Source organism: Phacochoerus africanus, chromosome 4, assembly GCF_016906955.1.
Source record: "Phacochoerus africanus isolate WHEZ1 chromosome 4, ROS_Pafr_v1, whole genome shotgun sequence".
Taxonomy (NCBI): Eukaryota; Metazoa; Chordata; class Mammalia; order Artiodactyla; family Suidae; genus Phacochoerus; species Phacochoerus africanus.
In genome coordinates, this window is record NC_062547.1 from 62,547,377 (window position 1) to 62,617,432 (window position 70,056).

The 70,056-nt window shown below is 49.4% G+C and overlaps 2 protein-coding genes across 3 annotated transcripts; both read right to left on the reverse strand.

Annotated features, from left to right (window-relative positions):
* Positions 1–30,121: 30,121 nt before the first annotated feature.
* AP1M1 (adaptor related protein complex 1 subunit mu 1) lies at positions 30,122–59,585 on the reverse strand. Of its 2 annotated transcripts, XM_047776714.1 has the most exons (13): positions 59,355–59,559; positions 53,677–53,833; positions 51,236–51,303; positions 49,441–49,571; positions 47,906–48,053; positions 46,954–46,989; positions 40,471–40,597; positions 39,378–39,520; positions 38,837–38,908; positions 38,082–38,240; positions 32,095–32,220; positions 31,143–31,218; positions 30,122–30,968 (listed from the first exon to the last, which is right to left on the reverse strand). In XM_047776714.1, exons 1-13 carry the CDS (start codon positions 59,394–59,396, stop codon positions 30,946–30,948), a joined length of 1,308 nt encoding a protein of 435 aa, XP_047632670.1. In that variant the 5' UTR covers positions 59,397–59,559; the 3' UTR covers positions 30,122–30,945. The 2 variants fall into 2 exon arrangements, with proteins under 2 accessions (XP_047632670.1, XP_047632671.1); XM_047776715.1 differs by lacking the exon at positions 46,954–46,989 and having other exon boundaries at positions 59,355–59,585.
* Positions 59,586–62,029: 2,444 nt separating this feature from the next.
* On the reverse strand, positions 62,030–67,668 carry FAM32A (family with sequence similarity 32 member A). The gene is made up of 4 exons (XM_047776716.1): positions 67,526–67,668; positions 67,269–67,410; positions 63,662–63,715; positions 62,030–63,363 (listed from the first exon to the last, which is right to left on the reverse strand). Exons 1-4 carry the CDS (start codon positions 67,597–67,599, stop codon positions 63,295–63,297), a joined length of 339 nt encoding a protein of 112 aa, XP_047632672.1. The 5' UTR covers positions 67,600–67,668; the 3' UTR covers positions 62,030–63,294.
* Positions 67,669–70,056: the final 2,388 nt, after the last annotated feature.

A 70,056-nucleotide genomic window follows, 5' to 3' on the forward strand; every position in this document is an offset into this window, starting at 1 on the left:
TTCTGTTGCAACATGAGTATCTAGACAAAGTTCTCAATGCTACTCAGCAGGATCTCCTTGTAAATCTATTCTAAATTCTGTGTGATAATCCCAAACTCCCGGTCCCTCCCACTCCCTCCCCCTCCCATCAGGCAGCCACAAGTCTCTTCTCCAAGTCCATGATTTTCTTTTCTGAGGAGATGTTCATTTGTGCTGGATATTAGATTCCAGTTATAACTGATATCACATGGTATTTGTCTTTGTCTTTCTGACTCATTTCACTCAGTATCAGAGTCTCTAGTTCCATCCATGTTGCTGCAAATGGCATTATGTCATTCTTTTTCATGGCTGAGTAGTATTCCATTGTGTATATATACCACATCTTCTGAATCCAATCATCTGTTGATGGACATTTGAGTTGTTTCCATGTCCTGGCTATTGTGAATAGTGCTGCAATGAACATGCGTGTGCATGTGTCTCTTTTAAGTAGAGTTTTGTCCGGATATACGCCAAGAGTGTGATTGTGGGGTCATATGGAAGTTCTATATATAGATTTCTAAGGTATCTCCAAACTGTTCTCCATACTTCAATACAACTTTAAAAAATGAAAAAGATTAAAAAAAAAAAAAAGATTGGCCTGGTGACAAGGGACTGGATTCGAATCCCACTCTGTTGCTGTCGCTGTGTGAGCCCAGGCAGGGAAGCCACCACCCTGACCTCCCCTTTCCTCTTCTGCAGAGGATTTATTGAAGGTCTTCTGCATGTGGAGCTCATAGTTATAATCACGACATTTGGCCCCATCAAGTAAAATTCTAAGAGTTAAGACCAAGGAGGAGGGGCAAGCTGGGATACGAGTAGGGTTCATTTATCTCTATCTTGTTTTTTTGAGGGCCTTGCCTATGGCATGCAGAAGTTCCCAGGCCAGGGATGGAACTCAAGCCACAGCATTAACCAGAGCCACAGCAGTGACAATGCCAGATCCTCAATCCACAGAGCCACCACGGAACTCTTTTTTTAAAACTAGCTAATATCTAGTATACCTGGTTTTCTTAAACATGTAATTACCTAAATAAATATTTATGAGTAAATAAATATTTATATCAATACATGTATAAAGAGATATATTTATATAAATATATTTATGTACCAATATATTATGTTTATTTTTTAATGTAATTTAATATATGACATACAAATATATGCAGTCAATTCCTCATTATTTACAGATTCTGTATTTGTAAATTCTCCAACTTGCTAAAATTTATTTGTAACACCCAAATCAATTTGCAAACATATGCAGTATGGGAACAGATTTGAGTCACCGAGTGTAGGGTCCCATCTGAGGTGCGACAAGGTGATGCTTGACTGTCCTGTTCCACCTCTCAGACTGTAAACAAGCATCTTTTCCACGGTCTTTCTAGGGCCACATTTCCCCTACTTTTGTGCTTTTTGTTGGTAATCTTGCTGTTTTAAAAGGTCCCCAGGAGTTCCCCGGTGACCTAGCAATTAAGGATCCAGCATTATCGCTGCTGTGGTGAGGCTTCAACCCCTAGTCCAGGATTTTCTGCATGCCAAGGGCGTGGCCAAAAAATAAAAGCGTTCTCAAGTGTAGTGAAGTTCTGTCTGGTGTTCCTAAGAGCAAGAAGGCTGGGATGCGGTGTGGGGAAAAAATACATTAACTTAATTCAGGTATGAGTTCTGTTGGCTTCGAGTTGAATGAGAACGAATCATTGATATATATTAAAGTGTCTTGGGAGTTCCCATCGTGGCTCAGTGGTTAACGAACCCAACTAGCATCCATGAGGACACAGGTTTGATCCCTTGCCTCATTCAGTGAGTTAAAGATCTGGCGTTGGTGTGGCTGTGGTGTAGGCTTGCAGCTTTAGCTCCAATTGTGTAGCCCTACAAAAAGACACCTCCCAAAAAGTGTCTTTAAACAGAAACACACAGAAAACAAGGCTAGGTATTGATAGGTTAATGAAGATGTGACTAGAAGCTCGAAGGAAACTATATTTCATTTAGGGGTCATGGTCCAGTATACACTAATTCAGTGTTTTTTGGTGAATGGTTAGAATAGACTACCCACACATTGTATGCAGCTATATGTAAATATATGCAAATATATGATAATATGCAAGTGTGCAGTGTATAAAGATATTATATGTAAATACATACTTGTCTCTATGCACATTTCAACCATATATTTAAAGCACATATAGGAGTTCCCATCGTGGCACAGTGGTTAACGAATCCAACTAGGAACCATGGGGTTGTGGGTTCGATCCCTGGTCTTGCTCAGTGGGTCAGGGATCCAGCCTTGACGTGAGCTGTGGTGTAGGTTGCAGACATGGCTCGGATCCTGTGTTGCTGTGGCTCTGGCATAGGCTGGCGGCTACAGCTCTGACTGGACCCCTAGCCTGGGAATCTCCATATGCCGCGGGAGCGGCCCTAGAAAAGGCAAAAAGACAAAAAAAATTAATAAAGCACATATACACACACACACACACACATTATGTCTGCTTCCTATGTAAACATATGCAAATATACAGTAATATGCAAGTGTGGAATATATGTAAATATATGCAAATATACACTTATATTTATATACATGTTTAAAACATGCATATATACACATATGTGTGTACACATATATGCATATATATGTGTGTATATTTATACATATATATAGATACATACACACACACATTTTACAGGTGGTTTGTTTAAATCCCATTCCAAGCCAATGTGCATTTGGTTGAAATGTTTCTTTCATCTCTTTAACTTGACAGCTTCTCTCTCCTTTTCTTTTCCCCTTTGCTTTTTATTTGTGGTGGAACTGGGGTCTCATGCCCTGTAGTTTCCCAAAGTCTGGATTTTGCTGCTGCCATCCCGATGTGTCCCTCACTTTGTTCCAATTCAGGGTTGACTTTCCAGCACGTGGCCATGTGGGTCGACCTCCCTGAGACACACAGCAGGTGTGCAATGGGAGGAACGCTGCACTGTCACGTTCTGTCCTCGCAGCTCCCAACGTTCTCCACCTGGAGCCATGACCTCCCTGGGGCTGAGTTTGGGGCTGCTCAGCCATCCCTCTGAAGCCAAGTTTCCCTCTGGGTCTTGGGTGAGGACAGTGAGGTAGACTCCTGACCCACTGGGTTGGACCTGTCGGTATTTAGAAGGTGGATTCTTTATCCATGTGGATGTTTTTGCACTCATTTTGATTCTCAAAACAGACTGTGTTATATATTATTTATCTTAAAGATGGAGGTTTTAGGAACCCCCCTGGGCCCCCACCTTCCTACTCTGGGTCCCCTGACTTTGTTCCTCATCTACACTGGAGAATAACGTCATATCTCCTCCCCCACTGGGTTAAAGGAACACATGTACAGGACAGTGTTTTTGCCCCCTCCCCCCAGGACGAGGTGGCCCTGGAAGGGAAGTGGTTCATGGGGGAAATTGAGAAAGAAGAGGGTCAGCAGGTCATTGGGGCAATGGGGGTGGGGGACAGGGGATCTGAGAACATTTCTGTGGTCCCTGGCTCTGCTGCTGCAGCCCCATTCTTCTGCCTCCCTCTGTCTATAGTCTTCTGGCTTTTCCCAAACTGACATGCCTTGGTTCTCTGAGCACCTACTATGTGTCGAGTTTACTGAGCACCTACTATGTGTCAAGCTCAGTCCCCTACCCTGGGGACACAACAGTGAACAGGACAGGTCCAGTCCTGCCTGATGGAGCTGACATTTCAGGGGGCGTGAGCCTGATGATTTGGTGATAGGTTATGATAGAGATGGGGAATTGCCTAGATAGGGTGGTGGTTGTGGGGGCCTCTGAGGGCTACTTTAGTCACTAGAGGGGCCCAAGGGGCCCTTTCTGAAGTGACATTTAAGCTGAGGCTTGAAGGAGGTAAGGGAACACACTGTGTGAGGATCTGGGGGAAGGATGCTTTGGACAGAGGGAATAGCAGGTGCAAAGGTCATGGGGTAGGGAACAAGCCGGGCTTTGTGGAGCCAGGAAGCTGCGGAGCTTGTGGCCCAGGCAGGGAGGAGTTGGGGGTTCAGAAGTGGGTGGAGGTTTGCCATAAATTTTGGGGAACTAGGAAATATGTCAGGGGAAAACACACGGAACAGGCATTCAGATGTAATTTCTCATAGCATCTGCCATTCTGGGGTCCTTCCGCTGTCAGAGTGCCCATGACACACTCCCCGCCTCTGACCTCCACCTGCGTGTCTCTCATCTTGGAGCTGAGGACTGGGAAACAGAATTGCCTCCACTGGCTTTGGAATCAGCTATAAATGCTCAGGGGTGGGGGTAGGGGGCAGTAAGTGCTATGCCACCAGGCCCCTCCCTCCAGGTTTCAGGTATGTGTGTGAGTGTGTGTGTGTGTGTGTTTGTGTGTGTGTGTGTGTGTGTAGGTAGGGGGATGGGGGTGCACTCTGAGAACCATTGGGTGAGACCTAGGAGCTCCTGGCCTGGCCCAGGGTGGGCAAGGTATCCTGGAGGCCTTCTCAGAGGCAGTGTCCAAACTGAGGCCTCTTTCCAAGGAGCTGTATGGTGCAGAGTCTTGCTAAATGCTGTATGCAGGGCCCCTGCTTGGAGCCCTACTGTTTTTTTTTTTTTAATTTTCTTTTAAAATTATTTTTCTTTATAGGGCCACACTTGCGGCATATGGGAGTTCCCAGGCTGGGAGTCGAATTTGAGCTGCAGCTGCCGGCCTACATCACAGCTACAGCAACGCAGGATACAGGCTGCCTCTGCAACCTATGCTGCAGCCTGTGGCAACACTGGATCCTTAACCAGCTGAGTGAGGCCAGGGATCAAACGCATATCCTCATGGATACTAATCAGATTCTTAACCTGCCGAACCACAATGGGAACTCCTTGGAGCTCTGGCTAGCCTTGAATGGCCCACTGTTTTTACATTGCCTGCCCCCTTTCCCTCTTTGCAGTGACTTCTCTGATCAGGCCCCAGGCTCAGGACAGTCCCTGAACCACCAGGAACAGAACTCCTGGTGGCAACACACAGAGGCCTGGAAGGAAGTGTCCTTTTCCATTTTTTTCCCCCTTCCCATGTTGAGACTAACTGAAGGCAGGGGAGGGGCCAGGGCAGACCTTAGGAAGTCCTGAGGGTTCCGCTGCTCAAACTTTGACTCTTGGGGGTCGGGGGTAGGGTAGGACTGGACTCAACCTGACCTCCCCCAAGCAGAGAATTTCTGTGAGGTTACAGAGTGTATTTTGACAACTTCTCTGAAATTTTCACTCAACTCTTTGACATTTTCTTATTAAATTTGCTGTAAAACCACCTTCAATTTTCTATTGCATCTGTGGGTACACTTCCCCCAGGCTCAATTCTCTCATTATTTAACGAATAGTCACTGAGCCCATGCTCGGCCCTGGGGCTGGTCAAAACTCCTTCCCTTATGGGACTCTCTGGCCAATGGAAGATGAGTGATACCCTGGAAAATAGACACAAAATACAATTCCAGGTGCTAAGGTGCTCAGAAGAATGAAGTAGGGGAAGGGGGAGAGAGGGTACGTCTGTACATGTGCTTTGGAGGAGCGAGGAGGGCCTCTCCCAGGAGGTGAGAGAGGCCAGAGGGAACAGTACACTAGGCAGAGGGAACAGCACACTAGGCAGAGGGAACAGCCAGTGCAAAGGCCCTGTAGCTCACAGCCCTTCTGCGTAGCTGGTGATTTTGACCCTATTGCTCAAGTGAAGAGACTGAGGCCCAGCTATCCTGGAGGGTGCCTGGAGGCTCAGTGACAAAGCCAGCCTCTGACTTTGGGCCTTTCTTTCTTTCTTTCTAACTGGGCCTCCCTCCTGACCTGTCCCAGATTCATCCTGTGAGGTCCTCCATAGAATACATGCAAGGATGCTAGACAGGGGGATGCAGCCAGAGGGCAGGTGCAGGAGGGCCAGGCTGCAGCAGGAGCCAGGGGAAGCCAGGCACCTGTGAGCAGACAGAGAGGCAGGCAGGCAGCAGCCTACAGAGGAAGTGGCTTAGCAGGTAGACAGGTAGCAAATGCGTGGAAACCCCAGGCTGGCCTGGCGTCATGGGTGGGTGAGGGGCACAGTGCTTGATGCCACATCTGAGTGGCGGCCCCTGGCACCTGTCTAGCCTGCGGAGGAAGGAGGTGGGGAACTGCTGGGGCCATTGGGGTTCCCGGGGGAGGCTCACCTGGTCCTGGCTTGGGTGACGGGGAGCTCACTACCTCCCTCTTTGACCATCCCTCCAAATATTGGGAGGTTTGACTCTGCCTCCTGATTTGCCAGCTCTAAGGAGGAAACAGCCTCCTTAGTTTTAAGTTTATTGAGATATAAATGCACATACCATATAATTCACCCATTGAAAGTATCCGATTCAATGGTTTTTACTAAATTCACGGAGATGGGCAACCATCACCATAGTCCATTTTAGAGCAGGAAGCAGCCCCAAACCCTTTAGCTTTCACCTCTGTTTTTCTCCCTCTCCCCTCCCCACCCAGGCCCCCATCCCTAAGTAACTACTAATCTGCTTTCCATCCCTGTGGATATTCCGTTTCTTGACGGTTTCGCTGGTCCAGCTCCCTCTGGCCTGTTCCTGCTCAGGCTTCTTCCTCAGGCGCATCCTTTGTGGTCTCAATTTATCCTCACACCACCCCCATGGGGTGCGGGCTACCACTATGCCCATTTCACAGATGAGAAAAACTGAGGATCATAGAGTGCAAGCTGTGTGTCCCATCACAGAGCCGGGGCCAGGATTTGAAACTTAATCTCTCCTCTCCCTGGCTCAAGATGTGCAAAGTCCCCATTGCCCTCGAGGTAAGGCCCAGTTTATCAACTTCAACTTGCCAGGTGGTCCTCACCGCCAAGCCTTCGACCATACAGGTCCTTCTGCCTGAAGCACCCTCCGCACTTGCTGCAACGAACCCTCACTCACTGCCCCAAGACCTACCCTCCATCCCGTGTCCCTTCCTCCAGGAAGCCTTCCAGTCCTCCCCTTCTCCCCAGCCCTGACCCTCTTGGCTCGGCTGTGAGCCCAGGAGGCATCCGGCTGAAAAATCTTAAAAATAAGTCCTGTAAACAAGTCATCCGGGCATTAAAGGCTCTAATCGGCCAGGATCGCGATGAGGGGGACTGATAACCCAGCTGTTTTGTGCTTGCTGCCCTGTGATGACATGGGCCAACTCTTCTGAGAAGCGGACGCCTGCAGGGGCCCCCAAACCACCCTCCCCCCTGCCGCTGATAGCTGATAACAGCCCCTGAGCTGTGGTTTTCACAGCGATCAGACTTGTGGTGCCAGGTCGACCGAGCAGAGTGAGATCAAAACAGTACCTGGGCCCGGCCGCGGTCAGGAGCAAAGGGCAGCGCGTGGGGTGCTTGGGGATGCGGAGTGAGAGGGGGAGGGAAGGCAGGGGCCTGATGAAAGCAGGGGGTTTAGTATTCTGCGCAGCGAGGCTTCTTCCATCCATTTCACACTGGAGAACCTGAGGTCTAGTTGGTTCAGGAGCAGGGGAATGAGCTGCTGTTAGGTCTGGGGCTATCCAGGGTAGATGTGTGGATCATCTTAGGGGTTGGCAGGAAGTGCCAGCAGCTCAGACTCCTTTGTCCAGGACAGTGGCCTCTTTTCTGTCACACAATCAAGTCTCTGCAAAAGGGCAGGATGCAGGAGGCAGTTCAGTCTTCCCAGGTTTAGCTTTGAAGCTGGCAACTGTTGGCTAAGGACTTAGGTCCCAGATCTCAGCTGGGTTCTGCTGGAACCAGAGCTTTGGTTCCATAATGCACCTATGTGTGTTTCACCCAGTCTCACACTGTTCCAGTTTTCTCAGGAAGGCACACACAGGCTCTAATTCCTTGCACCCTAGGCTTCCGAGGGCCAATATGAAGGACCCAAAACTCCAAAGGCAGCACTGGGTCTGTGATATGTTCGTCCACTTTCAGCAAACATTTTCAGAACTGCTGCAGCATACAAGGTCCTGTCCTAGGTATTTCCACAGGCATGTTTGGTATAAAATCTAAATCCTTTGCTGAGAAGACCCTATGTACTGGCCCCAACAACCCTCTGACCCCATCTTCTCCCATTCTCAACACACCAGCCACCCTCCATGGTCACACCAAGCATAGTCTGCCTCAGGGCCTTTGCACTGGCTGTTCCTTCTGGCAAGAATGCTGTTCCCTTAACTCACTCCCTCACCTCCTGCAGGTCTGAGCTCAAATGAGGAGGCCTTCCTTGACCTTTCCAAATGAAACAATCTTCCTAATCCCACCCACCTCCTTATCCTGATTCAGTTTTCTGTATCACAAAGATTTTCCCTGATGTTATGTTGCACATTTACACATTTATTGTATCTTTCTCTATTAGCAAGAATCTTGTCTGTACCCTAGCTGGGCATGCTGCAGCGGCATAATAAATAGCTGTGAACAGATATATAGAGTAAAGTGGGGCTATAGGGGTGGGGGCTGATTTGGATTGGGGGAGGTTGGGGTGGGGGCTCTCTGAGACAATATTTTTTTTTAATTTTTTTGTCTTTTTGCCATTTTTTGGGGCACTCCCACAGCACATGGAGGTTCCAAGGCTAGGGGTTGAATCGGAGCTATAGCCACCAGCCTACGCCAGAGCCACAGCAACGCGAGATTCAAGTCGTGTCTGCGACCTACACCACAGCTCACAGCAACACTGGATCCCTAACCCAGTGGGCAAGGCCAGGGATCGAACCTGCAACCTCATGGTTTGTAGTCGGATTTGTTAATCACTGAGCCACGACGGGAACTCCTCTCTGAGCCAATATTGAAAATGAGGCTTAGGAGTTCCCATCATGGCTCAGTGGTTAACGAATCTGACTAGGAACCATGAGGTTGCAGGTTCGATCCCTGGCCTTGCTCACTGGGTTAGGGATCCGGCGTTGCCATGCCATGCTGTAGGTCCCAGACACGACTTGGATCTCGTGTTGCTGTGGCTCTGGCGTAGGCTGGTGGCTATAGCTCCGATTCGACCCCTAGCCTTGGAACCTCCATGTGCTGCGGGAGTGCCCCCCAAAATGGCAAAAAGACCAAAAAAAAAAAAAAAAAAAGGAAAATGAGGCTTAAAGAGTTAGCTCCTGGGGAAGTCAGCCCAGGAGTGGCCCAGGCCAGGGATAGAGCCCTCAGGACCTGCAAGGTGAGGGGGTCACTGGAGTCCTTAGGCTTTTTTTGTCCCATGGGTTCTGAGATTATTCTTTTTCTGTTCTGCCATGGGATTTGGGGGGTGATGTGTGTTCATGTCCAGCTAACTCTTTAAATAAACTTTTTATTTTGGGATAATTTTAGGCTTCCTGACAAGTCACATAGGCGGTACTGGGAGCCCCGTAACCCTCCCCGAAACCTCCCCCATCAACATTTGACATTTTCATGGTACCTTGGCCAAATTGAAGGAACCAATGCTGGTGCATTTACGTTACTATTAACCAAAGGCCAGACTTTATTTGAACACCACCAGCTTTTCCACTGGTGTCTTTTTCTGCTCCAGAATCCATCTTTGCTTTTGATCTTTCAGCTGTTTTATAAATGAGGATTCTATGTATTGGAAACCTGGCTGTCAAGCTGGAGAAGCCTTGACGGGGGTGCTGCGTGGTGTCTGTGGACCTCTGTGAGGCTTCCCCCGAGCAGAAGTTCCCCAAAGTCAAGGGCAGGCTGAAGGGGAGCCAGCGGAAAATTGAGACTCCTTCTAGGAAAGAAACTGCTAGCCCTGGAAGCTATCAGAGGTGAGGGTCCTTCCAGGCTGCCCTGTGGGTAGTGAGTGCCCCATTAAGGGGGGGCATATAAGGAGGTTCTATTTGGATTCCTGGAGATTTTTGGGAGACTTTTGGCCTGCATAGGCAAGTTGGATAGGAAGACCAACTCTGATCCCACTTGAGAATTCCCTGGGGCACACCTGTTCTGTTCTTGTGATCTACCCATGTACCTGTTTGCCTTCAAGTCTGAGGAGCTGAGTTTTCATGCTAGGCAAGCAGGCGCCCCCCTCCCCCTGCTCCCCCACCCCCGTGTCTGTAAAACAGGGGCTTCTGCTTCTCATGCACTGGAATGACCCTCTTCAAAAAGATAAAAATGGGGAGTTCCAGCTGTGGCTCAGAGGAGACAAATCCGACTAGTGTCCATGAGAGTGTGGGTTTGATCCCTGGCCTCATTCAGTGGATTGGGGATCCAGTGCTGTCATGAGCTGCAGTGTAGGTCACAGACAAGACTTGGATCCTGCATTGCTGTGGCTGTGGTGTTGGCTGGCAGCTGCAGCTCCAATTCAACCCCTAGCCTGGGAACCTCCATATGCTGCAGGTATGACCCTAAAAAGCAAAAAAAAAAAAAAAAAAGACAAAAATGACCAAGTGTTGGTGAGGATGCGGGGAAGTTTGAACCCTCCTACACTATGGGTAAGAATATAAACTGGTGAGTTCCCTGATGGCTCAGAGGGTTAGGGATCTGGCATTGTCACTGCTGTGATTCAGGTCTCTGCCGTGGTGTGGGTTCCATCCCTGGCCTGGGAACTTCCACATACTGTGGGTGTGGCCAAAAACAAAAAAGGAAAAAGCAAAACAAAACCAAAATCAAACAGGCAAATCCATAGAGGTTGCCAGGGACTGGGGGAGGGAAGATAGGGAGTGATTGCTAATTGGGGAGATTCCTTTTGGGGGTATTGAGAATGTTTTAGAAGTAGATAAGGGTGATAGTTGCACAAAATTGTAAGTGTGCTAAAAACTACTAAATTATACACTTTAAAATGGTGAATTTTATGTACGTTTTATCTCAAGTAAAAAAAATCAGGAGTTCCCATCATGGCGCAGTGGTTAACGAATCTGACTAGGAACCATGAGTTTGTGGGTTCAATCCCTGGCCTTGCTCAGTGGGTTAGGGATCTGGTGTTGCTGTGAGCTGTGGTGTAGGTTGCAGACGTGGCTTGGATTCCACGTTGCTGTGGCTCTGGCATAGGCCTGTGGCTACAGCTCCGATTAGACCCCTAGCCTGGGAACTTCCATATGCCGCGGGAGTGGCTTAAGAAATGGCAAAAAAACAAACAAAAAAAATAAATAAAATAAGTAAAAATTAAAAAATCCGAGCTAGCCTCTGTGATCACCCCTAAAGCAGGGGGCTGGGCCGTCGAGGGCGGGGGAATATGTACTATCCCCTCCCCCTCCCTCTTCCAGTGACTAGGGCAGATTTGGGGTCCTGGACCCTCAGGGCAGTTCAGAGCAGGATAGGCACTGGCAGCCAGCCTGATGGGGGTGCCCCGGTGTCCACTGACCCTCCCCTCCCGCCACGCCCAGGTGGCAGCCACTCAGGCTAGGATAGTAAAGGGGGAAGTGGGGCTTTTCGTGGTTCCAGGGCCCCTGGATTTGCATCGGCCACTTTTACATAAAAATCTTTCCAGGCTCTGCCCAGCGGGCCCTGAAGCCAACCATGGGGTCCCACTGTGCCTGGGGGGGCAATCTTGAGGGAGGCTTCTGCAATACCCAGCCCAAGCTGCTGGTTCCTGTTTTGGGGGAATGTTATCAATGCTGGCTTCTTAGAAAGAGCTGAGATGAGGGAGTCTGCCAGCCCCCAGCGAGTCCTGGCACCATCTTTGCCCTTTCTTTCCTGAGGGCAGGGGGAGGGGGTGGATAGGGGGTCTGCCTTTCAACAGGATGAAAGGCCAGGAGTTGGGGAGAGATGACAGTGGCCGTTTACTGAGCCCTTCCTATGTCCAGGCTTTCCACGTGCTGTGGGTCGTCTCCTGGGACCCCCACAAGATGTGTGACCCCTGGACCCATAGTTCAGATGAGAACATGGGGGCTCATAGAAGTGCAATGGCTCAGCCATACAAAAGAATGAAATGATGCCCTTTGCAGCAACGTGGATGGACCTAGAGATTCGCATACTGAGTAAAGTAAGTCAGCGAAAGACAAATACCATATGATATCACTAATGAGTGGACAAAACAAAAATGATACATGAGAGTTCTTGTTGTGGCTCAGCAGGTTAAGAACCTGACTAGTATCCATGAGGATGTGAGTTCAATCCCTGGCCTCACTCACTGGGTTAAGGACCCAGTGTTGCTGTGAGCTGCAGTGTAGGTCCCAGATGTGGCTTGGATCTGGTGTTGCCATGGCTATGGCTTAGGCCAGCAGCTGCAATATCAATTGGACCCCTAGTCTGGGAACTTCCATATGCCATAGGTGTGGCCCTCAAAAAAAATAAATAAATAAATAAAAAGAAAGAAAGAAAGAAAGAAAGAAAGAAAAAGAAAAAAAGAAAAGGAAAAAAAAATGATATAAAAGAACTTACAGGGAGCTCCCAATGTGGCTCAGTGGAAGTGAATCCAATAGTATCCATAAGGACATGGGTTCAATTCCTGGCCTCGCTCAGTGGGTCGGGGATCTGGTGCTGCCATGAACTATGGTGTAGGTCGCAGATGCAGCTCGGATCCGCATTGCTCTATGGCTGTGGTATAGGCTGGCAGCTGCAGCTCCCATTCGACCCCTAGCCTGGGAACCTCCATATGCTGAGGGTGCGGCCCTAAAAAGCCAAAAAAAAAGAAGTTACAAAATAGAAACAGATAACAGACTCAAAGATTTTGAAACCTAATTTATGATTACCAAAGGGGAAACGTGGTGGGGGGAGGGATAAGTTAGGGGATTGGGATTGACAGAAACATACTACTGTATATATAATCGATAGGGAACAAGGACCTACTGTATAGCTTAGGGTAATCTACTCAATACTGTATTAACCTATATGGGAAAAGAATCCGAGAAGGAACAGATACATGTATATGTATAACTGATTTAATCCACTCAACTCTGTGTAATGACCTAAATGAGAAAAGAATCATAAGAAAAAAAGGGATATATGTATAACATTTACTTTGTTGTACACCTGAAATGAACACAACTTTCTAAGTCAACTATACTCCAATACAATTTATTAAAAAAAAAAAAAAGTGTGACAACCAGACTGAAGCCAAGCTGGGGTTTGATCTGCTGGCCTGGTGCCAAGCCCAGGCTGATAAAACCCCTATTGAGATAAGCTAGAGAGACGACCTGCCACCGTTTATTCAGGTAACAAATATTTACTGAGCTCCTCCTGGTGCCAGGGCCTGGGTTGGGTGCCGGAAATTTGATGGGGAGTAAGCTGACCAGGTTTGAACCTCCTGCTGGCCAATGGCTGATGGCCAGGGGACAGATGAGAGAAAGCTGAAAGAGCAAGGTGATTCTAGAGAGCATGGAGGGGTGGCAGGGGATCCCAGAGCCGTGATGAGGGGCAAAGTGAGGGAGGTGGGGTGATGGGGGCCTTCGTGGTGACCAGCCTCCTGCTCTGCACGAGGTGGGTGTCCCCTGACCAATGTCTCTTCCGTTGCTCTCTTTCCTGCTTTAGTTTCAACCCCACGAGCCTGAATTTGCATTATTGGGACATTTCTTCTTTTTAGAACTCCTACTTTCTGCCTTCTCTGCAAAGACTCTTGGGTGCAGGCCTGAGAGGTGTTACCCCTGCCCCATGGCCCTCCACAGGCAAAGGATTTCCTCCTCGGCTTCAGGCTTCTCAGAAAAGCCACTTCTGCGGTGCCCGGGTTATGAAACACACCCTGGGCTAGTCAGGAAGACCCTGCCAAATTCACTGCCTACCGAGCGCCCCCTGAAGCAGGGCTGGGAAGGACCCCCTCCTAGCCCTCCTGGGCCCCCATTTTACAGATAAGGATCCCAAGGCCAGCAAGCTCATACAGAGACTCAAGTCCAGGGTGCCTGGACGCCTCTTGGGTGCAATGATCCTTCCTACATTGGACTGGGAAGAAAGAGACCCTGGGAGAGTCTGGCGAGGCTCACACTGCACCTCTGTCATTAATGTGCGGCCAAGCAGCCTGGCCTTGCTGGGCCTCAATTTCCCCCTCCGGCAAATGGACTGAGCACCCCTCACTAGCTCCAGCATAGACACTCCTGCTGGTGGTTTTGGTGGCCTCTGCATGTGTCCACCCCACATCATCAGCCTCCACTTAAACCTCTTGATAGCATTGCACTGGTTTCAGGGTGACCTCCATCTTGGTAGTGGCTTTGGGGGTTCTCCGTAGCCAGTCCCTGCCCCCACCACAGTCTTGGTTTCTGCCAGGTCCTCAAACACATCAGGCACCCCAAGGACCCCAGGTTTTTTCACTTGCTCTTTCTGCATCCATCCATGCCTCAAATCTCATCTAGTTATTGCCTGCTTACTTGTCAGTCTCAGCCTGATGTCAAACTGCCTTCTTTCCTTTCTTTCCTGTCCTTCTTTTTAAACTTTTTTTTTCAAATGTAACCTACAGGCAGAAAAGTGTCTAAATCCTAAGTCTACAGCTCTATAATGTTTCACAAACTGAACACATCGATGTAACCAGCACCCAGATGAAGAAACAGAACATTCCCAGGCCTCCCCCCTCCTACCAAACTCCCTGGTGGGCTCAAAAAATTTTGAATTGATGATTAATGATTACCCAAGGGGCCTTCTGTCTGTGATGTAGCTGCACATAAGCTGCTAGGTCCGTGGGATGCATCAATAGAAGTATAGACTCCAGAACAGGGGAGGTGATTTTTCTTAAAATTGTGGGTTGATCAGAGCAGGCAGGCAGCTACCTCTGCCACTTTGGAAATGGGGCAGAAAAAGGCAGGTTCAGTGACCAACATGGTGTGTGTGCGTGTGTGTGCATGCACACACTTCAGAGTGGTGCTCTGGGAGAAGGCACTGGAGATTTTAGGGCATTTAACCTGGAGGGCAGACCTAGGTCCCTGTCACCTGCTAGAGATGGTTCTGTGGCAGAGCAGGGTAGGGTGGTTGTCCCTGAGGGAGCCGGTTTCTAGGCTACTTTGATGGTAGCGAGCATCCCATCAGGAGATATCCCCAGGTATCTCCCCCTGGGTATCAGGTGTCAGCCTGATACCCCCGGGCATAAGCTAAGCAGGAACTCAGGACTGCAGGTGGGCCAAGATGAGGGTCATCTAACCCCTTACTTCACACAATGCCTTGCAGGGAAGAGGGTGAGGAGGAGGACTTCCGGGGACATGTGACCACACTGGGACTTTTCTCAGCGGGGAGATAGAAGCCCAGAAACTGAAGGTGACCTGCCCAAGCTCATTCGGCTAAAACTGGCTTTCCAGGCACAGGCTGGCCTTGGAGCCCTGGCTATGGGTGGAGTTCAGGTCTGGTTATATCTGGCATGGCCGTTCCCTCTCGCCGGCTGCAGCTGCCCGGGGTGGGGGCCACTGGGCACGCTCCACCACCCGTTCTGACAAGCGGCCGCAGGTGCTGGGCCGGCCACTTTACATAGCCACGCTTGGTCTCCCCCGCCTGGCTTGCTGTCCTGCCCCCTCGCCTCTCACCAGGAAAGGGCCGGGGGTCTGAGAGCAGGAGCCAACTCCGAGCCCCAGTGAGCTCTTGAGTATTTTTATTTCACTTCTGCGTTTCACTTTTACTGGTCTTGGGTGAAATGTGCAGGTTAGTTAGGCCCCAAGCAGTAGCTATTGGGCCTGGGATGGCTCTGTACTGTGTGGACCAGGGCTGGGGGTGGGGGATCACACAGACCAGGGTTTGCATCCGTCCCCTGCCACTGGCTGGCCCTGTGGCCTCTGGAGCTACACTCAGCCCTGCTGAGCCTTCTGAGAGCTGCATGGGCTGCAGGAGGAGACCTGGGGCCTGGGTTCTGACACAACCCTGCCTCTGGCCTGCTGTGTAGCCTCAGGCAACTGCCTTCCCCTCTCTGGGCCTCAGTTTTCTCCTCTGTAAGATGGGAATAACTACAGCCACATCCTTGTCATGTTGTCTCTCTGATCCCGCACTTGTTCAAGGTCTGGCCAGGTGCTTGTCTGGGGGAGATGAGGCATTCTGGAGAGGCCGGACCAACGATTTGCCCTTAATCTTAAGAAACCTGAGCTTGTACAAAGCTCTCCTCAGGAGGCTAGTTTAAAATGTGGGTACTTCCCAGAGTGGGGAGGGGGCGGGTTGGCCCTCAGGTGTCAGCAGGTGCCACAGCATGCCAGGAAACTTCAGGGAAGGCTCTGGGACCCGTGGGTCTGTTTAGAGTTGAGTCTGTGTTTCCTGGGACAGGACCGGGGAGAGCTGTGGGGAAAACCAAGGCCCAGAGAGTTGAAGTCATTTGCCCCGGGTCACTCAGCCAGCAAGTGGCTACACTTGGATTGAAAGGGGGTCACACGCACAGGTGCTGACACCTCCAGCGAGTCTGGCTCTCGGACGCATCCTGCTCTGAGCACCCATGTGCTTGTGTCCCAGCAGTGGCGGAGCTGGCAGGGGCTGCCCGAGGAACGTGAAGCTTCAAGCTTCCCCCCGGGAACAACTCGCAGACCAGTCGGGGTTTATATAGTGCCTCCCAAAATATCTGGCCGCGGATAGGCTGAGGCGGGTGAGGGCGCGGCTGGCCAATTCCGTGGCTTCCTGTCCTGCCAAGATGTTTCCTGCCGATAGCCAGGCTCAGTGGCCTTATCTGTGACCCTGGGGCTGCCTGGAGGACAGCCCCCACCCCCACCAGGGGACAGGCTGTTCTGGCCCCAAGAAGGGGCTGCAGGCACCCAGGAGGGGTCAGGGCAAGCAACCCACTTGGTGGGTTGTTGGGTCAACTCACTAGTTTTGGGAAGGAGCACTGTACTTGGAGCCCAGCTTCCCCAGAATTGAGTTGTGGCTCTAGTGATAAATGGCTGTGTGATTCTCGGGAGCTGGGCCCCTCTCAAAGTTACCCTCATCCATCAAGTGGCGATAGTGGCATCTCTATTTTCATTTAACATACCCTACCCAGCCTAGCCCTCAAGGAGCCCCAAATCTCGGGGAGACAGAGCTGAACACAGATTTCCCCCCAGCCCTGCAGCATCAGGGCTTGGCTAGAGGGAGGGTGGAGATTGGAGGAATCCAAGTGTCCGTCTGGGGGGACTGCCTGGAGGAGGGATGTCACAGCTGGGGTTTAGTGGATATGTAGGAGTTCACCAGGCGGAAGGGATGAACAGCCTGAGGGAACAGTGTATGTGAATGCTTGGAGTCAAAGTGACACTCTCCCCCTTTTGCAGAGAAGGAAGCTGAGATTCTAAGAGGAGGTCATTCTATGGCTCTGAAACCTGGCTCTTCCTCCTATACCTGCTGCCCAAGACCCAAGTTGCTAGGATGGGATATGTTCCCTCTCAGTTGGGACCCTGGGACTTGGGTTTTTTTTTTTTTAATTCCAAAATGGATTTTATTGGAGTTCCCATTGTGGCTCAGCAGGTTAAGAACCCAACTAGTATCCACGAGGATGTGGGTTTGATCCCTGGCCTCGCTCAGTTGGTTAAGGATCTGGCATTGCCATAAGCTGTGGTATATGTTGCAGATGCAGCTTGGATCCCAAGGTGTTGTGGCCATGGCTTGGCCAGCAGCTGTGGCTCCGATTTGACCCCTAGCCTGGGAACTTCCATAGGCTGCAGGTGGAAATAAATTAATTAATTAAAATAAAAAACAAAACAAAGTAAAATGGATTTTATTACAGCTCAAATGGTGGAATTAACTACACATCATAAACTATATATGTGTGTATCTATGCGTATGTATGCATGTATAGCACACATATTTTAAGTTACAGGAAATAACTAAAGAGAATAAAATTTTCTAGGAAATAAAGTTTATTTTGACAGATGGTATTAAAGTTGTCTACAGTCGTAACTCAACATCCTTAATTTGGTATAAATGTGACACATTTTCTTGTCTTCCTGGGTCCTTGCTAGGTCAACATACCTACTGCTTTATCAAACTGATATGCTGAAATTAAACATTACTCACTTTACGTACATGCTGATTCTATTCTTTTTTTATTTTATTTTTTTTAGTTTTGTCTTTTCTAGGGCCGCACCCACGGCATACGGACGTTCCCAGGCTAGCGGTCTAATTGGAGCTGTAGCTGCTGACCTACGCCAGAGCCACAGCAATGCAGGATCTGAGCTGCACCTTCGACCTATACCACAGCTCATGACAATGCAGGATCCTTAACCCACTGAGCAAGGCCAGGGATTGAACCCGCAACCTCACTTACATGCTGACTCTAAAAGGGGGTTCTCACTGACTCTTTCCAGCTCCATCGTGGAAAGAGTCAGGCTCTGGTGGCTGAGACTCGATGGCAGAGGGTCTGATGGGAGCTGCAGGGAAGGACTGGGGTCAAAGATGAGTCTCAAGATTCCAGCTAGGGTCTCGGGGTGGCTGGACTTGCCTCTGTTTGCCCTGTGGCTTCAGGGTGGTTGTCCACACCCTCCTGGCCTGAGAGAGGCCAAGATGCCTGAGGACACCAGTATCTCAAGACTGTTCACCTGGAGGGACCCAGCCTCTGCCTCACTGGCTTAGGTTTTGGGCTTTGGTGCACAACACAGGAAGGACCAGTGGGGCGATAGATCAGGAAACTGTTGGTTTAGATCTCCTCTTTCATGTTTTTTCAATAAATGTGAGCCAAATATGGAACTCTGTTTAATAAATCAGTGCTGCCTCTGTGGGGCCTGAGTCACTTCGGTCTCCTGGTTGGAGGATTCAAAAATATGTGGCCAAGGGACTCAAACAAATATATGCACATGAATATTCACAACTGCATTTTCACAGTAGCCAGAAAGTGGAAACAAACCAAATGCCCATTGATGGGTGAAAAATAAACAAAATGTGGTCCGTTGGGTTCAAGGAAATATTACTCAGCCATAAAAAGGAATGAAGCCTGACACACACTACAATGTGGATGAACCTCAAATCTGTCACACTGAGTGAAAGCAGCCAGACACCAAAGGCCACATAGTGCACGATCCCATTTACATGAAATGTTCAGAACAGACAAATCTATTGAGACGAAAGCCGACTGGGGGTTGCAGGAGCTGGGGGCGGGGAGGAGGGGGGAGGGGGGGGAGGGGGGAGGGGGGATGGGAAGGGACTGCTTGTGGGAGCAGAGTTTCCTTTTGAGGTGATGAAAATGATCTACAATTAGATGCTGCTGCTGGTGGCACAACTTTGTAAAAGCCCCAAATACTCCTGAATTGTTCACTTTAAAATTGTTCATTTTATGTCTTGTGCATTTCACTTCCATTAGAAAAAAAAGATTTTTAAACTGCATGGCAGTGTCCTGGGGCTGGTTTCTGGGTGGTTTTAAATTTTTAAATGGTGACCCTTGGGCTATCTGTCTTCTGATTTTCTTGGCTGAAGGTGGAACTGACTCCCCTGTTACGCAGTCAGTGCCCTCAGTAGAAAAACCTGCTGCTGGAGCCAGGGTGGCAGTGGTCCTGCCCCTGCTGTACTGATGTCCGTGCCTTCACTGATGCCTGAGTGATTTCACTCTGCCAGCCTGCTGGACCCATGCTCCCCAGCCCCGAGTCCCCTCACAGAAGCCTCCCCGAGAGGCAAAGGCCATTGCAAGCCCATTTCCCAGATGATAGATTAAGGCTCAGAGGCGCTTGGTCACCCAGCCAGCAAGCAGCCAAGCTCTGGTCGCACTCAGGTCCGGCTGGCTCCAGCACTGTGCACTCAGTGCCTCCCAGGTCCTCTCTGTTGGGTCTAGGATCCTCCCTCCCCTAGCAATTGTCTGATGGGGGGCTGCCATGTGACCACACGCCTCCACACACACCCACTCACGTGGCTGGGCCTCTGCCTCCCTCCCCCGGGGCCTTCTGGGAAGCCGTGCCAGGTGCAACCTGTTTCTCTTGGAAGGGAGCAGAGCCAGGAGTGGGATGGGAAATGCTCTCAGCATCCGAGAGCAGGCAGGGTGGGGGACGGGTTGTGCAGGAACTGCTGAGGGGCTAGGAACATTCTGGGCTTTGCAGGGAGGGGAACAGCCCGTGGTTTGGGAGCTGGGACCAGCCAGCCCCTGCTGGGTGACACCAAGCACATCACTCCTGCTCTCCAACCTCAGTTTTCTTGTATAAAATGGGTTTTATAACAGTCACTGCCTCTCAGGGCAGATCTGAGAGATGGACAAGACAGTCAAGGGGTTCAGCTGAGGAGGGAACCCTGCTTGGCAGGCAGAAGTTGGGAGAGGATGGGCTATTTGTGTCCTGGATGGGATGACTGAGAAACACTCTGTGTTTAAAAACAAACAGCCAAGAGGACGGCAGTTCCGCAAAAAATTGAAAATAGAATTGCGACAGATGAATGGAGAAAAAATGTGGTACATATGTACGATGGAATATTATCGAGCCTTTAAAAGGAAAGGAATTCTGACACCTGCCACGGCAGGGATAAACCTGGAGGACGTTACGCTGAGTGAAAGAAGTTGGCCACAAAAGGACATTAGACTGTATGATCCTATTTATGTGAGGTCTTTAGGTCAAATTCATAGAGACGGGAAGTAGAATGGGGGTGGCTGGGGAAGGAGGGAAATGGGGAGTTAGTGTTCAATGGGGACAGAGTTTCAATTTTGCAAGATGAAAAAGTCCTGAGTATGGATGGTAGTGATGGTTGCACAACAGTGTGAAAATGCACTTAAGGCCACTGAGCTATATATATATATATATATATATATATATATATATATATATATGTATGTATATATATGTATATATATGTGTGTGTGTGTATATATATGTATATATGTGTATATATATATATATTTTAAAATTTTGTGACCACACCCACAGCAAGTTCCCAGGCCAGGGATTGAATCTGAGCCACAGTCTTGACCTACAATGCTGCTGTGGCAATACTGGCTCCTTTAACCCAATGCACCAGGCTGGGGATTGAACCAGCACCGCCACAGAGACAAACCAGATTATTAACCCACTGTGCCACAGTGGGTACCCCTGAACTATATTCTTTATAATGGCTAAGATGGTGAATTTTAAGTTATGCGTATTTTGCCACAATTAAAAAAAAAAAAAAAACACCGAGAGGCCAACAGCCCAGTGAGCCCTCCTGTTGGAGCTGCTCTGGGCTCAGATTGTACTAGGGGAATTTAGAAAGTCTGTCCCTCTGACTAGAGGAACCCCCACTTGTCTGCCTGCCAAGCTCCAGTTCATTCTACAAAACCCAGGTCTAATGTCCCCTCCTCCAAGCAGCCCTCCCAGATTTCCCGGGTAGATCCTAGCTCTGCCATTAGGTCCCCCAGCCTTTCTCTGGCTCATTCTTGATCCATCTGAGATGAGGTATCTGTGTCCGGCTCAGTCAAGGGGTGAGGCTGAGCAGAGAATTTGGGGAATGGGGAGCCCGGCTCTGACGGTGGGAGAGTGTGGGGGCAGCAGCTTAGGGGACCAACACCGGGGGACCAACACCGGTTGCTCAGTAGGCATTGTTGACTGCTCCTCCCACGCTTGCTGTGTGCCCGGAGGATCTCCTCAGTGTGGACACACAGTATGTGGTTGGGACTAGACAGGGCTGAGAGGCAGAGAGGGACTTTTGACTCTGGTTTAGCGACACTGGAGCTTGACCTGGCCCTGTGGGGCAGGGGTGGGGGGGTCCCTGGGGCAGAGGGAAGGGCAGAAAGGATTGTCCCTCAAGGCTGGGCGGCAGAGGGTGCCAGTGTGTCTGTGCACTGCAGGCGTGAGTTGTATGTGTGTGTTTTTCTGTGTTGTAAGTGTGCCTTTCTGTGTGTCTGTGTTGTAGGTGTGTCTGTATGGCTGTTGTGTGCTTTATGTGTGTATCTGACGTTGGATGTATCTCTGTGTGTGATGCACCCGTGTGTGTGTATGTGTGTGTGTGTGTTTGTGTACGTGTGTATGTGGCATTTTTTGAGGAACTGAATCCCTTACTTGGATGTGTCTGCTGCCTGCCAGAGGGTGTGCAAGGTCTTCCAGGCTGTCTGCACCCCCATTACCTCCCTACCCTACAGTCCTGGGTCCCTAAGCCTTCTCTGCTCTCTGGCTACCAAGGGAAGATGTGAAAACCTAAGCCTCTCTGGGGCTCCCCATTCCCTTCTGGGGTGGCAGGTGTGATTTGCTCCTCATCTTTGTTCTCCCCACCTCACTGGGCTGGCTGCGCCCTGCCTATCCCAGGCCTTGGCCTCTATATTGAGTTCCCCAGGACATCTCCCCACCCTTTGCCAGGCTGGGGCCTCCCTGCCCTCATGCAGCTCCCTCCTGCCGCGAGCGTGGAGACATCTGTACCCTACCCCATGCGCTCCAGGGGAGGGGTTGCTTTTGTCGGGCTCAGTTGCCAGGGCCTGGTACACAGCAGGCACCCATTAAATACTTGAATGAATAAATGAATGAATGAGGGTGGGAGGAGGGGTTAGAAGGTCAGAGGAGCCAGGCCTGGCAGGGACTTGCCAGAGGACCTGGTTGTTCAAACGCCCAAGCCGGGCTATGCATGCTCTCGGAAGCATCACTCTGGTGTGAACTGGACAAGAGGCAAGTGCCAGGGGTGCTGGCACCTGTCAGGAGCTGAGCCCGGCCAGTGGAGACGCAGTGGCTTAGGTTAGGTGGGGGCTGGAGATGAGACTCAGGAGGTGGAATGGGCAGGATCATCGTGATACTTGCGGGGGTGGGGCAAGCCCCCATTTCCTTCTGTGCCCTGGAATAGCTGGGCTGAAGCTGAGGCTGGACACACCCCCCAGGGTGAGGAGGAGTAGAGTGTTGGGACCTTTTGGGGGCACTTTGGCTTTGTGGTCATTTCCTGGGAGGTAGGAGGACCTGGAAACATCTCTGTTTCAAGATCAAGCTAAGGAGTTCCTGCCGTGGCTCAGTGGTAAGGACCCCAACTATTATCCATGAAGGGGTGGGTTCAATCCCTGGCCTCACTCAGTGGGTTAAGGATCGGGTGTTGCCAGGAGCTGTGGTGTAGGTCGCAGATGTGGCTTGGATCCCGCATCGCTCTGGCTTGGTGCAGGCCGGCAGCAACAGCTCCGATTTGACCCCTAGCTTGGGAACTTCCATATACCGCAGGTGTGGTCCTAAAAAGACAAAGGAAAAAAAAAAGATCAAGCCAAGAAAGAGGGGATGAAGACGAAACAGTGGTAGGGAAACAGAGAGAGATGGTGGCCCAGAAACCAAGGGCAGAGGGGGTGGCTCAAAAAAGTGGGTGTGGTCAGTACCCCACTGGTTCCCTGGCAGGGAGCTTGGCAGTGGACCCAGAAGGCATGAGCCACAGCCCCACCAGCAGGGCTGAAGTGGAAAAGTCTGGTGACACTAAGTGCTGGTGAGGACGTGGAGCAAAGGGAATTCCTGCTTACTGCTGTGGAAAGTAAAACAGTACAGCCACCTTGGAAGACTGTTTGGCAATGTCCACTGAAGCCGAACAGAGGTCTTCCCCTCCCCTATAACCCAGACATCCCACCCCAGGGTATTGACCCATGAGAGATGAAAACAGCTACAAGACCTCAGCATACATGCTTGGACCTACTCTGCAGACAACCCAAATGCTTCTCAACAGAATGGAGTGAACAAATTGCAGTACAGTTGTGCTGAGGAATAGTACACAGAAAGGAAAAAGGATGGGGATATGGGTGAATATTGCAGGTATGATGATGAGCAAAAGCAGTCAGACCCCAAACACAACAATGCTGTGTGAGTCTGTGTATCTGAAATTTAAGATCAGACAAAGTGAACCAATGGTGTTAGCCAACAGGATTCTGGTTCCCTTTGGAACAGGGAGCCAGAGGGAGTCCACCCTAGAGATGGAGGGGTGTTATATCAATCTGAGCCTACACAGAGGCAAAAATGCATCAGGCTACACACCTCAGATCCAAGTATTTGGCCCATTTTGCTGTGTCTTATGTCTCAATCCAAAGGTGAATATATAGAATCCTGAAAATAATTTGGGCAGCACTTTAAATACATGAAATTTGGTGGGGTGGGGGGCTGGGCAGTGATCATTGGGAAAAACTTGCCAGAAATATCTAGGCATAGTATCCCCAGTTTGGCCAAGAGCCATGCCCTTTTTAGCCTTATAAAAACTAGTGAAATTCTTTAAAAAATTAAACATAGAATTACTGTATGATCCAGAAATTCCACTCCTAGGTAAATACCCAAGAGAACTGAAGGCAGGGATTCAAATAGATATTTTTACACTCAGGTTTATAAGAGCACTATTCACATTAGCCCAAAGGTGGAAACAACTCAGTGTCCATTGACAGATGAGTAGATAAACAAAATCTGGTAAGTCCAGGCAATGGAATATTGCTCAGCCATGAAAAGGAATGAAACACTGACACACACTACAATGTGGATGAATCTTGAAAACATGATTAGACACAAAAGGTCACATAGTGTATGATCCTATCTACAGGAAATGTCCAGAACTGGCAAATCCACAGAGATGGAAAGCAGATTAGTAGTTGCCAGGGACCGAGGGAGGGGGATAGGGAGTGACTGCTTATGGGGACAGGTTTCCCCTTGAGGTGATGGAAAGTTCTGGAATTAAGAGGTGATGGTTGCACCCTACTGTGAATGCACTTAATGCCACAGAACTGCCCACTTTAAAACGGTTAATTATGTGCTATGTGAATTTCAACTCAATGAAAATCACAGTGAATTGGAGACACCAGAGTCTTGCACCTTCTGAAAGGACCGTGGCCCCTAGAGAGGGAAATTGTGTAGGTTCTACTCGGTTGAGAACAGCCTAAAACTTTCTTCTAACAAAATGGCACGTAGAAGTCCTATGTAGACATGGAAACAGGCCCAGAGAAGGTAAGGAAATGGCTCGAGGACACACAGCAAGGGGAGCCAGTCTGTGGGGCTCAGCTTTAGAGCAGGGCTCCCAGGTGAGCTTGGGTCAGGGACAGACCCAGTTCCCCATCTGTTGAATAGCTGGAAGTGGGTGAGGGGTACCCTGCCTGTTTTCCCCAAGTAGGGCCCCCACCCTGGGGGCAGCTGGAGAGGCTTGGGTGGGCAGCATTGGGTGGAGGGGACCTGCCCAGTCCTGGAGCTCCAAAGAATGTTCTAGCCTGTCTGTGTGCCTCAGTTTCCCCATATGTTCAGAGGGGCTGTGGGGCTCAGGCAGGGAATGGACCACCTGCTGTGAACTGAGTTTCCCTGAGTTTGGGAAGGTCAACCTGACCCTCCAGTGGCCCTGACTTGGTCCCTCTAGCCAGGACAGGCTGGTCAGTGGGGACCACAGGCACCCCCCAGTACCCCTGCCCATCCTCCATCCTTAGTTTCCCTTAGCTTCTTCTGGTGGGGCTAAGAGGGTACAACTGGGTGATCTGGGAGCATTCAGAACCCAAGAACTTTCTATGACGTTTCTGAGCCTCGGTTTCTACATCTGTCATGGTAAGGCTGAAGTGGGAACCCCCAGAAAGGGTAGCAGGAGTCTCGGGCACTCCTGTACTCAGAGAGGCCCTGAGCACCCCATCCCCAGGCCTCTCCCACCCTCCTTTCTCTGGCCTTGGACCTGGCCTAGTCTAGGTCCCCAAGCATTTATTTCTGACCTGTGGGCGCCCTCTGGTGGCCATGACCAGAAGAGTCTTGTGAGCCTGTCCACAGGTCCCAGTGCCAGTCCAGCACTGCTCTGGACTTTGGGGACACAGCAATGACAAACCAGACAGGGGTCTGTTCCCTTGGGGGACTTATAGGTATATAGGGGACACAGGAAAATGTAGAACAAAGAACAATCATATGTAGGGACAAGCTGGTGTGGTTGGGGAAGTTGAGCTGAGTAAGAAAGGATGTTGCCCATAGTGCGGAGGGACGTGAAAGTGCAAACGCTCTGAGGTGGGAACAAGCCTGGGGCAGAAAGGAAGGGGTGGCAGGAGCAGAGGAAGGGAGGGCGAGAGAGGAGGCCAGAGAGGGGATGGGGCCAGACCCCCAGGCGAGGAGGGAGTTTTCCTCTGAGGGCACTGGGGAGGCATGATGGGATTTTTTTTTTTTTTTTTTAGGGCCACACCCATGGTATACGGAGGTTCTCAGGCTAGGGATTAAATGAGCTGTAGCTGCTGGACTACACCACAGCCACAGCAATGCAGGATCCAAGCTGCGTCTGCGAGCTTTACCACAGCTCATGGCAACACCAGATCCTTAACTCACTGAGCAAGGCCAGGGACCAAACGCGCAACCTCGTGGTTCCTAGTTGGATTCGTTTCTGCTGAGCCACCATGGGAACTCCTGGCATAGTGGATTTTGAGCGGGGGTGGGACATGATCTCAAGTAGAATCTTTATTAGGAGTGATCTTAGGCTGTTACAAAAACGTGTGATAATTTAACATGTGTGTACCACTGACCAGAGAATTAAAACTTGACAGATGCAGTTGAGGCCCATAACCCCCAGCTCAGCCTCCAGTGTTCCTCTCCCTGCCCCAGAGGGAACTACTCTCTAAAATCTGGAGTTTATCTTTCCCTTACACTTTTTTTTTTTGGTCTATACCCAAAGCATATGGAAGTCCCTGGGCCAGGGATTGAATCCAAGCCTTAGTTGTGACTTCGGCCACAGCTGAGGTAACGCCAGATACTTAACCGGCTGTGCCACAGTAGGAACTCCCCGTTATATGATTTCATATTTTATTACCTACTATGTGGCCATAAACATCAAAGTGCTGTCTTAACGAGATTTTAAACTTCGTATAAATAAGGGGGAAAACACCCTCCTGTGATTTGTTCATTTCATTAATGAGGTTTATGTATTTTTAGCTATTACCATTTTTATTTTTTTATTTTTTGTCTTTTTTAGGGCTGCACCCATGGCATATAGAAGTTCCTGAGCTAGGGGTCAAATTGGAGCCATAGCCTCCAGCCTATGCTACAGCCACAGCATGGCCAGATCCAAGCCGCACCTGCGACCTAGGCCACAGCTTGTGGCAACACCGGATCCTTAACCCAAAGAGTGAGGCCAGGGATCGAACCTGCATCCTAACAGATATTAGTCGGGTTCTTAATCTGCTGAGCCACAGCAGGAACTCCCGGTATTTTTATTTTTAAGCTTTGAAAAACTGAGGTATAACATGCCCATAAAGTGCTTAAAGTGCGTGCCTTTGGTGCATGTGAACGACACCTATGTTAGTGGCACCCAAGTCACAATGTAGAAAATGATGGGAAACATCATTCCAGAAAGTTCCTTTCAGTCAGTTGCCTCGTGGCCAGCTTTCCCTCCTGGCTGGGATCTGTTCTGCGGTGTCATGGGGCAGGCCTTTGGTACTTCTTCATTGCTGTGTGCTATTTTGTTGTGTGGCTCCTCCACGCCTCATGTTTCTTGTCTGGGGCTATTGCTCCTTGAGTATCCCGTGTCAGGCTGCTGTGAATATTTGAGTCCCTGTCTTTTCATGACACGCATGTTTCATTCTCTTGGACAGATGCGCAGTGCTGGAATTGCAGGGTCATGAACTGGGCGAACGGTCAACTTTGGTTTAGTAGGATTAATATGGAGCGTAAAACGTATTTGCTAAGGACAGAATCAGCTGGAAACCTGGCCAAGTATGCTTTCCTTATTCTTCAGTGGAGTCTCCCTTTAATAAGACTGGCATTTTACTATTTTATTAATAGGATTCCTGCTGTGGCGCAGTGGGTTAAGAAATCTGACTGCAGTGGCTCTGGTCGCTGGGGAGGTGCAGGTGGGTTCCATCCCACCCTCCCCACAGTGGGTTAAAGGATCTGGCATTGTTGCAGCTATGGCTCAGATTCAATCCCTGGCCTGGAACTTCCATAGCCCACAGATACGGCTGTTAAAAAGAAAAAAAAAAAAAAAAAGAATAATGGGCATTATAGAACATTACCTAAGAATATTCCCACAGATTTCAATTTTGTCTGTAATTTTTATATTGTGTAGCACTTTTTTCCCCCAATGAATTCAAGGGAATGTACTCTTAGAATGAAAAAAAAAAACAAACGTGGCCAGGTAAGCACACTCAGCCCTGGACCATTCACTGAGTGAACACAATACTCACTTGGATAAATTTACAACTCTTCTGCCATCATCCTACTGGCTACCATTTGGCTGTTTTTCCGTGGTTGGCTCTTACAGAGCTACAGTGTGTTCTTGGACCACTTTGCTTGTGTGAGGGGTGTACAAGGGGCCTGTGATGGAATCTGGGGCAGGGCCATAGGAAACCAATAACACTGTTAGTTTAACTAGGCTTTAATTAAAATTCAGCATTTTTTTTTCTTTTCTTTTTTGGCCACTGAATGTAGCAGCTTGATGTGGGTTCTTAGTTCCCAGACAAGGGATCAAACCCTGGCTGTGGCTGTGAAAGCACCAAGTCCTAACCACTAGACCACCAGAGAACTTCCAAAATTCAGCGTTTCTGAGGTTGGACTGTGAAATCACAAGGGGATTTGGGGGGGCAGGCTTTGATTCCTGGCCTTTCCTGCCTGCTGTGTGCTGGTGCCAGAGAAAGCCACTGACACAACTTTCCTTCTGTGCTTGTCTACAAGGACCGCTAAGAGGGGTGCTTTCTGATGCTTGTTGATAAATGGGGGTTGTGTGTGATGGGGAAGTAGCTTCCTTCTATTACTACATCTATCAGACGTGTCACTCCTTTCCTGAATTTACTGATATGCTTCAGTTTGGTGGTGGGATGAGTTACATAGATTGAGTGGCCTCTGTGGAACTTAATATCCTTCCTGGAATACACCCTGCTTAGTCATGGCATATGGTAGTATTTATTGACCTGCTGCTCAATCGTGGTTGCTAATATTTTGTTTGGAAATTCTACTTCTAAAGTATGTCTACAGTTTCTTTCTTTCTTTTTTTTTTTTTTTTTTTTTGCCATTTCTTGGGCCTCTCCCTCGGCATATGGAGGTTCCCAGGCTAGGGGTCCAATCAGAGCTGTAGCCGCCGGCCTACGCCAGAGCCACAGCAACGCAGGATCCGAGCCGCGTCTGCAACCTACACCACAGCTCACGGCCATGCCAGATCCTTCGCCCACTGAGCAAGGTCAGGGATCGAACCCGCAACCTCATGGTTCCTAGTCAGATTTGCTAACCACTGAGCCACAACAGGAACGCCCATAAAGTTTCTTTAACTGGTTTTGGTATTCAAGTGCTGGCTACTTCAAAGAATGACTTGGGGAACTTTCTGCTATTTGGATTGCCTCGAATTAGAGTTATATGATTTTTAATACATTACATTTGAGGGAATTATAACAACATACTGTGAAGCACATGAAATAGAAATGTACAATTTAACAGAATTATGAGGATAACACCTGTGTCGCCACCACTCAAGAAATCGAGTACAGCCAGCATCTCAACACTGCACCGCCCCCCCACCCGCCTTCTCCTCTCCCCCAGACAGTTCTGTTCTTACTTAGTTTTCATCTTACTCATTAGTTTTCCCCTTACTCTAGATGCATCTCTAAAGACTACAGTTCAGTTTAAGCCTGCATTTAACCTTCATCCTGAAGGAATCTCACTGTGTTACTGTATGTCTGAGTCACTGTCTATAGGTCTTAATGCCCAGCTGAGAATGACAACCGATCTTCTTCTTCAAGATTCTAAATTTTTCTTAGCTTTTTGACCTTCCATACACATTTTATTTCTTTTTCCATGTACATTTTAGAATTAGCCTGTCAAGGTCCACAAAAACCTGACTGGGATTTTGATGGGGTGCATTTAAATCTCTAAATCAATTTGAGGAGTGTATTAGTTTCTTAACTGCTGCTGTAACAGACTACAGCTGAGTGGAAGGCCAAGAGTCCACCCAGGCTGATGCCTACTTGACCTCCAAGGGGGATCTGGGTGATATGGGAGAGGGAGCAGGGAACTTGAAGGCCAGGCTGGGCTGTCAGCATTGGAGGGGCAGGGAGGGCCGGTGCCTGCAGAGGGAAGGTAGGCTGCCTCCTGCCCATAGGCCTGCCGTGACCCCATGTGGACTAGGCAGTGGTTCTGACTCCAGTGTGCATATGGATCACATGCAGAGCCTGTTAACCCGTCGCTTGGGCCCCATCCCGAGACTCTGCCTTGGCAGGTCAGGGTGGGCCTGTGAACTGCTTTTCTTGTGGGCTCGAAGGGGATGTTGATGTTGCTGGTATGAGAGCACTCTCTGAGAAAGACCACGTGGTTGGGGAGGGATGGGGGCTAGCTGTTGGTGATTTGAGGGTTGGGGGTTGCAACGGTCACCTCAAATGAGATGGACCCTCCTCTGCCCCAAAGGGGCAGCCCTGGTGGCCCAATGCAATGGCTCTGCCATCCCACTGCTTGTTCCTGTCTTCCCTGGGGGAGGTGGGGCACCAGGAGCTGATGACACCACACAGAGTCACACACGGGTTGGTATGAGCCCGCCCCTCCCCCCAGAGTGGCGGTCACCCAGGAGTCAGCACCACTCTGCATTGGACGGAAGGCAGGCAGGGTGTTTAATTGATGGACTTTAATGTAATTGTGACACAGACACAGTCAGGGTTGAAGGGGGCAGTGTCCAAGCACGGATGTGGATGACCCATGCCCTCCACCCTCTGAGGCCGGGGGCCCTTGCTAGACCCCACCTCCCCTGGTGGGACAAACACTGATGTAGCTGAGTGACAGTATTGTGTGGCAAAGGTTGGTCCTGGGAAAGTGCCTGTGGTGAAACCTGTGGGTCCAGACCAGGAGCCTCCAATGCAAGTGGGAGGGTGGCCCAGCGGCAGCCTCGCTGGGGAGTGGGGGCAGGAAGGGGGCAGTCCTGTCCTCCCTAAGTGCTGCCTGAGCAGCGCTTCAGGACGAGGGGCGGGAGGCGTGGACAGAGAGGTTCACATCAACAGCGATGGACCAGGACAAAAATCCAGGAACACTCAAACTGACACATTCAACAGAATGGCAACAAAACAGTGGTCCTGCCGGTCCGGCCAGATGCTGCGTGCAGCCAGTGGTATGGCCAGCATTTCCCAGTCTTTTGGTGACTGGGAGCTAAACAGCACAGAAGGCTGTATTTGACCTCTGGAGGGAAAGAGTTCATTCCTTCCCCTCAAACTGACTTGGGGGCAGAGATGAGACTTCTTGAAGATGAGCCTCTTCTGGGAGAAGGGACTGGGGAGACGAGAGTGGCAGCGGCAGAGCGGGTGCACCCGGAGGAGGAGGGGCCCCTGGGTGGAGCCGGGAGGGTGGCTGGTGTCCAGGGGAGCCCCTCCCTCCTGCAGGCTTGGCTGGCCCTTCCACCAGGAGCCCCATTGTCGGGGCAGGAGTGTTGGCCACCGCAGCGCCTCACTGGGTCCGGAGCTGGTAATCTATGAGGGGGAAGGGAGGAGTCCATTGTCTGCTCTGCACCCAGAGAAGGGGCCACCCCTGCCTGCCGGGACTCCGGGGACAGCACTATCCTAGGGACAGTGGCACAGCCACCAGGGACCTTTTCAGCTCCATCAGCCACCCACCCACCTGCCCCACCAGTGGGCTGCACATACCTCCGTTCTGAGTGATGTAACGGACCCATGGCAGGGCCTGGTAGCCGCTCTTCTCGATGATCTTCAGGTAGCGCACCTGGGGCACAGGTACCAGGGCCCTAAGCAAGCACTTGGCCCCCACCTTCCTAGTCCCCCCACTAATCATTCCTCCCAGGGCCAGGCTGTGACCTGGAGGGCTGGGGAGGGGGCGAAGGGCCTTGATATGTTTGCACCACACAGAGGCCAAAGAAGGAAGAGGTGCTTCTAGAAGACAACGGCAAAGAGTCAGATGTGCACTCGCAGTTTAGCAGATTCCTGGAGAAGGAGGCCACCCCACACAGGTTTTCTGTGGAGGTGTCCAGGAATACAGGCCCCAGGGTGGCAAGTGTATGGACGCTAGAGGCTCTAACTCTAGTTCTGGGGGCTGAGTGGGTCTCTCAGCTTGAAGCAAGGTCAGGTCTGAGCAGACAACTATGGGCCTCTTTCCATCAGGGCCGGGTCACCCGTGGGGACAGGCAGAGCCAGGGACCACTGTGCTGCCCTGGATTAAGCCAACTAGCACCCTTCTTTACTTTTTTTTTTTTAAATTTATCTTTTTATGGCTGTTCCCATGGCAAATGGAGGTTCCCTGGCTAGGGGCTCAATCAGAGCTGTAGCTGCTGGCCTACAGCACAGCCACAGGAACACGGGATCTGAGCCGTATCTGCAACTTATACCACACCTCATGGCAATGCTGGATCCTTAACCCACTGAATGAGGCCAGGGATCGAACCTGTGTCCCGTCCTCATGGATGCTAGTCAGATTCGTTTCCACTGAGACATGATGGGAAGTCCTGGTACCCTTTTCAAACTCGCTGTGCTGATGTCTGTCGCTTGCAACCTTCTGAGCCTGGACTGACCCCTGGTCCCTTTGAGGCCCCACTGCGCCGGCCCATGGCTGCTCTGGGGCCCCAGCAGCCCTGGTTGCATGTACCTGGATGCCAGAGGTAGTGAAGTAGGGGATCTCGAACTTGACGCTGATTGGGGGCTTGCCCTCCTTGTCCTCTGCCTCCACGCTGGGCAGGCCGAAGTGGGCTCGCATCAGGTATTCCTTGCCGCCCTGGGGGAGTAGACCAGGGTGGAGATGGTCAGGCTGAGGCCCTGGCCCAGCTTGGCCGACAGCTGCCCCTGGAGAACCCCAGGCTGCTAGCCTGGCCACCGAGCCCCTTTCTGCATGGCCTGCAGTCACTCAGTGCCTCAACTCCTCCAACACATACACACGCTTGTCCTCCAAGCCTCACCGACTGCCCCCACCAGCCCCACTGGGGAAAACCGGTGAACTCCAAAATAAAGAGAAAGTTTCACAAGTTCCCAGGGACAGACGACTAGTTGTTTCAAGGAAAATAAGACCAACAGGGAGTTCTCACTGTGGCTCAGTGGGGTAAGAACCCAATGTAGTCTCTGTGAGGATGTGGGTTCGATCCCTGGCCTCACTCAGTGGGTTAAGGATCCAGTGTTGCCGCAAACTGTGGTGTAGGTCACAGATGTGGCTTGGATCTAGCATTGCTGTGGCTGTGGCTGTGGCTGTGGCTGGCAGCTGCAGCTCTGATTTGACCCCTAGCCTGGGAACTTCCACATGCCACAGATGAGGCTGTAAAAACAAACGAACAAAAAAGACTCAATGGGCCTTGGGAAGGCAGAAGAGAGATGGAGAGAGGGCACAGAGCATGGGGAGCATGCTGTTTACTTGGGCTCTGGCACAAGGCCCTACCTGCCAGAGCCCAAGTAAACACCCTGACACCCAGTGTCGGGAAGGTATGTGAAAGCAAGTGGGAGAGGCAACAAAAGTTAGAGACCAAGGTTGGGGGCTGACGGCGAGCTGGTCCTGGGGCTTGCTCCCAGTGGGGGCAGCTCTGGCCCTGGAATTTGAGCAATGACTCCAGAGATGGTTCCCAGGGCAGGGCCAGGAATGAGTACAACCCTTCTCTCAGCCATGAGAAGTAAGGAGTCTTGGCCTGGTTGTCCAAGTGCCTGGTGAGTCTTGTCTAGAACAGCAGAGAGCAATGGGGAGTACAGCTCTCATCACACCTGGGACACGGAGATTTAGGTAACAGAAGTCACTAGCAAGCAGGGTAGAGCCATGTCTCCCCAGTGTTGCTTCACACCCGCCTCCCTGGGATGAAGTGAGTGGTCGATCTCTGCTCACAAGTGCAGAAGTGTGGAGTCAGATCCTGCCTGACTCAGTGCTGTGTGCTGAGTGAAGATTCTGGGACAATAAGCAGAGAATAATGTGGTCTCGGCAATAGACAATGCAGGCAGCAAAGGGATAAAATCAGCTCCATCAGCCTGTATATTAAACAATAACCAGACCAAAAATCTGAGCTTTATAAAGACAAAGTACAGAATGAAAGTAAAAGAATAGGCAGAGAAGCAGGCCCTTCCTGGGGGATGGTGGATGTCTGCAGGCCTACCTTGTGTCAGTCATGTCCATGTAAATGAGTTTACTTCTATTAATGAGAAAGACTTAGAGACTGGCCCACAGACCAAAACCTAAGACTATGCTGGAAAAGCAGAGTAAGAAAGGCTAAACCAGTAGGAAAAAATGGGTGAAAGTATGCCAGCCAAAGTCAAAAAAGACAGAGTAGGGCTGCTGTCACAGGGGGAATTCAGGGCAAAGCATTATAGGTGCAAAGGAGACAGACCACAATCCTAGAGGCTAGAATCCTATGATCCACAGCAAAGATACAATACTTATGAGTCTCTATGTATCAAATAACATGGCCACAACTTTTTAAGCAGATGCTACAAGAGACGTGAAGGGAACTCAGAAGATGCAGAGCTAACCTAGCTTCTCTGTCTGTCAGATATTGTCATGGCATCATGGTGGACCTTGTGGCGCATGTGTCAAATTCCCTACCCCAATAACAGAGGCCTTATCTTCTCAAGTGCATATGGGATATTCACAAACTTCGACCATATATCAGCACACAATAAATCAATAAAATTTAAAAGTAGAAACAGCATGAATAACATTCTCTGGCCTCATATATTAGATTCCAGATATGATAATGTGAGAAAAAAGAACGTATACATGTATGTATAACTGGGTCACCATGCTGTACAGTAGTAAAAAAATAATGTACTGAGGAAACAAACAAAAACAAAAATGAAACATTCTCTGGCCTTAATGCATTAAACCTACAGTAAAGAGAAAATGGAAAAGGCCTTTTGACCAGGAAATTTAAAAAACAAAAAGACACTTGCTATTAATTACAGAAGTTCTAGATAATATCAAATATTACATGTCAGATCTAAGGGTTATATATGGCTAAGGCAGCGTTCAGAGGAACAGTGTGGCTTAAATACTTATATCAATACAAATTTTAAAATAATCAAATTAAATTATCTAATTTGAAAAATCAGAACAATGAAAGGATGAAAAAATTACCATTGAAGACTTATAACTTGGAATATTACAATAAACTAAAAAGTGGGTCTGGGAAAAAACCAGGCAAACTACTAGGTAGCCTTATCAAGGAAAAAAGAAGGCACAAATACACAAAATGGGAAACAACGAGGGAGAAGTAAATGTCAGAAGGGAAAAAAATAAAAGACCACCTTATACAATTCTGTGCAGACGAATGTGAAAAACTGGTTAGGATGAATAATTTTGTAGGAAAATACAATTTATACAATATGACTCCAACAGAAATAGGAACTCTAAATGGCTTAATTTCCACAGAAGAGGCAGAGAAAGTAGCAGAAATATAGATGGTCAAATAGCTGACTTCTATCGATCCTCTCAAGGCCAGACAATCTCAAGGTTACTTAAACTGTTCTGCAGCATGGAAAAGGGAGACAAAAAAATTATGAAATGGGTATAACACTGATACCTGATAGAGACTGTACCAAGAAAAAAAAAAAATCAATCTCAGTTATGAAATCCAACGTAAAAATCCTGCAAACAATGTTAACCAACAGAATGAATGGGACATTAAAAAGAAAATATAATCAGTGGAACAGGATAGAAAGCCCAGAATTAAAGCCACACACCTACAGCCAACTAATCTATGACAAATGAGGCAAGAATATACAATGGAGAAAGGACAGCTTGTTCAATAAGTGGTGCTAGGAAAACTGGACAGCCACATGGAAAAGAATGAAATTTGAACACTCCCTAACAACATACACAAAAACAAACTCAAAATGGATTAAAGACCTAGATATAAGACCAGCACTATAAAACTCTTAGAGGAAAACATAGGCCTAACACTCTCTGACATAAATGACAGCAACATATTCTCAGATCCACCTCTCAGAGTATTAACGACAAAAACAAAAATAAACAAATGGGACCTAATAAAACTTCAAAGTTTCTGCACAACAAAGGAAACCCTAAACAACACAAAAAGACAATCCACAGAATGGGAGAAAATCTTTACAAATGAATCAACTGACAAGGGATTCATCCCCAAAATTTATAAACACCTTCTGCAGCTCCATACCAAAAAAACAAACAACCCCATCCAAAAATGGGCAGAAGATCTAAACAGACAGTTCTCCAAAGAAGACATACAGATGGCTGAGAAACACATGAAAAGATGTTCAACATCACTCATGATTAGAGAGACACAAATCAAAACCACTCTGAGGTACCACCTTACACCAGCCAGAATGGCCATCATCCAAAAGTCTACAAACAATAAGTCCTGGAGAGGGTGTGGAGAAAAAGGAACACTAGTACACTGTTGGTGGGATTGTAAATTGGTGCAACCACTGTGGAAAGCAGTATGGAGATTCCTCAGAAAACTAAACATAGAACTACCATTTGATCCAGCAATCCCACTCCTGGGCATCTACCCAGAAAAAACCACTACTCGCAAAGACACATGTACTCCAATGTTCATTGCAGCACTATTTACAATAGCCAAGACATGGAAATAAACTAAATGTCCATCGACAGAGGAGTGGATCAAGAAGCTGTGGTACATATACACAATAGAATATTACTCAGCCATCAAAAAGAACGAAATACCAGCTTATTTTGCAACATGGATGGACCTAGAAACTATCATGCTAAGTGAAGTCAGCCATACAATGAGACACCAACATCAAATGCTTTCACTGACATGGGGAATCTGAAAAAAGGACAGACTGAACTTACTTGCAGAACAGATGCTGACTCACAGACATTGAAAAACTTATGGTCTCTGGAGGAGACAGTTTGGGGGGTGGGGGGATGTGCTTGGGCTGTGGGGATGTGCTTGGAAATCCTGTGAAATTAGATTGTTATGATCATTATACAACTACAGATGTGCTAAATTCATTTGAGTAATAAAAAAAAAAAAAAGAAAATATACCATGAAGCTCGCCAGAACGCATGGATAGTTCAAGATCTATCCCATTAATATATCTGAGTGAATAGACAATGAAGAGGCATTTGGCTAAATTCATTGCCCATTTGTGCTACAAACACAGTAAAGTAGGACTGGAGTGAGTTGCAGCATCAATACACTTGGAAGGGAAGCCTGGCAGCTCCAGTTGAGGCAAAGCCAGGAGGCTGCTCTCTCCACAGCTACTTACAGGTGCTGGAGATGGCAACCCCAGCAGTGAGATGCCAGAAGCCACAAGATGCCCAAGAATAGAAGAGGAAAAGGGGAAACTGCACCTGGCTGTGAACAATATGAAAGAATAATTATGAAAGTTGAAAGAAAAACTACAGCAAATAAGAAATTCAGTAGGATACCAGGACATAAAATTACCATATGAATGCTGGCAACCTATACTGGAAGATATAATGGAAAAGGAGGCTCCATTTACTAAAACATTGATTTAAAAATCATCTTAATGAGAAATGTGCAAAAGCAGAAGAGATCCTTGGGGTGTCCTGGGGATAAAGAGTGTTTGGTGGCTTTTATCTGGCACCAGATACACAGATGTATTCTCTTGGAGAAAATTCTTGATCACATATCATATGTTACTATTCTGCATGTTACAGTTAAATAAAAGTACCTTTAAAGACACTGAGGGAGTTCCTGCTATGGCACAGCAGATTAAGAACCCAGTGTTGTATCTGCAGTGGCTCAGGTTGCTGGGTTAAGGTTCTAGCATTGCTACAGCTGTGGGGTAGGTCACAGTTGCAGCTTGGATTCAATCTCTGGCCCAAGAACTTCCATATACCGTGGGTGTGGCCATGGGGAGGAAAAAAAAAAAAGACCATCGGCAAACAGGAAAACTATTTGCAAGTCATGTCAAAGAAAAGGTACTAATCTTGCCCATGTATAAGAGCTTTTGGAAACCAAGAAGAAAACGACCAAATGGGACAAAAAAGTGAGCCAGAGACAGCTACTACAGTTTCCAGAGAAACGCAAACAGCGCTCTGAAACGTAAAAATGGTGTTTCAGCATGTTTATCATCAGAACAGTGATGGCCTGGTGTGATGGCCTCACACTTGTCTTCCATTCTCTCCTTCCTGTCTCTCCAGACACTCTTCCCACAAACCCAGGCTCAAGTGCTCAGACTGAATACAAGCCAATGGGCCATGCCAGCATGTGGAGCTGGCCCAGGCAGGAGGTGCTCTCTGTGTCTGGAGCTGGTGGTGGATTTCCTAAACCATGTGGTCTGGCCCCAGAGCAGTCTGTTCCCCTGGAGGGGAGCTGAGCACTGAACAGCAGTGCCAGAGGGAAAGGAGGAGGGAGGGCTGGGCACTGCCCTGATGCTGAGGATAGGCCGGTTCACAAACAAGAGGAAGGTGGGGTGGCCTGGAGCCAGCGCCACCCCCTGCCTCTGCCTGCTCGCCTTTCAGCACTCCATCCACTCTCCCTCCTGAACCTTCCTAAAGCCCCAGGTGGGGATCCTGCCCTGTGCCGTTAGAGCTGCAAGGCTCCCCAACAGTCAGGTTGCCATGCTGTGCTGGGCACAGGGAGCAGGTGAGTGTGGGTGGAAGGCTGGAGGGGGCGCCCCATTGAGAAGGGTGCTCACCGGGAAGGACTTGATGGACCACACGATCTCACTGTTCTCGGGGACCCACTTGACGCTTCCCACTGTTGTCTTGAACTTGGGTGAGTCGGCATCGTTGGGCACGGGTATGTGGATTTCCACGTTGTTGGCTGTTGACCGTCGCTTGAATTGGCTCTTTGCCTGGAGATGAGGGTGGAGGGTGAAGGTGAGACAGTCCAGCTCCCCCGACTGCCTACTCCCTCGAGGGCCACATGTCCCTTGGCCTGACCTGTGGGATGCCCACCTCTGACACGGAGCTGACCCCCACGCCACCCCTTGAGATCTTCCTTAAGCTCAACTTCAGAAGTTTGGTCTCTGCCTTCCTGTCCCCTTGGCCTTTGGGACTCCTCATCCCTTCCTCTGGCCCAGCCCTGGCCTCCTGGGACAATGTCTGTGTCACCATGGCTTGCCTGGGCTTGATGAGATCACTGAGTGGCAAGATTGCACACCTAGATGCTTGGTCACAGGCCACTGCCATGGTGGCCGCACCTAGGATCTGGGTGGTGTGACCCCTCTCTGCCCCAGACCTGCTCTCTGTGTGAGGTCAGAGAGGGGCAACACAGATGACAGCCACAGGCCTGACACCTGGGGGCAGGGGTCACAGAGCCCCGGTATGCCTCCAGTCCTGGGTTAGGGCCTGTGCCAAAGGCCAAAGGCCTGCACCAGGAGGGGCCACCCATACCCCCCTCAACAACCCTGCACTCCCAGCTGATGCTGCATGCAGGACACACACATACCTTGATCATGTACTCAATGCGGCTGTGGGAATGCTTTTCAATCACAGACTCAATCCAGATCAAGGGCTTGACCTGTTGGGGAGAGTGAAGACGGTACTCAGACCTGGTGATTTTACAAAGCCCCGCTTCACAGAGGGGAAACTGAGCCCCAGGGCAAGGGACCACTTGGCCAGGTGTGAGCCTGGGGCACTGCTGCCCGGGGTGCTTGGAGGAATCCAGAGCTGGTGCCAGGATGGGTCAGAGCATAGAGAATAAGGCATCCAGCAGCTGCCAAGCCTTGGTGAAAATGCAGAAAACATCACCAGAGATGTTCTGCTGGGGCTGCCTGGAAACAGAGCAGAGCAAAGGGGCCTGACCCCTCAGAACGTCGGAACCTTGCCTTGTCAATCAGGCTCCTAGGAGCCCAGGCTGCCCGTGGGGAGCTGTGTTCATCCTGGGCATCACCTTGCAGTGAGACTCACCCTGGATGGGGATAGCTCCCATCCAGCCAGGCAGACAGGAGAGGCTGCCCTCAGGGAGGAGCAGGGGTGGGAGCACTCACGTGGGTGTTGAGGCGGTAAGACATGAGCTCGAATTCGCCATCGGGTGGGATGAAGGAGATGGTGCGGTCATTCTCAAAGCGTGAGAGCCGTACGCACTGGTGGAACTTCACATCCTCCAGCTCCACGGACTTGCTTTTGCCGCCTGAAGGGAGGTAGGAGTGAGGGCCTAACAGGCCACTCTCAGCAATGCTCCCACTGCCCGGGGCCCACCCCTGACAGAGCAGAGCTGCCCCTCAAATCAGCGAGAGTATCTTGGGCCCTGAACACCAAGGGGGAACCGGCTTCTGAGACAGCCATCCCTCCATCTCTCTTCATCACATTGGAGGTCCCATTATGTCCCAACGTGGGATGAGGGCAGGCCCGGTAGGCCTGGCTTACAATGAGTCCCCAGGCAGGGTTGCTGCCTGGAATATGTTTGCTGAATGACAAACAGACCCCCCCTGGGGGTAGGTGGTGATGACTCAGGGCTCCCTGAGGGCTCTGGCCTGGTCATCTCTTGAGATCTGGGCCCTGTCTTGGTTTCCCAGCCCAGAGAGGCTGTGTAGGTCGGGCCCAGCCTGGGGAGGGGAGCTGCTCTGATAGGTTAACATCTGAGAGGCTCTCACTAGTGCAGCTACAGACTTAACTAAGACAACCTGGGCCACTGCTCTGGCTGCCAGTGGGCCTGTGGTTGGCGAGGAGGCTGGTGGTCCAGTCTGCAAACCAGTGGCACTGTGTGTGGCTTTCAAAGAGCCCAGAGCCAATGTCAGAGGTGAGAGCAGAAACAGCCTGAGAGGAGAGCGTGAGCCTTGCAGTCCCTTCCAGGAGGGCGGGGCTGAGGACTTGCCATACCATCCTCCATGTGTTGGGCACCTAAGATGCTCCCAGTGCCCTCTGAACTGCCAGGTGATGAGGGGACTTGGCTTTTGGATTTTTACTCTCCTGTGTCCTCTATGTGCAGGTATTAATTTATTAGTTTTCACAATTGTAAACAATGGGAAAATGTCTCTAAATCAAATGCTTGTGAGGGACTCGGTCACCCTGTGGAACACTCTCTCAGCAGCCCCAGGGGTGAGACTTGCTCTGTCCACAGGGCCCAGATGGGGTACTTACGGCCTGTGTTGTCGAAGAGGACCTTGTCATTGAGGCCCAGGCGCAGTTCCGGCATACCCGACAGGAAGACCCGCATCTTGATGGAGCCCACGATCTCACTGCGCAGGACATTACCGTTGGCACTGACCTGGGGGGGGGGGTGTGGGTGGAAGAGGTGAGGGGAGGCCCCACGTACCAGCCACTGTCCCTCACCATGTGGCGTGACCCTCCTGGCCACCCTATTCTGGAGCCCTTCTTTCTTCTGAGGGCTGCAGTTATAGCATATGGAAGTTTCTGGGCTAGGGGCTGAACTAGAGCTGCAGCTGGAGCCTGAGCCACAGCCACAGCAACACCGGATCCTAGTCGCATTTTACGACCTAAACTGCAGCTTGCAGCAACTCTGGATTCTTAACCCACAGAGTGAGGCCAGGGATCAGACCCACATCCTCAAGGAGCCAGATTCTTAACACCACTGAGCCACAACGGGAACTCCTCAAGTCCTTCTCACTGTGCCCTCAGCTGGGGAGGCAGACACTTGTTGGCCCTGCCCTCTAGGCCTCAGGCCACACCGGGCTCCTCCCTCTCAGATGGGCCTGGTGATGCAGAACCCAGAACCCTGTCTGAGGGCTCTTTCATGCACTACTCCCTCTGAGGAGCACCCAGGATGCCTGGGGCAGACCTGGTGGCTCAAGGCCATGTGCTTGGCTAGCCTGGATGCAGACTCTACCAGTGTCCGCTCATCTGCTCAGTCCTGTGGGGCTCTCTCGGAGCAGGCAGGAATCACTTTTCTGGAAATCTCTGTTTTTCCACGTGAGGCCTGGTGAGGCTACTGGCCCCACCCTCTAGGGCTTGATGAAGATGGAGCTTCCTGGGCCCTGCTCCCAGACATGCCCCAAAGTCTGATAACCATTGATCCAAAATAACAATACACTGGAGTTCCCTGGTGGCTCAGCAGGTTAAGGCTCTGGCATCACTGCTGTGGCTCTGGTTACTGCTGTGGTGCAGGTCAGCTCTCTGGCTTGGGGGACTTTCCCATGCCGCTGGCATGGAAGCAACAAAACAACAACAAAAAAACCCAATACACTTAAGCAAATATAGTTACAGCTTTCATACTACTGAGCAGTTTCTCCTCAACAGGGTGGGGCTCTTGACTTTGGCGACTGGAGTAACTCATGTGAAAACCAGAAGGCATCTGAGAATGCAACTGAAAAATCACAGCAGGATGATGGGCAAACTTGGGGACTGTCCTGAGGGAGGCAGGCTGCTGTAGCACCTCTCCTCCAGTCCATTTTAGAGATGAGGACACTGAGGCACCGAGGGGGGACCATGTGCCGAGGGCACAGAGTGGCTGGCAGAGGTGCTGGGGCTGCAGCCTGGACTGACCACCATGTGCTCTTCTACATGACACCACATCCACACCAGTGAGAGAAACAGAGGGCTACAAACTCAGAGGCCCGGGGCCACCTGGGCTGTTCCTCAGAGGGTCTGAGTTTCCAATTTCTGCAGAGAAGCAGGAAAACCTGTCCAATCTTTAACTCAAGTGTGTAGAAAGTACCACGTGCACACATGGAAGCTCTTTGCCTCTGAGGGAAATGGAGAACTGAGGTACCAAGTGGATGATGACCCCAAGAAAGACACAAAACAAGACAGAAGGCCCTGGGGGTATGGCTCCATCATCTCCCATTGCTCACTGTACTCTGACCACAGTGGCCTCTCACTGTGCTTGCCTCAGCAGGAATCTGTCTGCCCCACCATGCACAGCAGCTGCCTCCTCCTTTACCTCCCTACCAGCCCTGTCTGCCTGTCTGTCCATCTCTGTCCATGCTCTGGGGAAGGGGACATGTCAGGCTGCTCACTGCTGGGTTGGGCATGGGAACAGTGCCTGGGGCAGCGGGCATTCAGCGAGCCCATGCAGACACGGCCCCTCACCCCTGGGCTCTGAGCTGACACCAACTGACCCTCCCACCTGTCCTTACGCTGCGGGTCCTCTGTGCTCCCCTACTCCAGCTGTCTGCCCTTAGATCCCCTTCTCTCGGGGGCTATCTCTGCTTGGGGAATTGGTACTACACAGTCCTCTACAGCTGAAAGATGGGAAAGAGGGTTCAGGAAGTGGGGAAAGAGGGCTCAGGAAGTGGAGACAGAAGCCATGCAGTGGCTAAGGCTAATCCAAGCCCTGTGGGCAGCAACTAAGAAGGGGCTGGCCTTCTTAGCTAGGGTGTGACTGGCAGCCCCAAGCCAGTGCCTTCCTCAGGGTGGGCATGGAGAATTGTTTGCCGGGGGATCGGCTACCTAGGTATACCAGTACAACCAGATTTCCGGGCTCTGGAGGCCAATGTTGACTCTGGAGGCTGCTGGCTCTGCAGTCAAGACTTAGGAAGGTGTGTTCTAACATGCCTGGGATGTCCACATCTGCCTTGTGCTGCCTCCTGTATAGAAGAACAGGGGTCGTCCTTGGGCGGTGCCACATGCGAGGACACATTGTAGCTGGGACCCCCTTGAACTCCTGGTGCTCTCCCACACGGCTGTTTATAAGTTGCTCCCTGGGATTTACTTCTCAGCCTTGGGACACCCTAGAGCCATGTTCTGGGCTTAGTAAACAATTTAGACCAAGGTCCTTAGGCAGGAGGGTAACGCAGTGAGTGAGGCTACTGTCTTGCCTCACAGCTTAGAAAGTAAGATGGCAAATATGCTGACGTTCAGAACCTTTTTGGAAAGTGCTGTCACTTAGCAACTGCATGTCTGGGAACTCAGCCCTCCAGAAATTCCTCCCAGTATGAGAGATGCCCAAGCACACGCCTGAGGATGAGCAATCCCGCTCATTTCTACACTGGCTGTAAAAGTCAGAAACGGGCATACCTAAGTGGCCCACAGGACGGGACTGGCCCAGTCAGTCCTGGTCTTCCCAGGCAGGGAGGCGAGGTCCTCTCCTGTGTGGAGTCAGGTGGGCTGCAGGGCAGTTGGAATTGGCTAGCATCGCCCTTTCCCTGCCACCGGCCACAGCTATAAAACCTGGGCAGGATGCATGGACAACTACTGGAAGACTGAAAATCTTCCAGCAGCTCTGGGAAGAGTTGGGGGAATGAGCAGTCCACAACACCCCCGGCCCTTGAGAAAGTGCAGCAGAAAGCTGGAAGTGGAAATGAGCATTGGGGTGAAGACAGAACTTGCGGAAGCCTCTAGCTCTGGCTCCAGGGCCAGAAGGGGAACTATTGCTGCTCAGAGGGAGTATGGAAATCCCCTATTTCTCCCCTTTTCTCTATTTTCTCATATCCTAGGCTCCAGGAAATTCAAATTTCAAAAAAATTTCTGTCATTAAATCAAATAGCTAGTAGGTCTGTTCTGAAAGAACTGCTAAAAGAAGCTTTTCAGACGGAAGTGCAATTGTACCAGAGGGAAACCTGGAAAATTGGGAATGAGAGGAGAAAAACAGAAATGGTAAATATCTGGTTAAATATGGTAAAAAGTCTTCTTACTCTCTTCCTGAGTTCTTTAAAGTACGTTTGACAATTGAAAGCAAACATTTCAACACTGCCTGACATGGTTTTCAATGTATGCAGATGAATATATAGGACAACTCTATAAAGGGGCAGTAAAGTTTCTAAAGTCCAATTGAAGTTGTAAAATATTAACTCTAAGTAGATGATAAGAAAGTAAGTATATACTTTGTAGCACCCACTAAATAAACTGTACGAAGAAAAAATATAGAATGAAGAAACAAAATGGGAACACTAAAAATGTTCAAATAGATCATAGAAAGATAAGAAAAGGAAACAAAGGAATGAAAAACAGGGAACAGGAGTTCCTGCTATGGCACAGTGGGTTAAGAATTTGACTGCAGCAGCTAGGGTCTCTGTGGAGGTGTGGGTTTGATCCCCAGGGGGTGCAGGGGGTTAAGGAATCTGGCATTGCCACAGCTGCTGCATAGGCCCCAGCTGCCGCCTGGATTCAATCCCTGGTCTGGGAACTTCCCTATGCTGCAGGTGTGGCCATAAAAAAACAAAAAGAAACCCAAACAAATAAACAAAAACCAGGGGAAACAAACAGAAAACAAATAATAAAATGGTAAACTTTAATCCCAGCAAATTAATGGTTATAGTAAGTATAAAAGCTCTAAACATATCAAAGACAGAGACTGCCAGAATGGATTTTAAAAATGACCCAATTATATGCTTTCTATAAGATATATGACACAGGTAATAAGTTAAAAGTAAAAGGATTAAAAAAAGGAAGTAAAAGGATAGAAAGACATATACCATGTAAAGACTAATCAAAAGAATTAAGGAGTGATAACAGCAAAACAGACCTCAGAGCGGAAAAAAAAAAAAATCAGGGATAAAGAGGGATAGTATATAACGATAAAACGGTCAGTTAACTAAGAAAACAGAAGAATCCTAAAACTGCTTGTGCCTAATAGCAGAAATTCAAAATATGTTAAGCAAAGACAGCTAAATTCACAATTACAGCTGGAGATTTTAATGCTCCTCTGTCAGTAATAGGTAGAACCAACAGGCAGAAAATTAGCAAGAATTGCTAGAAGAATTGAATAATGCCATTAACCAAATGGATTTAATTGGTATTTACAGAACACTCTATCCAATGAAAGCACGATATACATTTTTTTTCAAGTGCATGTGGAACAGTCACTGAGATAGATCATCTTCTGGATCATTAAGACAAACCTTAACAAACTTTAAATAATTGAGAGTATATAAACTATATTCTCAGATCATAATAGAATTAAACTAAAAATCAATAACAAGATAACAGAAAAATCTTCAAACATTTAAAAATTAAACAACACATTTTTACTAAATAATCCATGGGTCAAAAAGGAAGTCTCAGAGTTCCTGTCATGGTGCAGGGGAAACTAATCTGACTAGGAACCATGAGGCTGAGGGTTCGATCCTTGACCTTGTTCAGTGGGTTAAGGATCTGGCGTTGCCTCGAGCTGTGGTGTAGGTTGCAGATGCGGCTCGGATCTGGTGTTGCTGTGGCTCTGGTGAAGGCCAGTGGCTACAGCTCCGATTTGACCCCTAGCCTGGAAACCTCCATATGCTACGGGTGTGGCCCTCAAAAAGAAAGAAAAAAAAAAGGAAGTCTCAGGGGAAATTTGAAAATGTTTTGAACAAAAATGAAAATCCAACATATCAGTATAGGATATAGCTAAAGTAGTGCTTAGAGAGAAATTAAAGCATTAAATGTTTACATTAGAAAAGAAGAAAGGTTTCAAAATACAATTTTCAGTTTCCACTTAAACAAAGTAGAAAAAGAAGAGCAAAATAAGCTGAAATCATGAGGAAGAAAATACTAGAGACAAGAGCAGACATCAATGAAATATAAAACAGGAAAACAAAAGAGAAAATCAATGAAATCAGAAGCTGATTCTTTGTAAAGATCAATAAAACAGATAAACCTCTTAAAAGATCGACAAAGAGAAAAGAAAGACAACATAAATTACCAATACTGGAAATGGGAGCTCCTGCTGTGGTGCAGTGCGTTAAGAATCTGATTGCGGCAGCTTGGGTTAAAGACACAGGTTTGATCCCCAGCCCAGTGCAGTGGGTTAAAGGATCTGGTGTTGCTGCAGCTGAAGCATAGGTTGCAGCTGTGGCTCAGATTCAGTCCCTGGTCCAGAAACTTTCATGTGCCATGGGTGTAGCCAATTTAAAAAAAAAAAAGGAAAAGAAATGGGAGTTCCTGTTGTGGCACAGCAGAAATGAATTCAACTATTACCCATGAGGATGTGGGTTCGATCCCTGGCGTTGCTCAGTGGGTTAGGGATCTGGTGTTGCCATGAGCTGTGGTGTAGGTTGCAGATGTGGTTCAGATCCTGTGTTGCCGTTGGCTGTGGCATAGGCCAGCAGCTATAGCTCCAATTTGACCCCTTGCCTGGAACCTTCATACGCCTCGGGTATGGACCTAAAAGGCAAAATAAGTAAACAAACAAACAAACAAATATAAAACTATAAAACTTTTAGAAGGAAATTTAGGAGAAAATTTATGTGACCTTGGGCTTGGCAATGAGTTTTCAGATATGGCACCAAAAGCATAACCAGTTTTAAAAATTATTTGGACTTTCTCCATATTAAAAACTTGCTCTGTGAAAGGTAATGCCAAGAGAATGAAAAGTAGTGACAGACTAGGAGAAACTATTTACAAATCACATATCTGACAAAAAAGTTTATCCAGAATATATAAAGAACTTTCAAAACTCAACAATCAGAAAACAAACAACCCAACTTAAAATGATCAAAAGACATGAAGAGACACTTCCCCAAAGAGGATATATGGAAGCACACAGAAAGATGCTTTACATCATTAATCACTAGAGAAATGAAAATTAAAACCATGATGAGATACCTATTAAGATGACAAAAATAAAAATGTTGATGAAGGATGTGGAGCAACCGGAACTCTCATCCACTGCTGGTGAAAATGCAAAAATGTTACAGCCACTCTGGAAAACAGTTTAGCAGTTTCTTATAAAGTTAAACACATACTTACCATATGACCCAGCAATCCCACTCCTGGGTATTTGCCCTAGAGAAATGAAAACTTCTGTCCACACATAAACCTATACATGAAATGTTTATAGCAACTTTGTTCACAATTGCCAAACACTGGAAACAACCCACTTTGATGGGTGAATGGATAAACTGTGATTCAGAATATAAAATAAACAAATATAAGAAGAAATAAACTTTTGATAAACAGAGCAACTTGGATGAATCTTAAATGCATCATATTGAAAAAAGCCAGACGCAAGCAGTCACTCTGTATGATTCCACTCATACAACAATCTCAAAAAGATAAAACTATGGTGATGGTGACCCGATCAGCAGTTGTTGGGGTTGGGAACAGGCAGAAGGGTGTGACTTCAAGGGAGCAGCATGAGGGAGGTTTTTTAGGTGATGGAGTTGTTGTTTCCTGGTTATGACAATGGGTACACAAATCTGTACATGCTCTAAAATTCATAGAAATGTTGAAAATAAAATTCGACTCTACTTAATAACTAAAAAATAAATTAAAAACAAACATACACAAAAATGTTAAAAACCCCAAAAACAAGTTGCAGGAGAACCATATCTTATGCTTTCAGTTTTATAGAAAAGCAACATATGTCTGCATATCTACAGCATAAGGTCCCAAAGGATGACAATGAATTCTTCAGTGAGTTGGCCTTTCTGATAATGGAGCCTTCACTTTCTAACTCTATACACTGCTTTTTTTTTTTTTTTTCCCTTTAAATGATGTGCATGCATTCATTCTAAATAAGAATAAAAAGTAATGAAGATAAAACAAGCTTGCATTGCAACAAGGGGCTCAAAGTGAATCCTGCTGATGTACTATCACACGGAAACTGCTTCTCAGGGCTTTGCTAATTTTTAAAGTCAAGCTACTTTTATTTCCCATCATGGAGGAGACATTTTTTGAAAAGAAAATAAAGGAAGCCTACCAGGAGGTTGACAGACTCGATGACGTCCAAGAACACCTCATTCTTCCGGTATTTGATGCCCTCGGAGCGCCAGGACACTGCATTGGTGACGGTGGCTGGGGGCCTTGGGGCCCCCGTTTCCAGCTTGTGGCCTTCCTGAGTGATGTACCTGTGGGCCCGGGCTCAGAGTTAAGCAGCTCAGGCACTGACATTCTTGAAAACAGCCCTTCCCTGCAGCAGGCTCCAGAAAAGGCAGGCTCTGGTTTGACCTGGGGCCATTTAACACAGAAATATCTTACATTTTCCAAAAACTCCAAGAAAAATCTTCAGTTGCAATGACTGCAGAACGGTTGCTTTTAGGGGACCAAGGAAACAGTGCTGGTGAGGAAAACAAGAAGTGGGCAGGAACTGCTCCTGCACTCGGTGTGCAGAGGGGACTGATACCCTGGGAGAGTAACCTGGTGACCCTGACCCCACTTGGGGAACAGCAGAGGTGAGATGTGCACAAGTTATGTGGCTTCTCTGAGTGTCAAATGGGGGGGACAAACCCTCTGATTGTGACTGGAGTGAAAAAAAGTGCTTGCACAGGGCCTGGTTCACAGGAAGCACTTAATCCATAGTGGCCTTAATTTGAATGGCAGGATTCTAAAGAAGGGAAATTTGGAGTTCTTGTCGTGGCTTAGTAGTAACAACTCAACTAGTAACCATGAAGACACAAGTTCAATCCCTGGCCTGGCTCAGTGAGTTAAGGATCTGGCTTTGCCTTGAGCTGTGGTGTAGGTTGCAGATGTGGCTTGGATCTGGCATTGCTGTTGCTGTGGTATAGGCTGGTGGCTACAGCTCAGATTCAACCTCTAGCTTAGGAACTTCCATATGCTGTGGGTGCGGCCCTAAAAGAAAAAAAAAAAAAAAGAGAAAAAATTAAAGAAGGGAGATTTTTTTTTTTTTTGGAGTTCCTGTTGTGACTCAGTGGTTAGTGAACCCAAGTAATATCCATGAGGATGCGGGTTTGATCCCTGGCTCGGTGGATTAAGGATCTGGCAAAGCTGTGAGCTGTGGGGTAGGTTGCAGATGAGGCTTGGATTCTGCATTGCTGTGGCTGTGGTGTAGACCGGCAGGTGTAGCTCCAATTTGACCCCTAACCTGGGAATTTCCATATGCTGCTTGTGTGGCTAAAAATACAAAAGACCAAGGAAAAAAAAAAAAAAGATCTTTCTTTCTAATACTTTGCTTTTTTTAAAAAGATTTTTCATCACGGCCTCTTTTATAACAATAAAAACAAAGGCAGGTGTCTCCCTAATAATGAGACATTTAGTGCACCCCTGTGGATGGAGAATGAAGACCTAGCAACAGAAAAAAAAAACACTCATGCTACACAGGGCTGCTGAGTAGAAAAAGGACCCACAACTACCGAGTAACTTAGAAAACCCCTGGTGAGCTGAAGCCGGGGCAGAGGGCCAACAACATGAATATACGTTTGGTTCCTCATCTCCAAACCTGCCAACATCAAGCCCGGGCGTGACCCTCGCCCTGTGCTCACCACCCTGCCCACTCACTCCTGCAGGATCTTGCTGTCTGTGGTCTGGGGGTAGCCGAAGTCCATGAGCTCATCCAGCAGCTCGTAGATGATGACGAAGTTGTCGCGGATGCTCTCCTCCTCCAGCTCCTTGAAATACTCCGAAAACACCTGCGGCATTGGCATGGGAGGCAGATGGTTGAGAGGGAGGTTGAGGAAGGGATGAACTTCTGCACAAGTTCATCTGCACTTTGTGCCCCAAGGCCCTTGCCAGCAGCCTTTTGTCCACTGCTGCACTTGCCTGTTCCTAGGAGTCCTACGGACAAGGTCTTGGGCTCAGGGCCTGTGGGCAGGAGGACAGCTGTGGCTGCCTGTGAGGCAGGCCCCAGGCCAGGGAGGTGCAGGCATCCTAGAAGGCCTGGTGACCACTCTCTTCCTCTCCCTGACAGACACCACCAGGCCTGGGGGCCCTGCCAAGCTTCTCTTTAATCTTGACTGTAACTTTCATTCTTGGGCTCTGGGTCAGGAGTGACTCAGGTGAGGGACAAGAGCCACTGGGGACAGGACAAGTCTGCTTTCAGCCTCCCTGAACTCCAGTCTGTAGAGCTGTGCCTGCAGATGCATCTGCCCCATTTCAACAGAAAAATTAAGAGGCTCAAGGCAGGGATGCCACAGGAGACAAGGGGAGGAGGGGCTTGGGAGAAGCTCTTTTGTGAGCACACACACCAAAACAGAGAGGCAACGCCAAACACTCCAGGGAGGAGAACCTCCCTCCTTCCCACTTCTCCGGTTCCACACTCTATGACTGCAGCGGCTGGGCCTCTCCTCTGAAATCACAGGCAGCACAGCCCTGCCAGAGACAGCTTGGGAAGCAAGGGCTACTCCTTGGACTGTACTCAGGGGCTCCCCAGGGAACGCACTGCTCTCCTGTTCCCATGTCCTCAGTGCCCACATTAGTTCCGCCGTGTCTGGCGTCGGTGGCTCCTGATCTAGCTGCACATGGCACCTGCTGAGGGATGAAAGCTTTTCTCCCCCCTCCCCAGCTTCCTGGGTCTGAATCTGTGCATTCTTTAACCCCCACAGCCCCCACTTTGGCCAGGCCCATCCATTTCTTTCCTGGAAGTCTGTCACAACCTCCTCACTGGCCTCCCTGCTGCCTTCAAGCTCCTTTTCCACTCAGCAGCTAGAGATGCTCTAACTCAAATCAGGTCTTGTCTGTCTCCTGCTTAAAGCCCTCCACTATCTCTCATCAGACTTGTAGTGAAATCTAAACTCCTCACTAGGCCCTATGCACCCCTTACCCCATGGTCCAGCCCTGCCACCTTGCTGACCTCAGCCCCACACTGTCCTGGGCACACTGGGCACCAAGTGCACTCCCACCCCAAGGCCTCTGCATGTGCCACTCTCTCTGCCTCTCCACCTGGTTGTCAGCTGGGCCTGCCATGTGTCACCTCTCTCTGTGGTGGGGCCTCAGGCTTCTGTGCCTTTATAGCCCCTGAGGAGACTCTGAGCAGAAATTGGCTCTGCCCTCCTGGTTAACCCAGCTGCTCATCTCCACCCTTCCTCAGCCATCTGGGGGGCACACCTGTCCCTTCCAGAATTTGGGTTCGCTCCTAGCCTGGGCCCCACCTTCTGTTCACTTGCCTCACTTGGTGGAGGGACAATTAAGGTTGCAGAATCCCACACAGAGCAGGTGGGGTTCCCCTAGTCCACTTCCTGGGGTTCTGGCTCTAGAACTCCCTAGGGATGCTACAGCTCTCGGGTGGCTGGGAAGTGGGGATATACTTCAGAGCCAGCTGACTGATACCCCTCATGGCCCCTGTGGCTTGACTCACCTGCACAACCTTATAGAGGAAGGAGAACACCAACGACACACACGCATTCTTCTTGGAGGTGGCAACCACTGCATGGCAGCTGCAGTTAAGGAGCACTCAGAGGCCTGGGCTTCTGCCTCGTAGACCCCAGTTCACTGCATGTTTGGGAGAGATGCCCACCTCAACCCTGGGCTCGGAGTCACCCCGAGCCATTGACTTGGCCCTCAGTGGGTCCAAGACCAGGTGGTTACAGTAGGACAAGGTCCAGGTCCCTAGGGAGTGCTGATATGACAGAAGGGCAGCAGGGGGCAAAAGGTACCCACCCCAGCTGCTAGGCAGGGCACTGCCCTGAGGAGGTGATACCTGAGCTGAGGGCTGAAGCCCAGGGTATGGTGGAGGGCACTTCAAGTGGGGTGAGCAGCCGGGCGGGAGGAGGTAGTGCAGTGTGTCCTGGGAGCAGAAAGCAGGACACAACCGGCCCTTCCCCAAAGCCCAGGGCTTGTGTGACCCTCCTGAGGTCCAGGGCTTTCTGGTCAGGCTCTGAGGGAAGAAGCTAGGGACAATTCTGGCTCTTACCTTTCTGCAAGCCTTCATCCCTGAAACAAACCTTTTTAAACAAAGCCCCCATTCTCTCACCTGTTTGATGGGAGCCTGAGACTAGATTCACCAAGGTGACGTTTGTAAAGTGCCTGGCATACACACTCTCCCTCTGACATATGTACCCACCTCCCAGGGTCATTGTGTCCTGGGCACTTCCTGTTCCTCTTTCCCTAAGGGGCCTTAAGCCACCCGGGAGGCCAGTTCCTCCACCGAAGGCCCGTGTCGGGGGCCTATTCATAACAGGCCTGTGCCATCCCATGGACAAGATCTGAGCTCTGGGAGAGAGAAGGGGCCGCCTCCACCTCACTTTGGGCCCCAGGAAATGGACCCTTGGCCAGAAAGGATTACTGGCTTCCTACCTCCAGTCTGGGCCACATGCCCTCGAGGTGCCTTCTAAGGAGGGGCACCAGGTACCTCCAACCCTCACGACTGGGCCTTGCTGGAAACTGCCTCTTGAAAATGGAACTCAGGGTGTGCTGGGCACTGGCAGCTGAGGGGTGAGCCCTCGCTGTCTCCTCCCTGGCTGCCCATGTGTGAAACACTGAGGCCCAACTGGAAACTGGTCTGGCAGCTCCTGCTGAGCTGGCACAGCCTCCCCTCCCTCCTTTCCACACTTGGACAACATTGCCCAGACTCAGGGCAGCTTCCAAGACAGCAAACTCCCAGGTTACAGGCCACCTGCAATACTCTGTGCTGTGGGGATCCAGACCTCAGGGACCTGGATGAGGGTCCTGGCCAACACCTCCCACACTGTACTGTGCACACGAATCACCAGGGGTGGCCCCATTAAGAAGCAGACTCTGACCCAGCAAGGCTGCCTGGGGCCTGGGATTCTGCAATTCCAAAAGGCTCCTAGGAGAGGCTCTAGCCCATGGACCACACCTGCACTAGCAAGGTCTATGTGTCTCCATGAACATGGGAAAGGGGACAGAACCCATGTATGCTGGGTGCAATGCAGATGCACCAGATCATCTGACCCTAACAGTCCTGCGGGGATCTCCCTGGACCGTGAGAAGGTGAGGACTTGACTTTGGTCACAGAGCTATGGAGCCTGGGTCTGAACAGGGCTGTGGGCCGCAAAGCCAGGCTCTTCTTGCAGCAGGATATCAGAATGTGCCTAGAGGGCTGATCAAAGCCATAGGGTGGCCAGTCAGACCTCACAGATGGAAACTAGCTCAGCGAGGCCTTCACATGGCCTGAGGGGGGGGGGGGGGGGCTCTGAGATCTGGGCAGGGATGGGAAGAATATCCCCTTCTCTGTCTCCCACTACCTCTCATGGTCCAAGCCACCACCCTTCCCACCTGGATGCTGACCCCCTCCTCCCCATGTCTACTCCTGATCCCTGAAGTCTGGCCTCCAGAGACTTCCAGAAGACGCAAATCTGACAGTGTCACTCCTCTGCTTGAAACCCTCCAAATATGTCCCATAACACTTAATGTGATGTCCTACAAGGCCCCACACTGCACATCCCTGCTAACCACTTGGGCCTTGCTCCTACCATGCAACTCTCTCCAGTGCTCCAGCCATCCCCACCACAGCTTTGGAATGAGACCTGGCCCAAGCCTAGCGCTCCTTGTGCTGGTGCACTCCTGTGGCTGGAGGACACCTGGCCTTCCTGTAGGCCTCTTCCAGGATATCACCTCCTCAGGGAAGCCTCCCTGGCTCCCTGGACCAGACTGGACCAGACAAAGACCCCTGTCACACTTGTCATCCTTGGGCAACAGGCAGCTCCAGGAAAACAGGGCTGTGCCTGATGGCCCCTGCTGGCCCAAGCCAGTCCTGGAAGCTCTCAGTCGCTTGCTCACGCACGCACACACACATGCCCAACAGGAGTCCCCCAGGAATGCCCCGCAAAGGGATACGATACAGGTTGTTATGCTTGATCCACATAAAGCGGACGCCCCCGTGGGCCAGGATGGGTGACAGCATCCCTTCCTCCTCCTTCTCCATCAGGATGGGCATGAAGTGCTCCACCTCCGACATGTCCACATCACCACGGTAGTTCCGGCAGATGAGCACCTGGGTGGAGGTGGAAGAGGGAAGACACTTGCACAAGCTGGATGCTGGGAGTAGGGGTGGGAGGAAGATGAAAACCAGCTTTCTTCCCTCCTGGGACCCCAATTACACCTGTCCATTAAAAGGGCCATCTGATTTCCATTTCCCAGGGAGCTCCTCAAGGAAAGCATTTCCCCAAGTCAATTTCCCCAAGTCTTTGCAGGGGGAGCGTGGGAGGGGGCTATAGGGCAAGAGTCCAGGACTGCATTACTCGGGAGATGCTACGGTAAACAACAGTTCTGCAGGCTCCTGCTGTGGTGCAGTGGGTTAAGGATCCTGTGTTGTCTCTGCAGTGGGGCAGGTTCAATCCCCGGCATTGCCACAGCTGTGGTGTAGGTCACAGATGCAATCCCTGGCCAGGGAACTTCCATATGCCATGAGTGCAGGCAAACAAACAAACAGAAAAACACAACTACAACATCCCACGGATTCTCACTGCAGATCTTGTTGGCACCTTTCCTATGTTAATGCACCTGCTCTTCTGTCTGCATCTGGGGAGGAACACTGCTGAGTGTACTAGAACCTGTCTGTGTCCTGAAGAGAAGCCCTTCTCCTCATGGCTCTCCCATGGCCTGTGGGTGTGGATAAGCAGTACCACTGCTGATGGGAACATAGAAGGGGGACAACCACTCTGGTGAAGTCTGGCAGGTTCTCAAAAAGTTTGTGACCCAGCCATTCCTCTCTTATGTTTACCCAAGAGAAAGGAAACCATATGTCCACATGAAGACACGTGCATGGATGTTCATAGTAGCTTTATTTTAAATAAATTCAGGCTGGTGAGATGCCAGTGTCCTTCAACAGGTGAATGGAGACAACAACTGTCCACCCACACCATGGGACACTCCTCAGCTGCGGAAAGGAACATCTACTGATACCAGGGACAGCATGATGGAATCTCAGGATCACTAAGATGAGTGAAAGAAACCAGACAATGGGGAGCATATCTATGTGATTCCACTTAAATAAATCTGGAGAAATAGTAACAGAAAACACATCAGTGGCTGCCTGGGGACAGGCTGGACATAGAAGGGTGTGAGGAAGCTTCAGGGGGTGATGGATTGTGCTTATGGTTTCCTGGGTATACATAATGACTGAACTCATCAAACCATATGCTTCAAATAAGCACAGTCTGTTACATGTAAGTTACACCTCCCTGAAGGACTAAAAAAGGAGGTGTGAGATACTGACTCACAGACTTTAAAAAACTTAAGGTGGTTTCCAAATGAGACAGGTTGGGCAGCGGGGGACGTGCTGGGGGTTTGTGATGGAAGTGCTATAAAACTAGGTTGTGATGATCGCTGCACAACTATAAATGTAATAAAATTCATTGAGTAATAAAAGAATTCCTAAAAAAAATTAAAAAATAAAATGAGAGTGGTGGATTGAAAGGATGTAAATTTTAAAAGTTAAAATGAAGAAAAAATAAATAAATGTCTACAGTGAAAAAAAAAAGGAGGTGAGAAGCTATGCCATTCCAAGCCAGGCTCTATTTGGAGATGCTGCCTAGAGCTGCTGCCATTCTTGTGTGTCCGTGAGGACAGCTGGCTGCAGGGACTCAGTAATGTGCTGAGAATGACACCAATGAACTGACCGGACTGGGAACCGCCTGCCTCAGAACCTGTCGTTTCATAAAATACATGGTTTTACTGTTTCATTTTTTTGCTCACCTTCATCACCAGAGCTGCACAGAGGTCCACTCATTCAACAAGCATACAGCATGTATCCTGCTACCGTACATCATGCTGGGTCTAGGGACACAGGGTTGACTAAGACAAACAGGATCCCTGCACTGAGAACTTGCTCAAGGGGAAGTGAGAGACTCTTCATGCGTATGACCTTCAAACTGAGGCTTGAGGGGACAGGGGACAGGTGCGATAGAGGCAGAGGGACCAGTGTGGTTGAAGCCTTGGGGTGGGGAGTGCAGCCCATGGGAGACCTAGGAGTGTGGTTAGGTGGAGTGAGAGTAGCCTTGGAGCTGGGGCTGCAGGCCCCGGATAAGAGGACAAAGGCAGGAGCCAGGACAGATTGGAAGATGGCAAGCAACACTGAGGTGACAACCCTTACCCCCTGCTGCTGAGCCTGACTCCACAATTCCTTCCTCACAATGAGTGAGGGGGCCTTCTTAGAAGTTGAAGGTCAGATCAGATCTCTCCCCTGTTGAAAGTGCCATCTACCCCAGCCTCCCTTCAAATAGAACAAGCCACAAGTCCATCTCTATGGCTGTCTGGCTCTTCACAGCCCCTCCAACACCTCTCCATCCATGTTCCCTGGGCTCACCCCTTTCCAGCATCCCTGGCCAGCACTCTTGCTCTCTCTGAGCAATGTGCATCTGCTCCTGCTTCAGGGCTTCTGCACTTGCAGTTCCCTCTGTCCAGAATGTCCTGCCCTAGACCTTCTCAGTTCTTAAGCCTCAGCTCAGAGGGCACCTCCTCTGAGAAGTCTTCCCTGCGTACCCTGGCTGAGATCATATCCTATCCCTTTCTACTCCCAACCCCACTTTATCATCACTGCCCACATCACCATTGCATTGTATATTCATATCCTTATTTATCATCTGTTGCTTCTACTAAAGTCTAACACTCTTTGAGAACAGACCACTTTACGGCTGTGTCTCAGCACCCACAACAGAGCCTGGCCCTTAGGAGCTTCTCAGTAAATGTCTGTGCAAGTGAATGTGGTGGTGACAAAAAGGAGGCCAGGATAATGCCCAGGTCTCCCACCTGGGCAGCTGCATGGATGGCAACGTCACCCACTCAGAGAGAGCAGGGTGGGGTGTGAAGATGAGCTCGTTTTGGGAAATGCTGAGTTTGCAGTGCCTGTGAGACCTTCAAGGTGTCCTGGAGACTGGTGGGTCTCCAGATCAGTGCTCTGGACTGGTGTACAAATTTGAGTTATTGGCACAGTGACATAAATCAAAGCCTGCCCCCAAGGAGAGTGACAGCATGGGAGGCACGCTAGGCCTGAACCTGAGGAGCTGGCCTCTGCTGGTGGGCGGGGGGGGGGGGGGGGGGGGGGGAGGGGTGCAGCAGACATTCAGAGAAAGAGGGGAAAACAGAGAGCCAATGGAAGCCTTCTGAGGAGGAGCGTGGCAGGTGGTGATGGAAGTTGCAGAGAAGTGAGAAAGATGAGGGGCAGAGAAATGTCCGTGGAGGGTTTTCTATCTGCTGAAAGTGGTCACGCTGGTTTCCTTGGTGATCAGAGGCTCTGGCTGTCAGGTAGACGAGTGGTTGTGAATGTATTGATGTGCCATTATCTTATTTTTGATTTAATGGAGTCTGCACAGAAGGCCAACATTCAAAACATGAGGTCTGTGGGGCAGGGTGAGGGGGTGGGGGGCGGAGGATAATAAATAGCATGATGGTTACTCAGGACAGGAGGCTGCCTCTGGAGCTTCCTGAAAGGCATGTCTGATTATGCTTCTCCCAGGCTATGGTCTCCTCATGGTGGCTCTTCCTTCCTGAGATAAAATAGTCCTTTCTGTCCTGCCCTCCTGTTTGGACATCCTCAATACCCGTGGCCTTCTTGATGCCATCTCTGAGGCTCCAGCACCAACTAGGACTTCTGGCTTGCCAGGCCCAATGGGCTGCCACTCACCCCTTGGGCCCACTGTGACACCTCCTTGTCCACCTGACTGCCACCTGGTCACCTTCCCAGCTCTGGCCTCTCCTTCCTCCAGGAAGCCTTTCGTAACCACTTCTGCTGCCAGCCAAAACTAAGGTTGGGCAACTGCATTACCTGGGGCTTTGTCCTTGCCCTTGTTGCTAAGTACATCTGCCTATTTAGATCCATGTCTCTGTTTGGGTCTGTCAGCTTTCATGCACCTCCCCTGCCAGAGCTTGAGGTCCATGGGGACTAACATGGACTGTGGACCATGGGTGGTGCTGAGCTTGTCTTGAGCTCAGGGAGTTCACACACTTGCCCGAGGTCATGTAGCTGAGCAGCAGAGACAGGTTTTGAGCTCAGCCCTAACTCTTCAGGTCAACCCTGGACTTGGTGCATGTGAGGTGCTCATGAAATGTTTGCTGAAGAAACAAGTGATGTGACCAGGCAGTCTGTGGGACTGCTGCGGACACGGTGACCACGGCAGAAACAAGAACATGTGCTACCAAGACACAGGGAACACTGCACCCTCCCAGTCCTTGGTGTGCCCTGTGCCCTCTAAGAAGGCTGGGGAAGGAAGCCTGGCCCAGGGCCTGTTGACTTTGGGTGGCCTCCAAGGCAGGCAACCCACTCAAGGGGCTCTGGGAAAGTGCTGGGGGTGGGGACTGGGGTGGCAAGGGACAGTCACTTTACCTCTTCACTCCCTACTGCTTCTGCGCTACTCCTGTTCCCTCCGCCTAGGCCTGGCACCCACTAACTCATCCATGAGGGGCCTGTTTTAATGTTGTTAGTCCTGTCTTTTCTTATTATTCCCCAGTGAAAGAGGCCAGTTGCCTTCTAGAAGGAATGGACTTGGGAGGAAGGCAGTAGGCCTCCTCTGAAAGCTTTGCAATCCCTCCTTTAAGAACTTTTCCCTGAAACCCCTGGGAAAAGCACTGAGGTTCTAGTTATGTCCAATTCCTCCATCATGTCTCAGCTGGGTTTGTCACTCCCCCTGGGAAGCCCTCCCTGACACCCAGCGGAGGTGGACTTTCCTATTACACCCTCACTGTTCCACAACTTATATTTATTTGTGCTTTTTGAGATCAGTGTCCCTCTCGCCCATCAGATTGTGAGCTCCAGAAGGACAGGGACAGACTCTGATTTTGCTCTCCAAAGGCAACCCAAAGGTTAGCACCCTGCCCAGCACTTCGTAGATATTCCTCAAATACCAGCTGAATGAACAAATGATTCTGGGTTCCACTCCCAGACCTGTCACTTCTCTGTGACTGACCAGTGTGACCTTAGGCAGGTTGCATTACTTCTCTGTGCCTCAGTTTCTCCCTCTGTAAAACAGCATTCCCACCACCCACCTCACCTAACCCTTATAACTCAATGTTACAATGAATGCTAAGAAACCCCTACAAGGACTGCTACAGAAAAGTCGCTGGATAAACAGAAGCTTCCGAGCTCTCGGAGAGCGGGACTGGCCTGAGGGCACAGTATCCCCGCCACGCCTCACCACCTCCGGTCAAGGGTCGCCCAGCCCCTCGGCGTCAGGCCTGGCTTTCTTGCCGGCAGCGGCCCGCGCTCCTAGCGGCCTCGGGTTCCCCGGGACCCCCACGGAGGCCGGAGCTCATTGCCCACAGAGGTGAGGATGGGGGTCGTGCACGCGTTTACCTTGCAACGGCGGCAGCCCACCGCGTCACCTAGCAACAAGGCAAGACTCACAGACGGAAGACCCCTTCTCGGTTACCTACCAACAGGGTGGAGCCCTCAGGTGAGGCCAAAGCTTCAAAGACCAGGGAGGCTCCCATTGGCCGGCTACCTAGCAACAGGGTGGGTCCCCAGGGGCGAGGCCCCGGCCAGTTGCCTGGCAACACCGAGGGTGGGGAGCCATCAGTACCTTGCCCTTCAGGTCCAGCACGTAGACGGCACTGGCGGACATGGCGGCTGCAAAAACCCTCGGCACTGGCCGAAGGCGGCGGCGACAGCGGGGACTGCCAGGCGGTGAGCCAGGCCGGGCGCACCCGAGACAGTTCCTCTCCACTTCCGGCCCGGGGAGTAGCGCGCGGACCGTTAGGTCTGGCCGTGGACGCGCTGCCAAAGCGCAGGCGCAAGGCGCCATGTGCGCAGGCGCAATATTCCCGATAAGGCCTTATTTTCCGCTCCTCCCTCAAGTATCCCGGAAGTAAGCTCTTGGGGCGGGGAGGGGCGGGGCCAAGCCGGGCGGACGGCGGAAGAGCAACTCTCTAGCTGCCTGGTTGGACGGTGAATGGCAGCTGGGAAAACTCATGTCGCTGGAAAATCCCACTTAGTGGGCCAAACTAGGTGAGAGATCCTGGTGGTGGAACCCACCGAGGGCCCAGCCATGTGGAACTCATAGTTTGGTGGGGAAGGCTGGGGAACAAATACATAGACACCAATTGTGATACACTTTATAAGGAGGGATAAGGTGGTGGTTACTTGGAAAGAAGTCAAACTCTCTGAATGGCAATCGAGCCTCATCAACAGTAAGTTCCTGTCACCTGTCAGTGCCAACATTTGGTAAACAAGCGTGCAGTTTATTGCCTGAAATGATCTGAAAACCACGCCCCACTGAACCTAGGCAAAAAGGTGATTTATTTCTGTAGGTAGTGGTCACTGTGAGTAATGCAAATTGTGACTCCTGATTCATCTAATTGAATTATACCTTGTTTGCTTTTATGAATACTAGGCCTTTGGAGAAATGCTGCATTCTGTCCCAGTGAACCATCACAATGCCCTGGGCCCCAGGCCCTGCACTATCAGAACCATTTACCCCGGCTGCCTGCCTCTTACTTTTATCTTCCTTACTGCCTCCATTTTGGGTTTTGAGAGTTAGTTTTTGCAACTTTGTGGTTACATACCTTCTACTTAAGGTAGAGATGTAAGTGCAAGAAAATCCAGAGAAGAAAACTAGAACCTTTAAAGATTACCAGTGAATCCTGGGCATAAAGCAGCTGAGAAGCTTTTTGACACCGTCTCTTAAGCAATCTGATTATACCTAGCCTCACTTTGCCCAAATTATGTTTTTAGGAAAAAAGTGTCTTTTTTTTCTTACAAAACTGTACATTGCACTGAAGAAATCAGGAAATGCCAAAAAGTATAAAGAAAACCACATGGGAGGGGTAACTCCTCTCATTATGGAGGATTTCCTTTCAGACTTGCTCTGGGCATTTTATTATTTTTTTTCTCCCTGTGAGATGTAAATGTTCTACAGTGGCTCTCAGGAGCACTTACCTTATCTAGACCATCTTTATTTTAGCTCCTGAGACTGAAGGAAAAAAAAGGAAGAGGGGGGAAGGAGAAGGGCTTTTCCACTCAAGTGGAAAAACTGACATCTCTGGTTCTGCCTTTATGTAAAAATTAACTTGTAAATGAGTTCTCTTTAACTGACTTAAAAGTAAGCGACGCTGATATTTGGCCTCTGTGCACCAAGGCAGAAGTGAATCTCAGAGACAGAGTTTTGGGTGAAATAGAAAAGAATAGCTTTTGGGAGTTCCCTTGTGGCACAGCATGTTAAGGATCTGGCATTGTCACTGCTGTGGCTTGGGTTTGATCCCTGGCCTGGGAACTTCTACATGCCAAGGGCATGGCCAAAAAGTAAATAAAAATTCTTTCAAAAAAAAAAAAAAGAAAAAAGAAAAAGGAAAAAGAATAGCTCTATTGCTTTGCCAGGCAAAGGGGACCACAGTGGACTAATGCCCTCAAAAAACTATGTCCCTGCTCTGGGCGTTTTAGATACAGTATAATGCAGTATCAAGGCAAGGATGGAGCTGGGAGGACAAGTCTTTTGAGGAAACAAAAACTCCAACATGCCAATACTGTCACAATAAACACTCAATACAAAAATTACTTGTAACTTCCTTTTCAGTGCATGTGGAGGAATTTGAATCACATCTGAATTTCATCCTTTGTATTTAATGTATAAACCAGATTTGTCCTGTGCAACATCTCAGAAAAGACCATATTTACTGTGGTAGACAGTGTTTCTCAAACTTTGCTGTGTACTGGAGTCACTTGGGGAGCTCTGAAAAATCTCCATGATGGAACCCCAACCGCAGGCAGCCCCAGTAATTAATGCACCCCAGGAGAGTCCAACGTAGATTTTGAGGACCATTGTGGTAGACTGAAACAGTGATGGCCCTCAGTAAAACATCTCTCCTGCTGTTCGTGCTCTTGTGCAGTTCCCTCCCAGAGTGGGTTTGGCAATGTGACTTGTGTTAGCCAATGGAATAGGTTACTTCAGTGAAGGGAGATTCTAGAGGACCTTCTGGCCCCAGGCAAGTCAGCATAGCTCACACATGAACTGAACTATACTACGTGGGGTAGAACCATCCAGCTGAGCACGGTCAACCCACAGAATCCTGAGAGACTAATCCTATTGTTTTAAGTCACCCCATTTTGGGGTGGGTGAATAGGCAGTTGGAAACACATGTCACCTCTTCTCCAAATTGAAGGTGAACAGTCACTTTGCAGTATGTATACTTTGTGATAGTCCAAAAGGCAGCATTTCTAGTGATAATCAAACAGCTTGTAATTAAGATACTCAGACATCTATTTAATAACTGTTTTTTGCTTTATTCTGCATTTCACATATGACAGTCCCAAACCCAACACTGTATTTTTCTCTGGGACTTTGTTAATGCTTTCAGCATCTATGTCAACACACTTCTCCCCGAGAACATTTGCAGGTTAATCCTCTTTTGATGGGTACATGTAGGCTCTCAAAGATCCTGGCTCTCCAGCACAGGAAACTAGGTCCTCTCAATTGCCCCATGTCTGTCTGTGCTGGGGCTCTGCCTTGCCCCCATCACCCCTGAGGTGTCCTTAGGCCAGGAATGCCAAACATGTTATGTACCAACTCTGAATAAATACAGGGGGGCTGCTTGGAGCCCAGGGTTGAGGGTGAGAAGGCAGGCTGTGTCTGGGTCCCATTACAAAGAATGCTGTGCTGGTTTGGTGGTGTTTGCCATGGCAACACCCACTAGATACATCTGGAATGGGGATATTGGGAGAAGAGACTACACGCTGGCCACAAGTTGGGGAGTTCCCTGGTGGCCTAGTGGTTAGGATTCAGCACTTTCGCTGCTGCTGCCAGGGCTCAATCCCCAGTCTGGGAATTGAGATCCCATGTCAAGCTGCTGCATACCATAGCCAACTGCCCCCTCCCCCGCCCTCCCTCTGCCCCTCCAACCCAAGAACAACAAAAAAAGAAAGGGACAAGGCATATCTTCCATCCTTGCCTTAGGTGGTTGTTCTCTTTCCCAGGCTGCATTGTCTCACTGGCCAGGTGGTTGAGGAAGCAGTCTGAAGGGCACAAGGCTGCAAGTGGCTTTAACAGGCCTTGGACAGGAGAGCACAAGCCCCAAGCCAGAAGAAGCTTGTAAGGGCAGCCCATGTAGGGGTCTATGTGCTGCAGGCCATGCTGGCATTAGCTCCTTGTCCTCTGGGGTTGTTTCACCCAGGCAAAGCTGGCTCGCTGGCTGGCAAGAGTTAGATGCAACACGGGGTAAAAACACTTTCCCGTGGCATCTACACAGAAATAACTTTAATCTCCGGATAAATTTTCAAAAATTTCCAGTCCAAACTAAAAAGGTTTCTTTCTTCTACACGCTACCGAGAAATCAAAATAGAGTTAAAGGATAGTCTGACTTTAATCAAGTTTCAGAATGAGGGCACACTGCTTTGAAAAGCACTGTCTCAGCAGAGAACTCAAGGGTTTGTGTAATATAATGTTTCCAGAAAATACCAAAGGCACAAATATGGCCCCCAGTCCGCCTTCTGCTTCCCCTTGATGCCATTCCATATCCCGGGCTGGGAGGCTACTTCGTCCAGCTGACTTTGGGAATGTCATAGTGCTCTGTGAGAGTATCCAGGTGTCTGTTGAAGTCCTGGGAAAGCCGAGGAGAAAGCCCACATCAGCAGAGACCCAAGCAGGGCACAAGGGACATGCAGCACTGCCCACTCCCACTTCTCCATGTCTGGTCTCTCCTCAAGGAACCCTGCCTCTCAAAGCCACACTACTAAAGCCTTATGGATGCCTTTAAATGACCCTGGGGAGGTTGGGTTAACCACCCCCATCCCCTACTCCCCCGCCAACACTCCAATGACTCTGCTGCTAGGCTCCCAGCCTCTGGGCCCAGGCTGGTCCTTACAGGGCTCAGTCTCCCCCACCAGCATGTGACTTACCTCTACTCTCTGCTTGTGGGTTTTGGACGCTTTCTTCAGGATCCTTTCCATTTGCTAAAAAGAGGAGAGAAACAGAGGTAAATGACATGCTTCATGTAGCCAAAGCCAGCACGAGATAGAAGACAGGAGCCCTGGCCAGCCTGGCTCTCATACTTAGAACAGCTGGAATTCTCAGGTGTACAGTTTGCCCCTCCATCAACTCCACTCCAGAGGGTCCAATAAGGATGCCTTGGATCCCACTGGGAACCCAAGTCAGCTGCCCTTTGGTCTAAGTGGCAGGAAATGTACTAGCACTGACTCAAGGAGACTCCACTGAGAGCTACAGATGTGCTTGCTTCCTGCATCCTTGGGCAACTGGTTACCTTCTCAGCTTGCAGAAAAATCAAGTCTCATATGGGGTTTGAAGAAGGATGAGAAATGAGGAAGGTAAAGGGCCCGACACAGAGTAGGTGCTAGAGTGACAGTACACAGTGCCAAGAGGGCTACAAGATCCGGGTCACCTTAATGAGTATGATTCTAGAATCTACATCCTGTACCACATGCCCGCCCTGCTTCTTATGCTCCATACCAATGGTACAGGAATGAATTAAGAGCAATGGATGCAGAGCTGCAGAGACCTGGGCCCACAGCTGGCACTATACCTACTATCTGGCTGACTGTGGCCAACCCATGTTGGTGCCCCCTGCCCATGAACCGAGGGCCCTGGTGCAGTCCTCTCCTACACTGACTCTGGATTGGTCCTGTGACACAGTTTACTTAACAGAATGCAGTGCCAGTGCCAGGCTGAAGGTGTAAGAACGCCCAGCAGCTTTTGCTTTATGTTCTTAGAAGCTAGCCACCATGCAGGAAGTCTAATGACCTTGCTGGAAAGAAAGGACCTGGAAAATGAGATGACATGTGGGGAGGGAGGCCCTGGGAGGAGCACTGAGGCACCAGACACGTGATGGTAAACATCTTGGATGTTCCAGCCCAGTGGGGCCTCCAGCCCCAGTTGCCATTTGATGGCACTAGATTCCAAGGAAGGCCAGTAGGAGAACCACCCACCTAAGCCTAGTCAACTCATAGAAGCATGAGATACAATGTGGACTTCCCTCTGGCTGTTCCTCCCTTCCCCTCCTGTTCTCCTTGGCTGCCTCCTCATCTCCCTCTACACCCAGGTAGCTCCCACCTGACTGATACTCCCTCTCCCTCTTAAGTATCCACCTTGTCCACCCCACCTCTTCCTGCTGCCATGAGTCCAAGTGAGGCCTGTGTCTCCTCACAAGAGGTCACACTAACTTGACCAGCTGTCACCAATGCCAGGTACTTGGCATGGCTCTGCCCTCTCTCTTCCCACTCCCTGGACCTAGTTCACAGGTGTCCTGGGTGCTGGTGACAACCCCACATCACAGACAAGAGAAAGTGAGGACAGATGGGCAGTGATGAGAGCAGTGATGAGGCTGGGGATGTCAAGCCCTGACCCTCTCCACCAGGTTGGGGCCTTCCTCCCAGGAGCTGTCCAGCTTTTTAAAGCCCACTGTGCTCAATCCAACAAGGAACTCAACCAACAAGGAAATATGCATTTCCCAACTGCACTTTACTTTGCCTTCACCTGCTCCCTTCTCTCTCATCCACCTCATCTTTTTCTTTCACCTGATGCAAATGTAACTCCCAGCAGTTTTCTGGTTTTCAATGCCAGCAACAAAAATTTCACCCTGAAATTCCACCCTACAGCTACAGGCCTGTTTCTCTGTGGCCTGTGACAGCAAATCGTTCAAGATATTTTTTTTCACTTTAAAAAGTTTTACTGAAGTATAGCTGTTTTATAATGTTATGTAAATTTCTGCTGTACAGTAAAGTGATTCATTTACCCATACACACATACATATCCATTTTTTTTCAGATTCTTTTTCCATATAGGTTATCAAAGAATAGAGTTCCATGTGCTAAATATAGCAGGTCCCCACTGACCACCCATTCCATATACAATAGTGTGCATATGACAATCACAAACTCCCAATCCATCCCTTCCCCCACCTTTCCCCTCTGGTAACCAAGACTTACTCCTAATCCTTGTCTCCACCTCTGCCCTTCCCCACACTCCACTTGGATCCCCTCTAATCAGCTTTTCCCCCCTCCTCATTCCAAATGCCAGCTGAGGGCTCTAAGTGCTCACCTGACTAGACCTCCTGCCAGCATATAATACAGTTGACCACTTCTTCCTTTTTTTTTTTTTTTGCATATTGACAGCTTTTTTAAAAAAAGTTTTTTTTTTTTTTTTTTTTTTAAATTATAGCTGATTTCACTCTTCCCTCTGGAAGCAATTTCTCCACTTGGTTTCTAAAGATATGGTCTCTCCTGGCATCTGTGTGTCCTGTGTTCCTTCACAATTTTCCCCTCTGTCACCCTCTGCTCAGAGGTCAGATCCTAGACCTCTTGTCTGTCGCTACTCCTCCTCAAAGGATCTCATCCAGTCCCAGGGAAATTCCCAATATTTATCTGAGCTCAGGCTTTTCCTTCAAACTGCAGATTCAGATATCAAAACTGTCCATGAGAATTCGCCACTTGGATTTCTGGCTGGCATCTCAAATTTAACATCTAATACCAAAATTTTGATCCCCTGCTTTAGAAATCTGCTTTATTTAATTTATTTATATTTATTTTTATTTTACTTATTTATTTTTTGTCTTTTTGCCATTTCTTGGGCCGCTCCCGCAGTATGTGGAGGTTCCCAAGCTAGGGGTCGAATGGGAGCTGTAGCTGCCGGCCTACGCCAGAGCCACAGCAATGCAGGATCCGAGCTTCGTCTGCAACCTACACCACAGCTTACCACAACGCCGGATCCTTAACCCACTGAGCAAGGCCAAGGATCGAACTTGCAACCTCATGGTTCCTAGTTGGATCTGTTAACCACTAAGCCACAACGGGGAACTCCAAAAATCTGCCTTATTTATTTTTTAATAAAAACTGGGTGGTGAGAGATATGAGAGGTCGGCATAGAATAGATAAGTTCAGCCCATAATGCTTGCAGGAGGAAATAATCAGTCTAGGCCAGTGGTTCTCAGTTGGGGGCCTTGTATTCAATATTAAGAGAAAACCACTCATCAGAGCCTTAAAACACAACATATCTGAAGCTGCCGAAGTCGTGGAAACACTTCGTGGTGACTTACAGCAGCCCATTTAATATCAACAGCCAACATCATTTAAGCACTGACTTCATGCCAGACTTAATGCCATTTACCTGCATCACCTCATCCAAAGTTTCCATTCTTCTTAGAAGAAAGCATTATCCTTACCCCTACACATGAGGAAACTGAGGGAAGGAGAGAGGAGTCCCTGACCCACAGTGTCTTGGGCAAATGAGCGACCGCCCTGGAATCCAAACCGGGGTCTCTAGCCCGCCCCTCTGAAATACACTTCGCCAGAGAAGCTTCCTATCCTCGGAGCTCCCCGCAACGGACTCTTGTCTTCTACTCAGGCAGTAGCTTCTCCCGGTAATTAATGTCCACTCTGGCCACTCGCCCTCCCGGAGTGTCCTGGGGTAGGTCCTGGTTACAAGTCTCCAGGCCCTGCCTCTGAATCCACCCCGGGAGATGCGGGGCGTCCCTCGGCTCCTCACCCAACTTACCCGCTTCTCCTGCATCTTTTCGAAAGCCGCCTGGGCCGGGGTCCGCTTGTCCAGGCCGCGCCGCTTCTCCTCTTCGTTCTTTTTGCTCGTTCCCATGGCTTCCAGGAGTTTCGCCTTGTCTTTGTCCTTCTTTTTCTTCTTCCTGGGGAGACGGGGTGGGAGAGAGGGTAATGTCAGGTCAGAGAGTACCAACCCCAGGCCTCAGGAAGAAGCTTAAAAAGGCAGAATATGGGGTCCCGTGGGCTCTCGGAACTTACCGCTTGGTCACTCCGAGTTCTGCTACACCTTTCAGCTTCAGGGGCCCCCTTTGGACTTGCTCGTAGTCTTCCATGGACCCGGTTTGACGTTCGGGCTGTAAAAATGCCACACTTCCTGTTTGAGAAAGCAACTTCCACCCAAACGCCCGCCTCCCTTTGTTTTGATTGGCTTATCTAGGCGGTGCGCGTGCGCCCTTGGAATCCGCGTTCGCCACACCTCTGGGTTCCGGGTTGGGCCTGGAGGTCAGGTGAGTTCACATCCTCTGCATTCCGCATCCTTCCTCCTGCCATACTTCCGGCCTTGGTGCCACTTCCGAGCCCATTCACCACCTCCCAACCCTCCCCCACCACCCGGCCCCTTCATCCTCCACACCCTCCTCGCTCACTCTTTGACAGAGAAGCAGTTTCCTAAAACCCAACGTTTTCTTGAGTTTATTGCCATATTTTGAGGGTTCAATAGATTACCTAATTTTGTAAACCTAATTAGTACTGGTTAGTTTTCCAGCTTTTGGTAAACGATAGTAGTATGTGAAATATATTGTTGGTGGCATTTAAGAATTGTCTTTTTTCTTTTTACCACTGCACCTGTGGCATATGAAAGTTCCTAGGCTAGGGGTGGAATTGGAGCTGCAGCTGCAGGCCTATGCCACAGACACCACATCTGTGACATACTCTGCAGCTTGCAGCAATGCTGGATCCTTAATCCGCTGAGCGAGGGGCAGGGATTGAATCTGCATCCTCACGGAGCTACACCCGGCTCTTAACCCACTATGCCACAGCGGGAACTCCTAAAGTATTTTTTAAAATCAATTTTATTGAGGTACAATTTATAAACAGTAAAATACACCCATTTACATTGTACCCTTCCATGAATATTTTCACATTTATACACCTATGTAATCGCCTGTACAATCAAAATATAGAACATTTTGTCACCCCAAAATTCCTTTGTTCTTCTTTCCAGTTAACCCTTCTATCCCTCTTCCCAGGCAACTCCAAATCTGTTTTCTCTCACTATAGGTTGTGAATGTCTTTTTAAAAATGTTTCATGTACATGGAATCATAACACATGTGTTTTCTTGAGTTAGAGTTTCACTGGGCATAATGTGTTTGAGATCCCTCCTGTTGTTGGGTACAACAGTATTACCATTCTTCTTCTTTGGTGAGTGTTATTCCACATAACTGGAACAGACACCCACCCCCACACCCACCATGTCCTCCACCTGCCTCTTGTTTGCAGAAAAACTTGAGCTTCCTAGGCTTCCTTTGAATTCCAAAGAGTAAATTTAATCAGAAAAGTGAGAAATTGTAGAAACAAAGGAAAACAGTCAAGTGAGACAAAATAATAATGGTTTAGCTATTAAACAAACTCAAGGGCCTTTGGTTCCTCCTCAAGGGCTATAGATAATATTCTGAGCCATATCCTTTAAGCTGTTTTGCAGATACTGAAACCTCTACCAGGTGAAGGAAGATAACTATATGCTGCCCACAAGCATATAGACCCCAGACTTGTTGGAACCAAAAAGTTGACGATGTTGACTCCCAGTTAACTCACCACCAGCCAATCAGAACTATGTCCATGAGCTGATCACGAACCCTGGCTTCACTCAGTGAGTTAAGGATCTGGCAGGGTGTGAGCTGAGGTGTAGGTCACAGATGCAGCTCAGATCTGGCAATTGCTGTGGCTGTGGCGTAGGCCCGGCAGCTGTAGCTCCGATTGGACCCTAGCCTGGGAACTTTCACAGGCTGTGGGTGCAGCCATGTGTGTGTATGTGTGTGTTTTTATATATATAAAATAAAAACCTTTCCCTGAAAACATCAGAGAGTTTGGGCCTTTTGAACACTAGCTACCTGGACTCCTTGTTTGGTGCCCTGCAATAAACTCTGCAATTTCCTTCATCACAGCCTGGTGTCAGTAGATTGTGACAGGACCAAGTTTGATTTGGCAACACCATTATATAGAAATATATTCAATTTGTTTATCCACTCACCTGTGGATAGATACCTGGGTTGTTTCTAGTTTGTGGCTATAATGAATAGAGCTGCTGTGAACATTAGCATATGTCTTTGTATGGACACAGGTCTCAATTCTCTTGGGCTCACTCCAGATGCCTTCACTACTTGAGGTAGAATTGTAGCAAGGTTTGGTTTTCCTCAGAATGAAATGTTGATTCTCAGCAACTCTGGCTTTGTGGCTGTGATAAGAGAAAATAATTGCAGAAGGTATACTGAAAAACCTGATCTTCCAGGAGTCCCCACTGTGGTACAACACTAGGATGCAGGTTCTGTGCCCTCCTGGCACAGTGGGTTAAGGCCTCTGGCATTGCTGCAGCTGTGGTGTAGTTCACAGCTGCAGCTCGGATCTGATCCCTGGCCTGGGAATTCTATATGCCGAGTGATGGCCAAAAAAGAAAAGCAAAAAACATCTAATCTTCCAGTGTCATAACACCTGGGGCTCATGGGTTGGGTATTTTATTCCCTGATATCATGAATAATTTGTTGAATAAGCAGAACTATTATCATAACTAAAA

What these genes read in the sequence shown, in the direction of transcription:
- AP1M1 (XM_047776715.1), bottom strand. Translation starts at nt 59,576, where the DNA reads ATGGCGCCTTGCGCCTGCGCTTTGGCAGCGCGTCCACGGCCAGACCTA. An exon ending in CTTACCGCCTCAACACCCAC is followed by an intron (nt 38,909 to 39,377) that starts GTGAGTGCTCCC and finishes TCTCCCCAACAG; the next exon opens with GTCAAGCCCTTGATCTGGAT. An exon ending in GCATTGAGTACATGATCAAG is followed by an intron (nt 38,241 to 38,836) that starts GTATGTGTGTGT and finishes CCTCATCTCCAG; the next exon opens with GCAAAGAGCCAATTCAAGCG.
- FAM32A (XM_047776716.1), bottom strand. Translation starts at nt 67,599, where the DNA reads ATGGAAGACTACGAGCAAGTCCAAAGGGGGCCCCTGAAGCTGAAAGGT. An exon ending in GAACTCGGAGTGACCAAGCG is followed by an intron (nt 67,411 to 67,525) that starts GTAAGTTCCGAG and finishes CCGTCTCCCCAG; the next exon opens with GAAGAAGAAAAAGAAGGACA. An exon ending in AAAAGATGCAGGAGAAGCGG is followed by an intron (nt 63,716 to 67,268) that starts GTAAGTTGGGTG and finishes TCCTCTTTTTAG; the next exon opens with CAAATGGAAAGGATCCTGAA.